The sequence below is a fragment of the Rhinoraja longicauda genome, chromosome 16, assembly GCF_053455715.1.
Source record: "Rhinoraja longicauda isolate Sanriku21f chromosome 16, sRhiLon1.1, whole genome shotgun sequence".
NCBI classification, from domain to species: Eukaryota; Metazoa; Chordata; class Chondrichthyes; order Rajiformes; family Arhynchobatidae; genus Rhinoraja; species Rhinoraja longicauda.
The window spans coordinates 3888527-3959839 of record NC_135968.1 but is presented as its reverse complement, the minus strand read 5'-3'; the positions used below and the strand labels follow the sequence as shown (position 1 = coordinate 3959839).

The 71313-nt window shown below is 47.5% G+C and overlaps 3 protein-coding genes and 1 long non-coding RNA gene across 7 annotated transcripts in view; 2 read left to right on the top strand and 2 right to left on the bottom strand.

Moving 5' to 3' along the window:
* LOC144601449 (uncharacterized) overlaps window positions 1-16289 on the top strand; it is a 34040-nt gene extending 17751 nt beyond the window's left edge. Inside the window, exons 3-5 of the mRNA XM_078413582.1 lie at window positions 10187-10227; window positions 11821-11840; window positions 15416-16289. Of these exons, the coding sequence (XP_078269708.1) occupies window positions 10187-10227; window positions 11821-11840; window positions 15416-16289 (935 nt within the window). The remainder of the gene's footprint in view (window positions 1-10186; window positions 10228-11820; window positions 11841-15415) is intronic.
* A 24426-nt stretch (window positions 16290-40715) lies between these two features.
* Window positions 40716-41491, bottom strand: LOC144601448 (uncharacterized). Its single transcript, XM_078413581.1, has 2 exons — window positions 41465-41491; window positions 40716-41420 (listed from the first exon to the last, which is right to left on the bottom strand). The coding sequence occupies exons 1-2, from the start codon at window positions 41489-41491 to the stop codon at window positions 40716-40718; spliced, it is 732 nt and encodes a 243-aa protein (XP_078269707.1).
* A 62-nt stretch (window positions 41492-41553) lies between these two features.
* LOC144601160 (uncharacterized) lies at window positions 41554-47042 on the bottom strand. The gene is made up of 3 exons (XR_013548255.1): window positions 46954-47042; window positions 46619-46814; window positions 41554-41679 (listed from the first exon to the last, which is right to left on the bottom strand). It is a non-coding gene; the product is annotated as an uncharacterized LOC144601160 (long non-coding RNA).
* Window positions 47043-48964: 1922 nt separating this feature from the next.
* On the top strand, window positions 48965-58364 carry LOC144601097 (uncharacterized). 4 transcript variants are annotated; one of them, XM_078413035.1, is made up of 3 exons: window positions 48965-48992; window positions 51994-52065; window positions 55509-57923. In XM_078413035.1, exon 3 carries the CDS (start codon window positions 56019-56021, stop codon window positions 57657-57659), a length of 1641 nt encoding a protein of 546 aa, XP_078269161.1. In that variant the 5' UTR covers window positions 48965-48992; window positions 51994-52065; window positions 55509-56018; the 3' UTR covers window positions 57660-57923. The 4 variants fall into 4 exon arrangements, 3 of the variants coding, with proteins under 3 accessions (XP_078269161.1, XP_078269158.1, XP_078269159.1); XM_078413032.1 differs by lacking the exon at window positions 48965-48992 and adding an exon at window positions 51489-51565; XM_078413033.1 differs by lacking the exon at window positions 48965-48992 and adding an exon at window positions 51503-51554.
* The last annotated feature ends 12949 nt before the right edge of the window (window positions 58365-71313 follow it).

Here is a 71313-nt window from a genome sequence, read left to right as displayed (position 1 = left end):
CTTCCTCCTGTTGCCGATATGCTGCAAAATGAAATTAAAACAAGAGCGTCAGGTGTAGATATAGATTTATTATTATAAAGGAACTGTCATCACTTCAGGTTGAAATTCTGAATTGGGACTAAGGACGGAGAGGGAGGATAGCAAGTATGAAGGGGGGGGGGGAGGGGGCGTGCACTGAGACAGGGGCCAGTGGATCATAGGAGAAGTGAAGAGCGATAGGCAGATAGAGTCAGGCAGCAGAGGAGTGGAGTTGGGAGACAGAGACTAATCTGTGATAGATTGGGTTAGACAAAATAAGGGCAGATGGAGGCATATGTGGAGAGGATGTGGAGAGGGTTGAAGGTGGAGACAGCTGAGAGGGTGATAATCAGGAATACAGAAGCCGGAATCGGTTAATGAAGAAGATAGATGATAACGGTGACTCAAGGACCTACAAATGCTGAAATCTTGAGTGGAACACAAAGTGCTGGAGTAACTCAGTGGGTCTGGCATCTCTGGAGAACATTAATATTGTTCGCTCGGTCTGTGCAACAGTTCACCCTCGATTACATTTAATTCACTACCTGTGGTTCCGGGGTGGAAGCCGCAATCTCTGCAGGACGACCTCTGTGCCCCTGACAACTTTGGATCATTTGTAGTATCCTGTTTCGTTCTCTAGCCACCCGTTCTCTCCGTGTTGCTCTTCACTGGTCTTCCTCGTGTTTCTCTGAGGCCACTTTCCAAACCCATGTCTTTGTGCAATTCCCTCTCTGAGACTCTCGTTTTATACCTTCTTCGCGTCTGCAGAACTCTGGAACCCGATCAGAAGTTTGAGTAACCTATCCCTGATATTCATTGCCCAGATAACGGGGGGAGGGGGGGGGGGGGGGGAGGGAGACTGACCCTGTCTGTTCTGCCATTCAATCATGGCTAATCTATCTCTCCCTCCTAATCCCATTCTCCTGCCTTCTCCCCATAACCTCTGACACCCTTACTAATCAAGAATCTATCTATCTCTGCTATCTATCACCAAGGAAGACATAAACAATCTTCCAGATGTTCTAGTGTCTAGAGATCCTAGGGTGATGGAGGAACTGAGGAGAATTCACATTAGGCAGGAAATGGTGTTGGGTAGACTGATGGGACTGAAGGTTGATAAATCCCCAGGGCCTGATGTTGTAGTCCGTGGCCTATTAGAAAAAACAGGCAGACAACCGAATTCGTTTAACCTCTTTATTCTACTCACCCAGGTGGAAGAGAGTCTAGTTACCGAAGCATTAAGAAATGCTCAGGAAGCTAGTGTAGTCTCTCTCCCCGATAGCTTACATTTACACCCCTTTTATACCCTAAATACATGTGCCAGTATTTTTCCATCACTGCCTTATATGGCAAGTTTACAATGCCCTATAAATCTTTATGTGTCTTTCGGGACATATGGCGGTGTAAGGGGTTAAACATTCGACATTTCGCCATATGGGTTTTATTGCAGGGGTGTAAAAAAGGTGTAAAAGCTCCAGCTCGGTTATGTTGCCAGGACATCCTGTTGTCAACATGGAGGCACGGTTTATGGCTCCAGCATTTCTCATTGAGATACCCCTTCATACAGGGATATAACAAAGAAGGAAATTTGAGCACAAGACTGCTGGACTAGTGTAGATGGTCTAAACGAACTGGGAACTGTATCTTTGGCTTCACATTTCAACATTTGTTTTTTTTAACTGGATGAATTAAATATTTGAGAATGAATTGAAGATTACAATTGTGCTGGAATTGTGGACCCTTCCCATTTTTGTACTAGCTTAGTTGATAAATTAGCCTTTGAAGCCTATTTACTTGGGTCAGTGGGTACATAAGATATTTAAAGGAAGTATTTTGCTTTTCATTTATTCAATGCCTGAGGACCACATTTAGAAAACCTCTATGCGTATAACCCCACTCTACTACAGGATTAACCCCAGCTGAGGTATTATACAGGAAACCACTCCGAACCCCTTGGGGGATGGAGGGAGAGGGATGCATCAACCTCCATGAACTGTACGACCTGGATGAGCGTTTAATTGAATAAATGAAATTATTAACCCAATCTTTATCAGCCTAGCATTCTCAGGTCCGAGACGCCCAGAAACCACGGGACAACAGGAGGCTAAGATGGGATTGTGGATTATATTGACCCTCGGTAGTCAGATAGAAGGACGAACCTCGGATCTCCGGCTAACCAATCGTTTGACCAATCAACCAAGCAAACCAATCGTTTATGTCAGACATATGCTTCACAGGTGGAACAGTCTGCCTGTTGGGTGTGCGCCCCAGGTTTCAACACATGGAAAAAGCATGATGCCTCTTTACCCGGTCCCCTTCACTCTGAGTGAAGTCAGGTCTGCCCGGTTCTTTTTTAATCACTCACAGAGCCCTGGCCCCAATAATTGGTGTACGGATTATGACAACCAATCAGATGACTGTGGATATCAATGTTTTAATGGGTGGTTCTTGAGACCCTATCTTAATCAAACACAGGAGAATTGGCCCCGGATACAAGTTAATTCTCCTCATGACTCTCCAGAAACACCAATAAATACAACTTGTTTCTGTAGAATGGGATCTAGACCAAATGGAGCCTGTCTGTGGGATTCAGCACATGCACCCATATCAGTACTGCAGTTCCCCCAAGGCCTCTCAATGGGACTTACTTAATATGTGGGAGCTGAGCATATGTCTGGTTACCAGGACTTTCGCCACGGTATGATCGGGGATCTTATGAGACCTGGACAGGGTGCTGTCATCTAGCTTTTGTAATCCCACATTTACGAATCATAAATCATCCTCAACAGCATCCAGAGTGGCGCTCTAAACGAGCTGTATCGGAGTTTGAGAGGTTTTGGTGGATAATATTCCCGAGATGGGGAACCGCTCGGGCGGGAACTGAAATTTGAAACTTAGCTAGTGCCCTGGAACAATTAGCAAATTGTACTGCTGATGGACTGTATGAGACTCAGGAACAAATAGGCCAGTTAACAACTGGAATGATGGCCCTGCGTCTTGTCGCTCTCCAGAATCGTATGGCTCTAGATTTCCTGTTAGCCGAGAAAGGGGATACTTGTGCTATGATAGGGCAAGAATGTTGTACATTTGTACCAGATGTATCCTCTAATATCACCAATATCGCAGGGCATGTGAAGGAGGTTATAGAAAGAGCATTTAGTGTTTGAGCCCTCTGAGGGGGCGCTGTGAACTGTTTATGTATATGCTGTTATGTTTGTGTGCCATTGTATGTATGTTCTTAGTACCTGAACTGATGTACAGCGCTTTGGTCAATGTGGGTTGTTTTTAAATGTGCTATACAAATAAAATTGACTTGGCTTGACTAGGAAAATAGGAGCAGATTTAGCCCAAAATCAAATTAATGCTTCCAGATGGGATTGGTTTGGTTTAGGATATTTGTGGGGGCCGATTTTCCATTATGGCAGTATCTTTCTGTTAATTGTAGTGATTCTGTTAATTTGTTATTGTTTTGGTCCATGTATACGCCAACTACTTGTTAATCGGTCAATTTAAAAAGAAAAAGAAAACAACACAAACGGTGATTATAGTATAATCAAAGAGGGGAATGTAAGGGGTTAAACATTCGACATTTCGCCATATGGGTTTTATTGCAGGGGTGTAAAAGCTCCAGCTCGATTATGTTGCCAGGACATCCTGTTGTCAACATGGAGGCATGGTTTATGGCTAAGTGCATCCTTTGATGGTTGACCATCCTTTGATATGGGTAACTGGCTTTAAGGCTTTTGATGGTTGACCATCCTTTGATATGGGTAACTGGCTTTAAGGCTTTGATGCTTAACCATGCTTTGATGGTTAAGGCGAACATTTGGTCATATCGACTGTTCTTTGGTCCTGGGAATACCAAGGACATGTAGGTCACACAGGACACGGAGGACATGGGGTCCTGAAGGGCACATAAAGATTTATAGGACATTGTAAAACTTGCCATATAAGGTAGCAACAGGAAATGTACTGGCACATGTATTTTGGGTATAAATATGTGTAATTGTTAGCATTCGGAGAGAGAGACTACACTAGCTTCCTGAGTGTTTCTAAACGCTCCGGTTTCTAGACTCTCTCCCACCTGGGTGAGTAGAATAAAGAGGTTATACGAATTCGGTTGTCTGACTATTCTGTTCATAGGGCACGAACTACAACAGCGGTGCTGGCTCGAAGGGCCGAATGGCCTCCTCCAGCACCTATTGTCTATTGACTATTGGGACCTCCGTGTCCGTCGTGTCCATCGTGACCTCTTCTTTCTTGGGAACAAAGGGCAGTCCATATGGCAAGATGTTCTTCTTAACACTTCAAAGCTTTGAGGCCTGTTGCTGATATCAGAGGATACGATCAGCCATAAACGTCGCTTCCTTGCTGACAACAGGATGCCCCAGGAATAATCCGAGCTGGAGCTTTTACACCCCTGCAATAAAACCCACATTGCTGCATTCGCTCTTTGATTATACTATAATCACAGTCTTTTAAAGTCTTTTAAAGTGGCCGATTGACAAATATTTGGCATATACATGGACCGAAGCAATAACAGATTAACAGAATCACAACAATTAACACAACGATACTGCCATAATGGAGAATCGGCCCCCACAAATATCCTAAACCAAACCCATCCCATCCTGAAGCATTAATTTGATTTTGAGCTAAATCTGCCCCTATTTTCCTAGTCAAGCCAAGTCAATTTTATTTGTATAGCACATTTAACAACAACCCACATTGACCAAAGCGCTGTACATCAGTTCAGGTACTAAGAACATACATACAATGGCACACAAACATAACAGCACATACATAAACAGTTCACAGCACCCCCTCAGAGGGCTCAAACGCTAAACGCTCTTTCTATAACCTCCTTCACATGCCCCGCGATATTGGTGATATTAGAGGATACATCTGGTACAAATGTACAAAATTCTTGCTCTATCATAGCACAGGTGCCCCCTTCTTGGCTAGCAGGAAATCTAGGGCCATACGATTCTGGAGAGCGACAAGACGCAGGGCCATCATTTCAGTTGTTAGCTGGCCTATTTGTTCCTGAGTCTCGTACAGTCCATCAGCAGTACAATTTGTTAATTGTTCCAGGGCACTAGCTAAGTTTCTAATTTCAGTTCCCGCCCGAGCGGTTCCCCATCTCGAGAATATTATCCACAAAAACCTCTCAAACTCCGATACAGCTCGTTTAGAGCACCACTCTGGATGTTGTAGAGGGTGATTTATAATTCGTAAATGTGGGATTACAAAAGCTAGATAACAGCACCCTGTTCAGGTCTCATAAGATCCCTGATCATACCATGGCGAAAGTCCTGGTAACCAGACATATGCCCAGCTCCCACATATTAAGTAAGTCCCATTAAGAGGTCTTGGGGGAACTGCAGTACTGATATGGGTGCATGTGCTGAATCCCACAGACAGGCTAACTTCATTTGGTCTAGATCCCATTCTACAGAAACAAGTTGTATTTATTGGTGTTTCTGGAGAGTCATGAGGAGAATTAACTTGTATCCGGGGCCAATTCTCCTGTGTTTGATTAAGATAGGGTCTCAAGGACCACCCATTAAAACACTGAAATCCACAGTCATCTGATCGGTTATCATAATCCGTACACCAATTATTGGAGCCAGGGCTCTGTGAGTGATTCAAAAAGAACCGGGCAGACCTGGTGCTCACCCTCCGAGCAAATGGTTATCGCTCTCAATACTAGGCAGTAAATAAGTCAATTTATTTACTGCACGGAATAGGAGTAAGGAAAGGTGTTATCCATAAAATAGTTCACCATGAAGTTGCTACGCCTGATTAAAAGCTTTGTCAACTTGTAACATGAATTTAAAAATACCTGGACTGAAAGACAAAAACAAAATTCCCGTGTAACCTCCAATTTTTCCAAAGTACAAGGCCAATTTATTTCATAGTGTGCCATTTGCTCGTTCCACTATACCTGCAGCTTGTGGATGATGTACGCAGTGGAACTGCTGGCGGATATTTAACTGTTCGCACATTTCCTCATTAACTTTGGCTGTAAAATAGGGTCCATTGTCCAAAGTGCTCAATGTACACAGTAGTCCAAACCTCGGCACTATTTCTTTCCTCATACAGTGGGTGTAATTCGAATTTAACTCCGTTTGATTCTGCATTACCCTTTCCAGTTCTTTTTCTACCTCTTCATTCTGTCTCCAAGTCATTACATCAGATAACCATCCTGAAAATTGCATTTCTTGTAATCCTTTATCCCAAGCATTTCGTAGTTTTATTCCTTCTCCCATCAATCCTCCTCCTGTCTATATCTTATTTTGTAGGGTCTCTATATCGAAGGAATTTAACGTTCCTATTCCAGTTCCTACACCTCCATTGTAATGTCAGAAATGTTACATTCGCTCTGCTTCCTGGATTCATATTCTATCCTGACGGTCAAATTTAACACATTCGGGGATCTAACCATTGGGGTACAAGTTGTATACATTCGTCTTAAATGTCCTTCATTGGATTTTTCCTGGGTAGTCTCTCGTACTGACCAGATTATTACTAGGGGGTGCCTTCCTTCTATCCGGGTGGCATTGGTACACGCCAGCCAATCATCTTTCTTCAGAATGTAAGTGCTGCTACCTGCCCCCAGCCGTTCCAGCCCTTTCTGCTCCATTCCCTTAACGCAGTTTGATTACTCAACCATGCGGTTCCACTTCCTCTTTCACAAGTCATGCTTACGCTCCATTTAGTGGTCAAATTGACCTTTCCTTGGTTATGTGTAATAACCATTAGTTGTCCTTTTGCTGCATACCCTCCGCACCCCTCAGGGCATTGTACTTCATACTTCCCTACTGCGCATGCTGTGTTGGCTGGACATGTAAAGCTCTCCTGCGTTCTACTGCAAGAGTCCCGTCTCCAGTCTATTCTTCCCCTCATCTCTTCTCGTAGGGACGACTGATGTAACCCTCGAGTTCGTCTAGACTAACCCTGATACGGCTGCTGCTTCTTGCATGGAAAACTAAATTCATCTGTCAGGCATTGGAAATTAAACTGGCACAAAGCATGTCCACAGGGTACAACCCAATAGGCCTGGTCTCTCAATTGTTTAGCTCTGGTCTCATTAAATCATTCTGTGCAGGGTCCTATTCTTTCTGCCTTCCAGGGTATTGTGCCATTGCCTCCTCTGCATATCATCTGATCGTCTTTACATAAATGTCATGGAGTAAATACAGATTGACCACAATCCCATATAGATCTTGAGTGCACCTCCCCTAATAGCGGGAGTAACAATAGCAAAATAGCAACATCAATAGCAAAATCAATCCATCAACTAAACACATCAACAATAACTAAGCAATACTTATAACTATGTACACGTGGCAATTCAATAAAATCAATTTGTAAACCCCAATGTATTTTGGGGTGATACCATGTAGCATTTATTACATCCAACATTCCCCTCTTACCAGCAGAGGTAAGAGAGTGCACATAATGCAACAAAACAGGTAAAAGCGCGTTAGGGACACAAACTTTGCCAGAGGCAGTAACCCAAAGCGAGTCAGATTCGCGAGGGGAACACCCATCCTGGCTCCACTGGTGTCTCTCAACCTTGGTGGCGTCCCCCTGAAGCTGGCAGAATTCCGAAACACTGGGCATAGCGGTAGTTGCAGAAATCTGCTGTTGTTCACCTGAAGAAACTAAAATGGTAGGGGTCAGAGCCTCTGTGCATGCCAATGTGTCAGCCAATGCATTCCCGAAAGAAATGGGATCCTTGACAGATGTATGCGAATTACATTTAATGACAACCAAGGTTTTCGGGAGTGTTAAACTTGCTAGTAGATTTCGGACAAACAGGGCAATTTTAATAGGAGTGCCTTCTGCAGTCAAAAAGCCCCTGCGCTGCCAGAGGGTACCAAAATCATGTGCAACCCCAAAAGCATATCGTGAGTCGGTGTAAATATTAGCATGTTGGTCAACGCAAAGGTGGCAGGTCCGCGTGAGGGCAAATAATTCAGCCTGCTGGGCAGAATGAGGTGTACTGAAAAAGGCTAGGGTGGGCAGTATCCTCAATCTCTAGCGCCGATCGTGCGGATTCTTGTTCGTGGCGCAACTTAACCCTTTCACCAACGGTTGTCTGGGACCTATCCATATTCCCTGATGCTGCCTCATAATCGGGGGGGTAGTCCCGAATATCCTGGCGGGAGGGTAGAACCGGGACTGGCACCACCGCAGCCGGTGGCTCTGCCTGTGGGGCTGTGGGGATCGGACGTGTCCAGGGTTCCTTGTCACCCTCGTATTCCTGATTTCGGGTCGAGATCCTTCTTCAGACTGAGGAACCCACCAGTTCCTTCTCTCCAGTGATGCTGCCTGAGCATCCTGCATCCAGCATGTGTCCACAGGTCCATTTGTTGGTCAGTTGCCAGGCACATGCTATGGTTATTAATTGCCGAGGCAGACGTGCGGCGGACAGACTCTCTCTGGGTTCCAGATGACCAGAAGGCTTCCCAACGGGCCGCGGCTGTGGACTGGGAACGCGGCCAGAGCCCTTTGTTGAGGCGCCGTGGACTCGATGCCTCTCGGATCGCTGCGTAGTAGCCTGGATCGGGGCCCGGCCTGGGCCTTGCAGATTGAATGGAGGAGTCGGGCCTCGCGGGTCGGAGTCCGGGTTGGTGGAGGGCTGGCGGAGCCCATGGCTGTGGCTCGGGTCGGCACCATGGAGGCGTGAAATGGGGCGTCGACAGCGGTGAGGCTTCGGCGGTGGTGAAGCGGCGGCAGCGGTGAAGCTTCTAGACGATGGGGCCTTGGCAGTGGTGAAGCCCCGTGGGACGAGAGCGTGGAGGACCACCATGAGGGGGAGGGGAAGCACATTGGACAATTTGGGAGGGTGGGAGAACAAGCGTGTGGGAAACACTGGGTGGGGAGGGAGGGGAGAAAACAAAAGGAAGAGCCAGCGACGCTTTGTAACTTTGTCAGTGCAGTAGATTTAGATTTTTAGATTTAGATTCTACAGCGCGGAAACAGGCCCTTTCGGCCCACCAAGTCCACGCCGCCCAGTGATCCCCGCACATTAACACTATCCTACACACACAAGGGACAATTTTTACATTTACCCAGTCAATTAACCTACAAACCTGCACGTCTTTGGAGTGTGGGAGGAAACCGAAGATCTCGGAGAAAACCCACGCAGGTCACGGGGAGAACGTACAAACTCCATACAGACGGCGCCCGTAGTCAGGATCGAACCTGAGTCTCCGGCGCTGCATTCGCTGTAAGGCAGCAACTCTACCGCTGCGCCACCGTGCGTAGGTGGCTGCTATTTGTATACATTGTGTATGCAAGCAAAGAATCTCACTGTGCCTAGTCACATGTGACAATAAGGTATTCCATTCCATTTCCTGCTCCATGTATGGGAAGGGATTCGCTCTGATTGACATGTTTGGTGCCACACCAGCAAGTTCACATTGTGCAGAAACCCTGCCGTTTGCAGTGGCAAGGGATTTGCTTGATTATTCAGCCCGAGGGCTCAACAACGTTCACCTGTTTTAGATGAGGGAAGGGGTTCACTCAGTCAGCCGGCTGTGGAAGCACCAGCGAGTCCACAAGTGACTGCAGGAGCTGGATTCTGCTGCTGTTGTGTAAGGGCTCAAATTACAAATGTGGCCATATGGGTTTTATTGCAGGGGTGTAAAAAAGGTGTAAAAGCTCCAGCTCGATTATGTTGCCAGGACATCCCGTTGTCAGCATGGAAGCACGGTTTATGGCTAAGTGCATCCTTTGATATGGGCAACTGGCTTTAAGGCTTTGATGGTTGACCATCCTTTGATATGGGCAACTGGCTTTAAGGCTTTGATGGTTAGCCATCCTTTGAAGTGTTAAGAAGAACATTTTGCCATATGGACTGCCCTTTGTTCCCAAGAAAGAAGAGGTCACGATGGACACAACGGACACGGAGGTCCCGAAAGACACATAAAGATTTATAGGACATTGTAAAACTTGCCATATAAGGTAGCAACGGAAATGTACTGGCACATGTATTAAGGGTATAAAATGTGTATAATTGTGAGCATTCGGAGAGAGAGACTACACTGGCTTCCTAAGCGTTTCTAAACGCTTCGGTTTCTAGACTCTCTCCCACCTGGGTGAGTAGAATAAAGTGGTTAAATGAATTCGGTTGTCTGCCTGTTTTTTCTAATAGGCCACAGACTACAACAGCTGCTCCTGATAATGATGTCCATGGTTGGACCACGTTCTCCGTCCCAGCCCAGATTAATTCTGCTGTTGTTTCCAGCCCCTGTAGCTGGGCTGGATTTTAATATTCCAGGCAAATGCTGAATAAATCCTCTATCTTTTTCATCAAGTGTGCTGTCTATTTAATGTCTGGTCATAGTCATACAGCGTTGAAACAGGGCAGTGTGGAGTTTGCGTTTCCCCTCTAACTGCGTGGTTTTTCGTCACGTTCTCCGCTTTTTTCACACGTGCCAAAAGACGGACAGGTTTGTAGATGAATTGACCTCTGTAAGTTGCCCTAGGTGTGTTAGGAATGGATGATAAAGTAGAATAACAGAACGAGTGGGAAAGGTTGATCAAAGGTCAGTGTGAACTCAGTGGGGCAAAGTGTCTATTTTAATGCTGTTTTTCTAAACTACATTTAATAAAAGCGTCCCCGTCCCCCCCACGAGAGGACTGGTGTGAGTCCCGGCTTGCCCCGCGCCTGACCTTCCTCCCGTGCTGCAGCGCGCGGTAGAGGATCCACAAGATGGCCGTCCCCACCGGTTGCAGCCGAGCAGCAGCAGAAGCTTCGGCCCCACGCCCGGTCTGCAGGAAAAAATGGGGCTGAGGTCAGTGCCTTCTCCTTTTCCACTCTCGCCCCACCCACGGCCCCGGGAGACACTTCTCGCCCGGCAACGGCTCCATGCTGCCGCTCCCCGCAGTTTGCAGCCGAGCTGCAGGAGACGCTTCGGCTCCACGCCTGGCCCGCAGGAGAAACGGGGCCGAGGTCAGTGCCCCTTGCCCACCTACGGCCACCGGGGCACTCCCCGTCCGGCAACGGGTCCACGGTTGGGCTGAGGGAGCCGAGGGGGAAGGGAGGGGGTCGGGAGGGGATGGGGGAGGGAGTGGGGGTGAGGGGGATTAGGGAGGGAGTCGGGGTGAAGGGGAGGGGGAAGGAAGGGGTGAAGGGGATGGATGGGGAAGGGCTGAAGGGAGGGGCTGGGGAGGGAAGTGGGGATGGGGGAGGGAAGGGGTGAGGGGATGGGTGAGGTGGTCGAAGGGGGAGGGGAGGGGGAAGGGGTGCAGGGGAAGGGGTGCAGGGGGAGGGGAGGAGGGGGTGCTGCACCAATGCAGGAGAGGTTTGGACCCAACCTTGGTCTATATCCGTCTAAAACTTTCCTAACCTTGTGTTGGCCAGTCCCTTCGGCAGAAACTCCTTCCTCGGACAGTTAACCCACTGTTCTGGCAGATCTTTGCCCTCTCGATACATAGTATCTGCAAAACCTACTCGCAAACCGCCCACCTTCTTAGTTTGCTTACTGGCGAGAAATTGCTGGTGAAAGGGATCAATGGCGGCTATCCGGCCCACAATCCGCAGCGGTCCAGAAACCGCTCTATGTGTGTTACGGGTCTAACAAGGCATGTGACCGACGGCCGGACCGGAGTCGACGTGCACTCATTGGGCCAATGAGCCTGTGTTCATGTCATATCTCTTCGATCAGTAAAAGGCGGTGGAAGAAGCAGAGGATATTAGGATTACGAGTCTATCTCTCTAGCTGGGCGAGGACTGCGACGAGGCCCCTCCCCCTCCCGTATCTGGGATAAGAAATTCAGGGATAGATGACTTCCGACTCCTTCAGGTATGAGGATTATACTTCTTCACACTCTGCCTCTTGCAAAAATGCTCTTCCCTACATTCGAATCCCTCCAGACCCTCACAGGTGTCTCCTCTGTGTCTGATAGTTCTGTTTTCGCCCCTCCCCCGCCCCGAAGAGGCAACATGGATAGAGTTCCCCTGGTCCTCGTCTTTCACCCCACTGACCTCCGCATCTCTTACGTTATCTTCTGACATTGACCTCCACCTCCTAAGGAATCCCACTATAAACACATCTTCCCATTTCCACTCCTTTCCACCTTGCGCAGGTAACGCTCCGTTCATAACTCCGTAGTTCACTCATCCCATGCCACCGCCTCCCCACGTGCTTTCCCCAACCACTGCGGGAGATGCAAAATCTGTCATAGAGCGATACAGTGTGGAAACAGGCTCTTTGGCCCAACTTGCCCGCGTTTGGTCAATGTCCCTCCAAACCTGCCCTTTCCACGTACCTATCTAACTGTTTCTTGAATATTGGGTTAGTCCCTGTCTCAACCACATCATCTGGCATCTGGTTCCATTCACCCACCACCCTTTGTGTGATAAAGTAACTCCTCATGTTCCTATTAAATCTTTTTACCTTCACCTACGTCCTCTGGTCCTCGATTCACCTATTTTGTGCATCTATCCAATCTATTTCTCTCATGATTTTGTACATGTCATTTTACCTCGTCCCTGGACTCCATCCAGGGACCCCGGCAGTCCTTTCAAGTTAGACAGAGGTTCACATGTATCTCCTCTAACTGCGTGGTAGACACGAAACGTTGGAGTAACAGTGTTGATTGTGGATGATCAGCCATGATCACAATGAATGACGGTGCTGGCTCGAAGGGCCAAATGGCCTCCTCCTGTACCTATTTTCTATGTGACTCAGCGGGACAAGCAGCATCTCTGGAGAGAAGGAATGGGTGACGTTTCGTCTCGACCCGAAATGTCGTCCATTCCTTCTCTCCAGAGATGCTGCCTGTCCCGCTGAGTTGCTCCAGCATTTTTTCTCAACCTTCGATTTAAACCAGCATCTGTAGTTCTTTCCTACACTCCTCTAGGGCTCCTGCACATCGGCGGGAACAAACGGAGACTCGGTGACTGTTGAGCTGAACACTTACGCTCGGTCCGCCTGGGCCTGTGGGGTCTCCCAGTCGCCAACCCTTCCAACCACCTGTCCCATTTCCACACTGCCCAATCTGTCCTGGGTCTCCTCCACTGTCAAAGTGAGGCCGCACATAAATTGGAGTAGCAACTCCTCGTGTTCTGCTTGTGTAGGAAAATAACTGCAGATGTTGGTACAAATCGAAGGTATCACAAAATGCTGGAGTAACTCAGCAGGTCAGGCAGCATCAAGGAGAGAGGGAATGGGGTGACGTTTCGGGTCGAGACCCTTCCTCAGACGTGTTCTGCTTGGGTTGCTCACAACCCAGCGGTATGAACGTTGCATTCTCTCACTTTAAGTAACTTCATCTCATACTCTCCCCCTCCCCCTTTCCGCTTCCCTAGTCGTTTAATCAGTTCCGCCGTTCTCCACATTTCTTCTCTTGAGATCACACCTTCCCCAGCCAACAATAGACTGCGTCAACGCCCTGCCCGAGGTCATTTGTGGCTGGTCCTGATAGGTTCCGGTCTTTTCTCGCCTGCAGTTCTCTCCCGCTCCCCGCCGCCTAGTTTTAGTCTGAAGAATGGCCTCGACCCAAAACCTCAACCTCACCCGTTCATTTCAAGCAGAGATGCCGCCTGACCCACTGATTTTGTTTCCATCACCGGTTGCTGAAACTTCTGATTCGACGAACCGCTGTTTCAGAGATGTCCGGACGTGCAGCAGGTACAAAATCAAATTCCCGGGGAGAGGGAACTTGCACAAAGGCGTGGGTTTGCAACGCGGGCTCGGACAATCCCGAGCAAGACGAGCAAAGTGGAAATGCGCCGAGAACGGGCGACCGGGGAGCGAACCGGGACGCGGCAAACTGTCAGGGACACACAAGCTGCCAGGGGCTCAGAAGTCGCGGGCCGTCCTGCGTAGATTCCGACTTCCACTCCGGAACCACAGGCAGTGAAACACGCTGGATTTAAGGCTAAATTCGGGGTGTCAAGGGGTTATGGGGAGAAGGGGGTTAGGAGGGAGAAATAGATCAGCTACGATTGAATGGCGGAGTAGAATTAATGGGCCGATTGGCCTAATTCTGCTCCTATCACCTTTCGCCTCATAAACCAGGGCGAACTGTTGCACAGACCGAGATAGCGAGACCGATGGATTTAATGTGTTTAGTAGTCAAAGTTATTGGTTGATACGTGCAGATCAGCAGGCGTAACAAAAAAAAGGCCGTGAGTTAAGGGTCGGTCTGTGTTTCCGAGGGGAAATTCCGAGGGACGGCTACTGTTAGAACTCACGTTTAAAGAGAGGGAGAAATATGAATGGGAAGGAAGGAAATCATCAGAGATAAACACGAAGTGATGGAGAAACTCCGCGGGTGTGGCAGGATTTCTAAAGAAAAATGGGAACGGTGTGCGAGGGGGGGGGTGAGAAACAGATTACCTCAGGCAGGGTGGCTAATTGTTGGTCAGGGAAGGTGTGATTTCAAGAGGGATACATTGCGCAAGCTGTCGAAATGGTTAAACAACTGGAATGGGAGAAGAAGGGAGTTTCAGCAGAATTGACGAAAAAATAGAGAGAATTCAAAGTTCATGTCGCCGGGTTTGTCAGCTGCCCGAGTGAAATATGAAGTGCTGCTCCTCCAGTTTTTGCGTGTGGCCTCACTCAGGCAACGGAGGAGGCCCAGGGCAGAAAGGTCCGTGTGCGAATGGAAAGGGGAGCTGCAATGGTTCGCAACCGGGAGATTCCGTCGGCGTTGGTGGACTGAGCGCAAGCGTTCAGCGAAACAGTCGCCGAGTTTAGGTTTGGTCTCGCAACGAATTGCGGTCCACATCTGGTGAGGTTGCAGTAGATGAAATGAATACTACCAGACTCAGGAACGGTATATTCGCCTTTGTTATCAGGCTTCTCCACGAGTTATGGCGCTGTACGATTCACCGCTACCCCTTTGCGGACATTAGATTTCGTCCAATGCTCGGAACTATATTCTGCTCTCTGTATAGTCCACTTTGGTTTATAACTTGTGCCTGAGTTTGACTTGATTGTGTTTATGTATGTAAAATGATCATATTGAATGACGGTGTAAGAAAATAACTGCAGATGCTGGTACAAATGGAAGGTATTTATTTCACAAAATGCTGGAGTAACTCAACAGGTCAGACAGCATCTCAGGAGAGAAGGAATGGGTCAGACTGAAGAAGAGTCTCGACCCGAAACGTCACCAATTCCTTCTCTCCTGAGATGCTGCCTGACCTGCTGAGTTACTCCAGCGTTTTGTGAAATAAATACCCTCGATATTGAATGACGGTGCTGGCTCGAGGGGCCATATGGCCTACTCCTGCGCCTATTTTTCTATGTTTCTATGACTGATGTCTTTGGATAGCATGCAGAACAATATTTCCACTGTATCTCGGCACATGTGACAATAACAAGTGTAAATCGACACCTGACGCTTTTGTTTTCAATTCATTTTGCAGCGTATGGGCATCGGGGGAAAGTTCAACCCAAACAACATGTCTGGCTCGGCCAGGGTCACTCGACCCACCGGGGTCTGAACATCAGCGGCCTTCCGCCGTGGAAGCAAAAAGCTTCGGCGGGGAGAAACCGTCCGCGGGTTCTGAGATTGGGCGAGGATCCAGACCGGCGAAAACCAAGAGAAAACCCACGGAGAAACGGTGGAAATGTGGGGACTGCGGGAAGGGGTACAGTTACCCGTCCAAACTGGAGATTCATCGCCGCAGCCACACCGGGGAGAAGCCGTTCCCCTGCTCCCTGTGTCGGAAAGGGTTCCCTTCCTCGTCTTCCCTGAAGCAACACCGGCAGATACACAGCGGGGAGAGGCCGTTCATCTGCGCCGTTTGTGAGAAAGGTTTCCCTTTTTCAAATTCCCTGATGGAGCACCAGCGGGTTCACACCGGGGAGAGGCCGTTCGCCTGCTCGGAGTGCGGTGGGAGATACACCCGTTTATCCGCCCTGAGGAGCCACCACCGGGTTCACACCGGGGAGAGGCCGTTCGCCTGCTCGGAGTGCAGTGCGGGATACTCCTGTTTATCCACCCTGATGAAGCACCGGCGGGTTCACAACGGGGAGAGGCCGTTCGCCTGCTCCGTGTGCGGGAAGAGATTCGCTCGGATTGACGCTGCGATGTCGCACGAGCGAGGTCACACTGGGGGGGGAAACATTGCAGTTTTGAGTGCGAATCCTCAGCCCGAGGACCCAACAACGTTCATACTGGGGAGAGGCCGTTCACTTGTTTTAGACGCGGGATGGGATTCACTCAGTCAGCCGCCCTTGGAAGCACCAACGAGTCCACAAGTGACTGCAGGAGCTGGATTCTGCTGCTGTAAATGATGTCCACAGTGAGATCACGTTCACCGTCCCAGCTCGAGTTAATTCTGCTGGTGTTTACAGTCCCAGTATCTGGGCTGGATGTTAATGTTGGAGGCAAATGCTGAATAAATCCTGTAGATCTTGATCATCAAGTGTGCTGTCTATTTAATGTCTAATCATAGTCATATAGCACAAAAACAGTCCCTTTGGCCCAACTCGCCCAGGAAGACCTGCCCATGTTTGGCCAATGTCCCTCTATTCTTTTCCTCCCCATATACCGGTTTAAAAGTCTTTTTTAATACTCCAACAAATTCCAATGTTCTGGAGAAATGTTGAAAAAAAGACCTTGATCTAGGTTGTCTTCTGTCTATTTAAGGTCTGGTCCTATTCATAGCCAATAGACAATAGGTGCAGGAGGAGGGCTAACATTATGAATACAACAATGTGGGTTTTATTGCAGGAGTGTAAAAGCTCCAGCTCGGATTATTCCTGGGGCATCCTGTTGTCCGCATGGAAGCGTGGTTTATGGCTGATCGTATCCTCTGATATCAGCAACTGGCCTCAAAGCTTTGAAGTGTTAAGAAGAACATCTTGCCATATGGACTGCCCTTTGTTCCCAAGAAAGAAGAGGTCACGACGGACACAGAGGTCCCAAAAGACACATAAAGATTTATAGGGTGTTGTAAACGTGCCATATAAGGCAGTGATGGAAAAATACTGGCACATGTATTTAGGTATAAAAGGTGTGTAAATGCTAGCTTTCGGAGAGAGAGACATCTCTAGCTTCCTGAGTGTTTCTAAATGCTTCGGTTTCTAGACTCTCTCCCACCTGGGTGAGTAGAATAAAGAGGTTAAACGAATTCAGTTGTCTGACTATTCTGTTCATAGGACACGAACTACAACATTTGGCGTAGTCGGCAGGATCTCTTTGGCACAGTCAACCACGAATGACTAAGAGGCAGCGGTGACTGAAACACGTCCGAAGGGGACAGAGTGCACTTCTCGATCGTTCGAGACCCCGGACGTTGACGTCTTTCAGACACTGAAGTCCCTCGTTTGGGGTTGATTTCGTCTTCAACTTCAACAGTGAGGGGGTGTTTGGAGTCACTGTGATGGATGTTGGTGTTGGGGTCGTGTGTCCTGTGTTCTTTTCTTTGTTGCTGTGTCTTGTGACTGCTGAAATGTCGTTCGGTATTTATACTGAATGACAATAAAGTTCTGTTATGTTATAACTGAGATTCACAGACGAACTGATAAGGAAAAGGGCAAGGATAAGGATACGTATTAGGAAGGTAAGGGACGGTCACTCTTGTTGACATTGTTTTGGTCTGGGTAAATTGATCGTTTGGTAAAATTTATTGGTAACATAATTTCGGATAATTGGATGTCAGACATGTGAGACGGACTTTGGATAAGAGTGATGCCGGTGACCCGGTACAACACATGTGTTTTTTGGATATTGAGGTAAGAGTCTTTATCGCATGAGTCTGTGGTCTGGGTAAATTTAAGAGTAATTTCATAACGTGATATAGTGATTGGTTGTCAGGCCAGGAATGGGCCAGGCTATGGATATAAGAGCGGCGGAACAATTAATGTGGGAGCGAGAAGCGGTGAAGAAATGGAAAAAGAGGATTAAAGAATGGAGGGGGAAGCGCCATCAGGAGTCGAGGGAGCGAAGTTGGAGGGAAAATGCAAGTAGTAGAGGGACATCAGTGTGTGATAGGTTGTGAATACCGAAAACATGCGATATTTTGCAAGCGGAATGTAAGGTGTATGATCTAAAACTTGACCGTGCTACCCGAGCTCGAGGTGAATTTAAAACCGGTACCAAAGGGATATATCCCGCCCTACAACAACAAAAGTCAGAATCCGAACCACTGGAGTATATAGCGGCTTTACTAGGTAATCAGGAGTCCGAGGGTGACAAGGAACCCTGGACACGTCCGATCCCCACAGCCCCACAGGCAGAGCCACTGGCTGCGGTGGTGCCTGCCCCAGTTCTACCCTCCCCGCCAGGATATTGGGGACTACCGCCCGATAATGAGACAGCATCAGGGAATATGGATAGGTCCCAGACAAAGGGTTAAGTTGCGCCACGAACAAGAATCCGCACGATAGGCGCTAGAGATTGAGGATACTGCCTACCCTCGCCTTTTTCAGTACACCTCATTCTGCCCAGCAGCCTGAATTATTTGCCCTCACGCGGGCCTGCCACCTTTGCGTTGACCAACGTGCTAATATTTATACCGACTCACGATATGCTTTTGGGGTTGCACATGATTTTGGTACCCTCTGGCAGTGCAGGGGCTTTTTGACTGCAGCAGGCACTCCTATTAAAAATGCCCTGTTTGTTCGAAATCTACTAGCGGGTTTAACACTCCCGAAAACCTTGGCTGTCATTAAATGTAATTCGCATACATCTGCCAAGGATCCCATTTCTTTTAGGAATGCATTGGCTGACACATTGGCATGCACAGAGGTCCTGACCCCTGTCATTTTAGTTTCTTCAGGTGAACAACAGCAGTTTTCTGCAACTACCGTTATGCCCAGTGTTTCGGAATTCTGCCAGCTTCAGGGGGACGCCCCCAAGGCTGAGAGACACCAGTGGAGCCAGGATGGGTGTTCCCCTCACGAATCTGACTCGCTTTGGGTTACTGCCTCTGGCAAAGTTTGTGTCCCTAACGCGCTTTTACCTGTTTTGTTGCATTATGTGCACTCTCTTACCTATGCTGGTAAGAGGGGAATGTTGGATGTAATAAATGCTACATGGTATCACCCCAAAATACATTGGGGTTTACAAATTGATTTTATTGAATTGCCACGTGTACATAGTTATAAGTATTGCTTAGTTATTGTTGATGTGTTTAGTTGATGGATTGATTTTGGTATTGATGTTGCTATTTTGCTATTGTTACTCCCGCTATTAGGGGAAGTGCACTCAAAATCTATATGGGATTGTGTTCAATCTGTATTTACTCCATGACATTTATGTAAAGACGATCAGATGATATGCAGAGGAGGCAATGGCACAATACCCTGGAAGGCAGAAAGAATAGGACCCTGCTCAGGATGGTTTAATAAGACCAGAGCTAAACAATTGAGAGACCAAGCCTATTGGGTTGTACCCTGCGGACAAGCTTTGTGCCAGTTTAATTTCCAATGCCTGACAGATGAATTTAGTTTTCCATGTAAGAAGCAGCAGCCATATCAGGGTCGGTCTAGACGAACTCGAGGGTTACATCAGTTGTCCCTACGAGAAGAGATGAGGGGAAGAATAGACTGGAGACGGGACTCTTGCAGTAGAACGCAGGAGAGCTTTACATGTCCAGCCAACACTGCATGCGCAGTGGGGAAGTATGAAGTACAATGCCCTGAGGGGTGCGGAGGGTATGCAGCAAAAGGACAACTAATGGTTATTACACATAACCAAGGGAAGGTCAATTTGACCACTAAATGGAACGTAAGCATGACTTGTGAAAGAGGAAATGGAACCGCATGGTTGAGTAATCAAACTGCGTTAAGGGAATGGAGCAGAAAGGGCTGGGGGCTGGTAGCAGCACTTACATTCTGAAGAAAGGTGATTGGCTGGCGTGTACCAATGCTACTCAGATAGAAGGAAGGCACCCCCTAGTAATAATTTGGTCAGTACGAGAGACTACCCAGGAAGAATCCAATGTAGGACATTTAAGGCGAATGTATACAACTTGTACCCCAATGGTTACATCCCCGAATGTGTTAAATTTGACCGTCAGGATAGAATATGAATCCAGGAAGCAGAGTGAATGTAACGTTGCTGAAAGTACAATAGAGGGGTAGGAACTGGAATAGGAACGTTAAATTCCTTCGATATAGAGACCCTACAAAATAAGATACAGACAGGAGGAGGATTGATGGGAGAAGGAATAAAACTACAAAATGCTTGGGATAGAGGATTACAAGAAACACAATTTTCAGGATGGTTATCTGATGTAATGACTTGGAGACAGAATGAAGAGGTAGAAAAAGAACTGGAAAGGGTAATGCAGAATCAAACGGAGTTAAATTCGAATTACACCCACTGTATGATGAAAGAAATAGTGCCGAGGTTTGGACTACTGTGTACATTGAGCACTTTGGACAATGGACCCTATTTTACAGCCAAAGTTAATGAGGAAATGTGCGAACAGTTAAATATCCGCCAGCAGTTCCACTGCGTACACCATCCACAAGCTGCAGGTATAGTGGAATGAGCAAATGGCACACTAAGAAATAAATTGGCCTTGTACTTTGGAAAAAATGGAGGTTACACGGGAATTTTGTTTTTGTCTTTCAGTCCAGGTATTTTTAAATTCATGTTACAAGTTGACAAAGCTTTTAATCAGGCGTAGCAACTTCATGGTGAACTATTTTATGGATAACACCTTTCCTTACTCCTATTCCATGCACGCTTTACTATTTACTGCCTAGTATTGAGAGCGATAACCATTTGCTCGGAGGGTGAGCTGGTGCTTTAGAACACCAGGTCGGCATGTGACAGAGCTGATGTTGTCACCCAAGGATTATGAATGCCTGTTTTTGCAGGAACAAAAACGGTTGACAGCAGCTGTTCTACACACGTCCAGTATTCTGGCTGTTCCACGTGTTCAGGATGTGCATGCAATAATTCAGCATTTCTCATTGAGGTACCCCTTCATACAGGGATATAACAAAGAAGGAAATTTGAGCACAAGACTGCTGGACTAGTGTAGATGGTCTAAACGAACTGGGATTTGTACCTTTGGCTTCACATTTCAACATTTGTTTTTTAACTGGCTGAATTGAATATTTGAGAATGAATTGAAGATTACAATTGTGCTGGAATTGTGGATCCTTCCCATTTTGTGCTAGCTTAGTTGATAAATTAGCCTTTGAAGCCTATTTACTTGGGTCAGTGGGTACACAAGATATTTAAAGGAAGTATTTTGCTTTTCATTTATTCAATGCCTGAGGACCACATTTAGAAACCCTCTATGCGTATAACCCCACTCTACGACAGGATTAACCCCAGCTGAGGGAAACCACTCCGAACCCCTTGGGGGATGGAGGGAGAGGGGTGCATCAACCTCCATGAACTGTACGATCTGGATGAGCGTTTAATTGAATATATGAAATTATTAACCCAATCTTTATCAGCCTAGCATTCTCAGGTCCGAGACGCCCAGAAACCACGGGACAACATGAGGCTAAAATGGGATTGTGGATTATATTGACCCTCGGTAGTCAGATAGAAGGACGAACCTCGGATCTCCGGCGAACCAATCGTTTCCTCTCTTTATGTCAGACATATACTGCACAGGTGGAACAGTCTGCCTGTTCGGTGTGCGCCCTAGGTTCCAACACATGGTAGAAGCATGATGCCTCTTTACCCGGTCCCCTTCACTCTAAGTGAAGTCAGGTCTGCCGGGTTCTTTTTGAATCACTCACAGCCCTGGCCCCAATAATTGGTGTACGGATTATGACAACCAATCAGATGACTGTGGATGTCAATGTTTTAATGGGTGGTCCTTGAGACCCTATCCTAATCAAACACAGGAGAATTGGCCCCGGATACGTTAATTCTCCTCATGACTCTCCAGAAACACCAATAAATACAACCTGTTTCTGTAGAATGGGATCTAGACCAAATGAAGTTAGCCTGTCTGTGGGATTCAGCACATGCACCCATACCAGTACTGCAGTTCCCCCAAGACCTCTTAATGGGGTTTACTTAATATGTGGGAGCTGAGCATATGTCTGGTTACCAGGACTTTCGCCACGGTATGATCGGGGATCTTATGAGACCTGGACAGGGTGCTGGTATCTAGCTTTTGTAATCCCACATTTACGAATTATAAATCATCCTCTACCACATCCAGAGTGGCGCTCTAAACGAGCTGTATCGGAGTTGAGAGGTTTTGGTGGCTAATATTCCCGAGATGGAGAACCGCTCGGGCGGGAACTGAAATTAGAAACTTAGCTAGTGCCCTGGAACAATTGGCAAATTGTACTGCTGATGGACTGTACGACACTCAGAAACAAATAGGCCAGTTAACAACTGAAATGGTGGCCCTGCGTCTTGTCGCTCTCCAGAATCGTATGGCCTTAGATTTCCTGCTAGCCGAGAAAGGGGGCACCTGTGCTATGATAGGGCAAGAATGTTGTACATTTGTACCAGATGTATCCTCTAATATCACCAATATCGCGGGGCATGTGAAGGAGGTTATAGAAAGAGCATTTAGCGTTTGAGCCCTCTGAGGGGGTGCTGTGAACTGTTTATGTATGTGCTGCTATGTTTGTGTGCTATTGTATGTTTGTTCTTAGTACCTGAACTGATGTACAGCGCTTTGGTCAATGTGGGTTGTTTTAAATGTGCTATACAAATAAAATTGACTTGATTTAACTAGGAAAATAGGGCCACATTTAGCCCAAGATCGAATTAATGCTTCAGGATGGGATTGGTTTGGTTTAGGATATTTGTGGGGGCCGATTCTCCATTATGGCAGTATCATTGTGTCAATTGTAGTGATTCTGTTAATTTGTTATGTTTTCGGTCCATGTATACGCCAACTATTTGTTAATCGGTCAATTTTTTTAAAAAAGAACAAAACCTACAAACTGTGGTTATAGCTTAATCAAAGAGGGAAATGTAAGGGGTTAACATTCGGCATGTAGCCATGTGGGTTTTATTGCAGGGGTGTAAAAGCTCCAGCTCGATTATGTTGCCAGGACATCCTGTTGTCAGCATGGAAGCGTGGTTTATGGCTGATCGTATCCTCTGATATCAGCAACTGGCCTCAAAGCTTTGAAGTGTTAAGAAGAACATCTTGCCATATGGACTGCCATTTGTTCCCAAGAAAGAAGAGGTCACGATGGACACGGAGGTCCCGAAAGACACATAAAGATTTATAGGGCGTTGTAAACTTGCCATATAAGGCAGTGATGGAAAAATACTGGCACATGTATTTAGGGTATGAAAGGTGTGTAAATGCTAGCTTTCGGGGAGAGAGACTACACTAGCTTCCTGAGCGTTTCTAAACGCTTCGGTTTCTAGACTCTCTCCCACCTGGGTGAGTAGAATAAAGAGGTTAAATGAATTCGGTTGTCTGACTATTCTGTTCATAGGGCACGAACTACAACAAAACGGCATTTTTAATAGGAGTGCCTTCTGCAGTCAAAAAGCCCCTGCCCTGCCAGAGGGTACCAAAATCATGTGCAACCCCAAAAGCATATCGTGAGTCGGTGTAAATATTAGCACGTTGCGCAAAGGTGGCAGGCCTGCGTGAGGGCAAATAATTCAGCCTGCTGGGCAGAATGAGGTGTACTGAAAAAGGCTAGGGTAGGCAGTATCCTCAATCTCTAGCGCCGATCGTGCGGATTCTTGTTCGTGGCGCAACTTAACCCTTTCACCAACGGTTGTCTGGGACCTATCCATATTCCCTGATGCTGCCTCATAATCGGGGGGGTAGTCCCGAATATCCTGGCGGGAGGGTAGAACCGGGACTGGCACCACCGCAGCCGGTGGCTCTGCCTGTGGGGCTGTGGGGATCGGACGTGACCAGGGTTCCTCGTCACCCTCGGATTCCTGATTAACTAATAAAGCCGCTATAGACTCCAGTGGTTCGGTTTCTGACCTTTGTTGTTGTTGGGTGGGATATATCCCTTTGGTACCGGTTTTTAATTCATCTCGAGCGCGGGTAGCACGGTCAAGTCTTAGATCATACATCTTACATTCCGCTTGCAAAATATCGCATGTTTTCAGTATTCCCAACCTATCACACACTGATATCCCTCTACTACTTGCATTTTCCTTCCAACTTCGCTCCTTCGACTCCTGATGGCGCTTCTTCACCCCCTCTCTCCATTCTTTAATCCTCTTTGATAGTCTCTACATTCCATGTACCTCCCACTGGCCAGGCCTCGTTTCCCAATCTTTTCATTAACGAAGCAAATAAATAAATAAATAAATAACACATGTGTTGTACCGGGGCACCGCCATCACTCTTATCCAAAGACTGTCCCATATGTCTGATTGCCAATTATCCGAAATTATGTTACCAATAAATACTACCAGTAAATATTACCAATAAATATTACCAAACGATCAATTTCACCCAGACCAAGACAATGACAACAAGAGTGACCGCCCCTTACCTTCCAAATCCGGAACCTTATCCTTATCCTTGTCCTTATCCTTATCGATTCGTCTGTGAATCTCAGTTGAACACGAAATCAACGCCAAACGAGGGACTTCAGTGTCTGAAAGACATCAACGTCCGGGGTCTCGAACAATGGTGGAGAAGTGCACTCTGTCCCCTTCGGACGTGTTTCAGTCACCACTGCCTCTTAGTCGTTCGTGGTTGACGGTGCCAAAGAGATCCTGCCGACTACGCCAAATGTTGTAGTCCGTGGTCTATTAGAAAAAACAGGCAGACAACCGAATTCGTTTAACCTCTTTATTCTACTCACCCAGGTGGGAGAGAGTCTAGATACCGAAGCGTTTAGTAACGCTCAGGAAGCTAGTGTAGTCTCCCTCCCCGAAAGCTTACATTTACACCCCTTTTATACCGTAAATACATGTGGCAGTATTTTTCCATCACTGCCTTATATGGCAAGTTTACAATGCCCTATAAATCTTTATTTGGATTTATTTAATCTGGATTCTTAGAACAGCTTCTACTGGAGCCTACTAGGGAGAAGGCAATTCTGGATTTAGTGTTGTGTAATGAACCTGATCTGATAAGGGGACTCGAGGTAAAAGAGCCATTAGGATGCAGTGATCACAATATGATAAGTTTTACTCTACAAATTGAGAGGGAGAAGGGAAAATCGGAAGTGTCAGTATTACAGTATAGCAAAGGGGATTACAGAGGCATGAGGCAGGAGCTGGCCAGAATTGACTGGAAGGAGGCCCTCGTAGGGAAGATGGTGGAACAGCAATGGCAGGTATTCCTGGGAATAATGCAGAAGTTGCAGGATCAATTTATCCCAAAAAGGAGGAAAGATTCCAAGGGGAGTAAGAGACACCCGTGGCCGACAAGGGAAGTCAAGGACAGCATAAAAATAAAAGAGCAGAAGTACAACAAAGCAAAGAAGAGTGGGAAGCCAGAGGATTGGGACTCTTTTAAAGAGCAACAGAAGATGACTAAGAAGGCAATACGGGGAGAAAAGATGAGGTACGAGGGTAAACTAGCCAATAACATAAAGGAGGATAGTAAAAGCTTTTTTAGGTATGTAAAGAGGAAAAAAATAGTCAAAGCAAATGTGGGTCCCTTGAAGACAGAAGCGGGGGAATTTATTATGGGAAACAAGGAAATGGCAGACGAGTTGAACTGGTACTTTGGATCTGTCTTCACTAAGGAAGATACAAGCAATCTCCCAGATGTTCTAGTGGGCAGAGATCCTGGGTGACGGAGGAACTGAAGGAAATCCACATTAGGCAGGAAATGGTGTTGGGTAGACTGATGGGACTGAAGGCTGATAAATCCCCAGGGCCTGATGGTCTGCATTCCAGAGTACTTAAGGAGGTGGCGCTAGAAATTGTGGACGCATTGGAGATCATTTTCCAATGTTCTATAGATTCAGGATCAGTTCCTGTGGATTGGAGGGTAGCCAATGTTGTCCCACTTTTTAAGAAAGGAGGGAGAGAGAAAACGGGAAATTATAGACCAGTTAGTCTGACATCAGTGGTGGGGAACATGCTGGAGTCAATTATAAAAGACGAAATTGCGGAGCATTTGGATAGTAATAACAGGATTGTTCCGAGTCAGCATGGATTTACGAAGGGGAAATCATGCTTGACTAATCTTCTGGAATTCTTTGAGGATGTAACCAGGAAAATTGACAGGGGAGAGCCGGTGGATGTGTGACAGGCCATCAGGACTGTCAACTTTTATAACTCCAGAGACTAAATTTTTGTCTACACTATATTAACTTTATTAACTTTATTTATATGCTGTAACTGTAATTCTTTTTTGTGCACAATCCGCAGGCATTGCCACTTTCATTTCACTGCACATCGTGTATGTGTATGTGACAAATAAACTTGACTTGACTTGGATGTGGTGTACCTTGACTTTCAGAAAGCCTTTGACAAGGTTCCACATAGGAGATTAGTGGGCAAAATTAGAGCACATGGTATTAAAGATAGGGTACTGACATGGATAGAAAATTGGTTGACAGACAGAAAGCAAAGAGTGGGGATAAATGGATCCCTTTCAGAATGGCAGGCAGTAACTAGTGGGGTACCGCAATGCTCGGTGCTGGGACCGCAGCTATTTACAATATGCATTAATGACTTGGATGAAGGCATTAAAAGTAACATTAGCAAATTTGCAGATGGTACAAAGCTGGGTGGTAGTGTGAACTGTGAGGAAGATGCTATGAGGTTGCAGGGTGACTTGGACAGGTTGTGTGAGTGGGCGGATGCATGGCAGATGCAGTTTAATGTGGATAAGTGTGAGGTTATCCACTTTGGTGGTAAGAATAGGAAGGCAGAGTATTATCTGAATGATGTCAAGTTAGGAACAGGGGAACCTGGAGTACTGTGTGCAGTTTTGGTCTCCAAATTTGAGGAAGGATATTTTTGCTATTGAGGGTGTGCAGCGTAGGTTTACTAGGTTAATTCCCAGAATAGTGGGACTATCATATGTTGAAAGACTGGAGCGACTAGGCTTGTATACACTGGAATTTTGAAGGATGAGGGAATCTTATCGAAACGTATAAGATTATTAAGGGGTTGGACACGTTATCATATCATATCATATCATATATATACAGTCGGAAACAGGCCTTTTCGGCCCACCAAGTCCGTGCCGCCCAGCGATCCCCGTACATTAACACTATCCTACACCCACTAGGGACAATTTTTACATTTTACCCAGTCAATTAACCTACATACCTGTACGTCTTTGGAGTGTGGGAGGAAACCGAAGATCTCGGAGAAAACCCACGCAGGTCACGGGGAGAACGTACAAACTCCTTACAGTGCAGCACCCGTAGTCAGGATCGAACCTGAGTCTAGAGGCAGGAAACATGTTCCCAATGTTGGGGGAGTCCAGAACAAGGGGCCACAGTTTAAGAATAAGGGGTAGGCCATTTAGAACTGAGATGAGGAAAAACTTTTTCAGTCAGAGTTGTGAATCTGTGGAATTCTCTGCCTCAGAGGGCAGTGGAGGCCAATTCTCTGAATGCATTCAAGAGAGAGCTGGATAGAGCTCTTAAGGATAGCGGAGTCAGGGGGTATTGGGAGAAGGCAGTAACGGGGTACTGATTGAGAATGATCAGCCATGATCACATTGAATGGCGGTGCTGGCTCGAAGGGCCGAATGGCCTCCTCCTGCACCTATTGTCTATTGATGTGTCTTTCGGGACCTCCGTTTCCGTCATGTCCATCGTGACCTCTTCTTTCTTGGGAACAAAGGGCAGTCCATATGGCAAGATGTTCTTCTTAACACTTCAAAGCTTTGAGGCCAGTTGCTGATATCAGAGGATACGATCAGCCATAAACCGTGCTTCCATGCCCCAGGAATAATCTGAGCTGGAGCTTTTACACTCCTGCAATAAAACCCACATTGCTGCATTCATAATGTTAGCCCTTACACTGATGGTCTGCATCCCAGGGTACATAGAAACATAGAAACATAGAAAATAGGTGCAGGAGTAGGCCATTCGGCCCTTCGAGCCTGCACCGCCATTCAATATGATCATGGCTGATCATTCAGCTCAGTAGCCTGTACCTGCCTTCTCTCCATACCCCTGATCCCTTTAGCAAAAAGGGCCACAGCTAACTCCCTCTTAAATATAGCCAATGAACTGGCCTCAACTACCTTCTGTTGCAGAGAATTCCACAGACTCACCACTCTCTGTGTGAAGAAATGTTTTCTCATCTCGGTCCTAAAAGACTTCCCCCTTATCCTTAAGCTGTGAACCCTGGTTCTGGACTCCCCCAACATCGGGAACAATCTTCCCGCATCTAGCCTCTCCAACCCCTTAAGAATTTTATATGTTTCTATAAGATCCCCCCTCAGTCTTCTAAATTCCAGCGAGTACAAGCCCAGTCTATCCAGTCTTTCCTCATATGTAAGTCCCGCCATCCCAGGGATCAATCTGGTGAACCTTCTCTGTACTCCCTCTAAGGCAAGAACGTCTTTCCTCAGGTTAGGAGACAAAACTGCACACAATACTCCAGGTGCGGTCTCACCAAGGCCCTGTGCAACTGCAGCAGAACCTCCCTGCTCCTAAACTCAAATCCTCTTGCTATGAATGCCAACATACCATTTGCTTTCTTCACTGCCTGCTGCATAAGGAAATGGCTCCAGAAATCGTGGATGCATTGGTGGTCATTTTCCAATGTTCTGTAGATTCAGGATCAGTTCCTGTGGATTGGAGGGTAGCTAATGTTATCCCACTTTTTAAGAAGGAAGGAGAGAGAAAACAGGAAATTCAGAATCAGAATAATCTTTATTGCCATCCAAAAAAATGTCTTTTGGATGAAATTCCGTTACCCACAGTCCAACAATAAGAGCAATAAAAACAAGCAATAACACACACAATCACAAACCAATACAAAACAAAAAAAAGAAACATCCATCACAGTGAGTCTCCTCCAGTCACCTCCTCACTGTGATGGAAGGCCAGAATGTCTTTTCTCTTCCCCTGCCGTCTTCTCCTGCGGTCAGGCTGTTGAAGTTGCCACGTTGGGGCGGTCGACATTGGTGATGGGGAAGATGCTGGAGTCAATTATAAAAGAAGAAATTGCGGAACATTGGATAGCAGTAACAGGATCGTTACGAGTCAGCATGGATTTACGAAGGGGAAATCATGCTTGACTGATCTTCTGGAATTTTTTGAGGATGTAACTCGGGAAATGAACAAGGGAGAGCCAGTGGATGTAGTGTAGCTGGACTTTTATAAAGCCTTCAATAAGGTCCCACATAGATTAGTGGGCAAAATTAAAGCACATGGTATTGGGGGTAGGGTACTGACATGGATAGAAAATTGGTTGACAGACAGGAATCAAAGATTAGGGATAAATGGGTCCCTTTCAGAATGGCAGGCAGTCACTAGTGGGCTACCGCAAGACTCGGTGCTGGGACTGCAGCTATTTACAATATACAATAATGACTTAGATGAAGGGATTAAAAGTAACATTAGCAAATTTGCAGATGACACAAAGTTGGTTGGCAGTATGAAGTGGAGGAGGATGCTATGAGGATGCAGGGTGACTTAGACAGGTTGTGTGAGTGGGCAAATGCAGTTTAGTGTGGATAAATGAGAGGTTATCCAGTTTGGTGGTAAGAACAGGAAGGCAGATTATTATCTGAATGGTGTCAAGTTAGGAAAAGGGGACGTACAACGAGATCTGGGTGTCTTAGTGCATCAGTCACTGAAAGGAAGCATGCACGTACAGCAGGCAGTGAAGAAAGCCAATGGAATGTTGGCCTTCATAACAAGAGGAGTTGAGTATAGGAGCAAAGAGGTCCTTCTGCAGTTGTACAGGGCCCTAGTGAGACTGCACCTGGAGTACTGTGTGCAGTTTTGGTCTCCAAATTTGAGGAAGGATATTCTTGCTATTGAGGGCGTGCAGCGTAGGTTTACTAGGTTAATGGCGGGACTGTCATATGTTGAAAGACGGGAGTGACTAGGTTTGTATACACTGGAATTTAGAAGGATGAGAGGGGATCTTATCGAAACGTATAAAATTATTAAGGGGTTGGACACGTTAGAGGCAGGAAACATGTTCCCAATGTTGGGGGAGTCCAGAACAAGGGGCCACAGTTTAAGAATAAGGGGTAGGCCATTTAGAACAGAGATGAGGAAAAACTTTTTTAGTCAGAGAGTTGAAAATCTGTGGAATTCTCTGCCTCAGAGGGCAGTGGAGGCCAATTCTCTGAATACATTCAAGAGAGAGCTAGATAGAGCTCTTAAGGATAGCGGAGTCAGGGGGGTATGGGGAGAAGGCAGGAATGGGGTACTGATTGAGAATGATCAGCCATGATCACATTGAATGGCGGTGCTGGCTCGAAGGGCTGAATGGCCTTCTCCTGCACCTATTTTCTATTGTCTATTGTCTATTGAAACATAAGATTATTAAGGGATTGGACACGCTAGAGGCAGGAAACATGTTCCTGGTGTTGGGGGAGTCCCGAAACAGGGGCCACAGTTTAAGAATAAGGGGTAGGCCATTTAGAATGGAGATGAGGAAAATCTTTTTCACTCAGAGAGTTGTGAAGCTGTGCAACTCTCTGAATCAGAAGGCAGTGGAGGCCAATTGCCTGGATGCTTTCAAGAGAGAGCTAGATAGAGGTCTTAATGATAGCGGAGTCAAGGGATATGGGGAGAAGGCAGGAACGGGGTATGGATTGTGATGATCAGCCATGATCACAGTGAATGGCGGTGCTGGCTCGAAGGATCGAATGGCCTTCTCCTGCACCTATTGTCTAAAAATATCCACTGAGGGCCTCCACAGCCCTTTGTGGCAAAGAATTCCACAAATTCACCACCTTCTGACTAAAGATATTTCACCTCATCTACTTCCTAAAAGAATATCCTTTATTTCTGAGGCTATGACCTCTGGTCCTAGACTCTCCCACTAGTGGAAACAGTGCCAACAAACGCGCATCATAGGTTAACCTACTCATTCCTGGGATCATTCCTGTAAACCTCCTCTGGACCCTCTGCAGAGCCAGCACATCCTTCGAGGGATGTTGATTTCCAATGGACTGACTCCAATAAACAAGATTTCAACAGACTCCAACTGTGGACATCATTGTCAGGAACAACAGTAGTAGAATCCAGCACCTGCAGTCGCATGGACTCACTGGTGCTTCCACAGGCGGCTGAATGAGTGAATCCCATCCCGCATCTGAAACAGGTGACCACAGGCCTCTCTCCAGTGTGAATGTCGTTAGGTTCTCAGGCTGAATGACCAAGTTAATCCCTGACCACTCCTAACCGGGAGGATACTCCCCAGCACAAACTCACCGGTGCGACGCCAACGCGTCCATCCGAACGAATCCCTTCCCGCACATAGAGCTGACGGACGGCTTCTCCCAGGTGTGAACCCGCCCATGTATCTTCAAATTAAATGCCCGGTCAAACCCTTCCCCACATACAGAGCAGACGAACGGCTTCTCCCCGGTGTGAATCTGCTGGTGTCTCATCAGGCTGCTTAAATAAGCAAATTCTGCACCGCAGTCGCAGGTGAACGGCCTCTCCCGGTGTGAACCAACCCGTGTGCCTTCAACAGGTTCATTTGTGCAAACCGCATCTCACACAGGGAGCAGGTGAACGGCCACTCCCCGGAGTGAACCGGCTGGTGCGCCTTCAAATGATGTGCTTGACCAAACCCCTTCCCGCACAAGGAGCAGGCGAACGGCCTCTCCCCGGTGTGATTGCGGCGATGAATCTCCAGATGGCACGGGTAAAAGTATCTCTTCCCGCAGTCCCCACATTTGTCGGTCTGGATCCTCGCCCAATCTCAGAACCCGCGAAGGGGTTCTCCCCACCGTGGATGGCGCTTTCTGCTTCCACGTCCGAAGGCCGCTGATGTTCAGACCCTGGTGGGTCTAGTGACCCTTGGCCGAGCCTGACATGGTGTTTGGGTTGAACCTCCTCTCACTGCAGAAACGCTGCAAAATGAATTTAAAACAAGAGCGTCAGGTGTAGGATTAGATTTATCATTGTCACACGTACCAAGACACAGTAAAAGCTTTGCTTTGCATGCTATCCAAACAGATCATTCATAACTTACATAAATATAATCCAGTCAAACTCTCGCACAATAGATAGACCAAAGTGGATTTTTTTTTTTTTTTTAGATTTAGAGATACAGCGAGGAAACAGGCCCTTGGGCCCACCGGGTCTGCGCCGCCCACCGATCCCCGCACATTAACACTATCCTACACACACAAGGGACAATTTTTACATTTGCCCAGCCAATTAACCTACATACCTGTACGTCTTTGGAGTGTGGGAGAAAACCGAAGATCTCGGAGAAAACCCATGCAGGTCACGGGGAGAACGTACAAACTCCGTACAGACGGCGCCCGTAGTCAGGATCGAACCTGAGTCCCAGGCGCTGCATTCGCTGTAAGGCAGCAACTCTACCGCTGCGCCACCGTGATATAGAGAGCAGCATATTGTTCCCACCATTGTTGCACATCAGTTCCATCGACAAAGTCCAATGTCTCTAACACGGAGAGGTGAATCGGATAGTACCCTAGTGTCAGGAGGGACTGTTCAGAAGCCTGGTAACAGAGGGGAAGAAGCTGTTCCTGACTCTGGTGGTGCAGGCTTACAAAAGCTTCCTTATTTTCTGTCGGACAGTGCTAGGACAAGTCTTTGTCAAAATGCACACCTCCAGATTCAGGAACAGTTTCTTCCCAGATGTTACCAACAACTAAATCATCCTACCACAACCAGAGAGCAGTGCTGAGCTACTATCCACCTCTGATGTCCCTCGGACTATCCTTGACCAGACTTTGCTGGCTTCCCTTATCATGTATCCATACACTGTAAATGGATTGATTGTAATCATGTTTTGTCTTTCTGCTGACTGGTTTGCACACAAAGGCTTTTCACTGTACACGTGACAATCAGCTAAACTGAACTGATAAATTTGGCTGGTTGATTAAACCAATGATGGGGAGTGTGGAATGTGCGATGGTCTTGGCAACATTTACAAGTCTCTGCGATTTTTTGCGTTCTTGAGGCAGAATTGCTCTCAAACCAGGCAGTTTTCTTTCTGTGGCCTATCTGCAGATGTTTGTACGTCGGGGGAAATTTTAAAACAGGAGTGAGAGGGAGAGAAAATAAAAAGTAGAAAGGCAGCTTATGGAATTTTGAAAGTTGTGCAGGAAACAAAAAACTGCATGATTGAAAGATTGAAAAGACTAGGCTTATATTCACTGGAGTTTAGAAGGATGAGAGGGTATCTTATAGAAACATATAACATTTATAAAAGGACTGGACAAGCTAGATGCAGGAAAAATGTTCCCAATCTTGGGGGGAGTCCAGAACCAGAGGCCACAGTCTTAGAATAAATGGGAGGCCATTTAAAACTGAGGCGAGAAGGAATCTTTTCACCCAGAGTTGTGAATTTGTGGAATTCTCTGCCACAGAGGGCAGTGGAGGCCAAATCACTGGATGGATTTAAGAGAGAGTTAGATAGAGCTCGAGGGGTTAGTGGAATCCAGGGATTATGGGGAGAAGGCAGGCACGGATTATTGATTGTGGACGATCAGCCATGATCACAATGAATGGCGGTGCTGGTTCGAAGGGCCGAATGGCCTCCTCCTGCACCTATTTTCTATGCAGGGAGGGAGGGCGGGGGCGAGAGGGAGGGAGGGCGGGGGCGAGAGGGAGGGAGGGCGGGGGCGAGAGGGAGGGAGGGCGGGGGCGAGAGGGAGGGAGGGCGGGGGCGAGAGGGAGGGAGGGCGGGGGCGGGAGGGAGGGCGGCGGCGAGAGGGAGGGAGGGCGGGGGCGAGAGGGAGGGAGGGAGGGAGGGAGGGCGGGGGCGAGAGGGAGGGAGGGCAGGGGCGAGAGGGAGGGAGGGCGGGGGCGAGAGGGAGGGGCGGGGGCGAGAGGGAGGGGCGGGGGCGAGAGGGAGGGACTGGGGCGAGCGGGAGGGACTGGGGCCGAGTGTGTTCGGGGAGCGGGGCCGAGTGTGTTCGGGGAGCGGGGCCGAGTGTGTTCGGGGAGCGGGGCCGAGTGTGTTCGGGGAGCGGGGCCGAGTGTGTTCGGGGAGCGGGGCCGAGTGTGTTCGGGGAGCGGGGCCGAGTGTGTTCGGGGAGCGGGGCCGAGTGTGTTCGGGGAGCGGGGCCGGGTGGGTTCGCCGAACGGAGGTTGCAACCCGTCTCTCGGCCTGGGCAGCAGTCATTGGTGGATCAGGAACACGTGGCCGCTCAAAATGAGCAAATACTTCCCACACCTAAAACAGGTCAACGGCCTCTCCCCTGTGTGAGCGTTGTTAAATCCTCAGGCTGAATTACCAAGCAAATCCATTCCCACTCCTAACCAGAAGGTTTCTCCCCAGTGTGAACTCGCTGGTGTGACACCAAATTGTCACTCCGAGCGAATCGTTGCCCACACACGGAACAGGCAAACGGTCACTCCCCGGCGTGAACCTGTCCGTGCCTCTTCAAATAGGATGTCCGGAGAAACCCGTTCCCACATACACAGCAGGTGAACCGCTTCTCCCCAGTATGAATCTGCTGGTGTTTCATCATGGACCTCGAAGAAGAGAATCGTTTCTCATACAGGGAGCAGATAAAGTGCCCAGTGTGAATAAACTGGTGTTTCCGCAGGCTGCGAGAACCAACGAATCCCACTCCGCACTCGGGGCAGATGAACGGCCTCTCCCCGGTGTGACTGCGGCGATGCATTTCCAGTTGGGACGGATAACTGTATCCCTTCCCGCAGTCCCTACATTTCCAGTTTCTCCGCGAGGCGGCCGCTCCGGGATTTAGACGGTCTGGATCCTCGTCCAATCTCACATCCCGCGAACGGTTTCTCTCTGCAGTAGGTGGAGCATTTTGCTTTCGCGTCCGAAGGTCACTGATGTTTATACTCCGGTGGATCGAGTGACCCAGGCAGAGCCCGACATGGTGCTTGGGTTGATCTTCCTCCCGATACTGGTACACTACAAAATGAAATTGAAACAAGAGTGTTGGGTGTAGATTTAGGTTTATTATTGTCACATGTACCAAGATACGGCGAAAACCTTTGTATGCTATCTAAACAGATCAGTTAAAACATGCATAAATACAATCAAGTCAAACTCAGGTACAACATAAGTAGAGAAGCTAAGATATAGTTCACAACATTGGAATTCTCTGCCTCAGTAGGCAGTGGAGGCCAATTCTCTGAATGCATTCAAGAGGGAGTGAGATAGAGCTTTTAAGGATAGCGGAGTCAGGGGGGTATGGGGAGAAGGCAGGGGCGGGGTACAGATTGATAAAACCAGCATCTGTTGTCTATTGTAGCACATCAGTTCCATAGACAAAGTCCAATATCCCCAATGGGGTAGTGGGCAATTGGACAGTACCCTAGCTCATGGAAGGACCGTTCAGAAGCCTGATAGTCGAGGGGGAGACGGTGAGTGGTTCCCGAATCAGGTGGTGCAATCTTGACTTGTTGGACCGGAGCAGGGAGGAGGAGGAATGACCAGGCTTGAACAAGTCTTCAAGTAACCCTTGCTGTCCCTCTCTCCCCCCTCTGATTAATTTTTCTGATTGCATGACACCTACCCCAACCATTCGAATTTTCCTTATCGGCATCTGCTTTTACCTGTCGTTTTCACACCTTACTCTTCCATATCTCTAGCCCCCTCTCCCCTGACTCACTCTAAAGAAGGGTCTCGACCCAAAAAACATCCATACCTTCTCTCCAGAGATGCTGCCTATCCCGCCGAGTTGTGTCTACCTGGTTTCGATAAAACCAGCATCTGTAGTTCTTTCTCACACATTTGCACCAAACGCTATTCCCTTATCACGTATCTGTACATTGTAAATGGCTCGATTATAATCACGTATTGTCTTTCCACTGGCTGGTTAGCACGCAACTAAAGCTTGTCACTGTACCGCATGACACGTGACAATAAACTAAACTAAACTTTTAATGATTTTGGATGGTTGAATGATCAGCTATGATCACATTGAATGGCGGTGCTGGCTCGAAGGGCCGAATGGCCTACTCCTGCACCTATTGTCTATTGAAATCAATGGCGGGGACTCTGGTCGATGTGATGGATTGGGCAAGATCAGCAACTTTCTGCAATTTCTTGCGTTCTTGAGGCAGAACTGTTCCCAAACCAGGCTGCGATGCAACTCGACAGTTCATTTTCTGTGGTGCATTTGTAGAAGTTTGTAAAAATCAGATATAGATTTTAAAATAGGGGCAAGCGGGAGAGAAAACAAAAGGAGGAAAGGTAACAATTTGGAAGTTGTGTGCTCATCATCAGGGGAAAGAGTCGCGGGATGGATCGCCATAAAACCCATGAGGCTGCAGATGTTGGAACCTGGAGTAACTAATAATCTGTTGGAACTACTCGGCGCATCGAGCAGCATTCGAGCACATATCAGAAATTCAGGGGAGAAAGGGGGTGGAAGAGAAAAGGGGGTGGGGGTTTGAGACAGGAGTCAATCGGCGGGTTGGGGGGGGGGAGGGAGGGAGACAAATAAGGGGTGAAGAACGATAGGTAGATCGAGCCAGACAGCAGCGGAGTGGAGTTGGGACACACAAACACGTCTATGATAGATAGGGACAGACAAAATAAGGGCAGACGGAGCCAGATATAGAGAGGGAGGGGGTGAAGGTGGAGACAGCAAAGAGGGTGAACACAAAGACAACTCGGTCACATATCCGGCGGGTTTCACTACCTGTGGTACCGGGGTGGAAGACGCAATCTCCGCAGGACGACCAACGGCCTCTGTACCACAGACAACTTCGGATCATTTACCGCATGCTGTTGCATTCTCCAGCCGCCAGTTGCTCGCGTTTATCTAGGGTGACGTTCTAGACCCAAGCCCTGGTGCAAATTCCTCCCGGGACTCACGTTTTATACTCTCACTTTGTAACCCAGAACTCAAATCAGAAACTCAACTCAAACTTACAATCCGGGGAGGCGGGACCTCGCCGACACGTCCCCGCCAGTCATGGAGATAGACTCGTGATCCTAATAACACCTGTTTCCTCCACCGCCTTTTACTGATTGAAATGATTGAAAGACACAACATGTAAATGAGCCCTTCGGCCCACCGATCTCACGCCGATAATCGACAAACGGGGAGCCTGACATCGGTGGTGGGGAAGATGCTGGAATCAATTATTAAAGAGGTAATAACGGCGCATTTGTATAAAATCATAAAAGGACACTTTAGATGCAGGAAAAATATTCCCAATGTCGGGGGAGTCCAGAACCAGGGGACACAGTCTAAGAATAAAGGGGAGGCCATTTAAAACTGAGGTGAGAAGAAACGTTTTCACCCAGAGAGTTGTGAATTCGTGGAATTCTCTGCCACAGAAGGCAGTGTCGGCCAATTCACTGGATGAATTTAAAAGAGAGTTAGATAGAGCTCTAGGGGCTAGTGTAATCAAGGGATATGGGGAGAAGGCAGGCACAGGTTACTGATTGTAGATGATCAACTATGATCACAATGAATGGCGGTGCTGGCTCGAAGGGCCAAATGGCCTCCTCCTGCACCTATTTTCTATGTTTCCATGTTTCGACCGCAGATTGCACAAAAAAGCAAGTTTATCACTCGGTGTGAGCAGCAATAATAACAACATAATCAGTGCCCACAATTCAAAAGTTCTGCGCCAGCCGTGAAACGGTGCGGACAAGTTGGGCCTGTTTCCGCACTGCATCAACCCATGACTTCATAATAATATATAGGACGGAGCAGTTTCAATTTTTAAGTACTACCAATGGCGCATACTCTTACCCAGAAGGCAATAGGGCTGAGAAAGCGCCCTATTAGTATTATGCAACCTCGGCTGCATGATGTTCAAGCATGCGCTGTGTGGGCCATTGCCGAGCTGAACGGGTTAAAGTGCCGTCGCCGGGCCGGGGGAGGCTCTGGGAGTCGGGGACAGACAGGAGCCGAGTGTCGGGCTGTGACTTCAGTCAACACCGAGGCCAGGCCTGAGGTGCAGGCTCGGATGGGCGGACACACTGAGACAGTCCCGGCCCTTCCACCATCTACCTCCGCCCGCGCTCCTTCACCCGGGCCCCAGGGATCCTCTCGCCGGGCGGTCTGGCCGTGCCGTGTTAGAACCATAACATTGATAGAACTGTTTCTGTAGTGCTGTGGATTGTGGGTAGGGTAGCCTCCATTGATTGTATAGCCCAGCGTTACTCGCACATTAGCAACCTGCCTTGGCAAACGCAGACGGGCGACTTGGGCGGTGTTGACTTATGCCGATACTGTCAACTCCTGGAATCTGAATCCCAGCACTGTGGATCAGGAACACAAAGTATTGCCCGAACCTGTCTGAGGAAACAGTTTCTGCCTATCTGTTCAATGAAACCCTCCCATCAATTTGATCACCGTATCGAATCCCCTCCCCTCACCTCATCTCCCCTCGCCTATTCTATTTTGAATTCCACCATCCCATTTTGAACTGTCTCAACTCGACCATTGATACCTTTTCCATTGAAACGCCTCAGCCATTGAAACGCCTCAGCCTCGACCCATTGAGTTCCACGAGCAGTTTGTTTGTTGCTCCAGATTTCAGCATCTGCAGTATCTTTCGTCTCTATTAAAATCTGGCCCTGCCTATAAGAGAGGGGTGTTTCTTATCCCTAGCGAATCGTCTCCCTATTGTACGTGCAAAATGGTAGACGGTGAATGTGACCGAATTTCAGGGAAAAACCCAAAATGATCATTACTCCCAGGCAATCTCTTTTTGACGTGATCTTACAAAAAAAGATATAGTCGTGCAAAGCAGATTTTCCCTAGGAATCTCACAAGGCCTTGTTATAGAGTCATACGGCACGGATGAATGCACCGTCCCAGTTACAACACAAAGTGTTGGAGTAACTCAACAGGGCAGGCGTCTTCTCTGAGGAACATGGATGGGTGACAATTCACATAGGAACCCTTCTTCATACTTCTTTCTTACAGTTGGGATTGTTGTTAAGTGATTGGAGGACTGTGCATGCAGAGTGGGGGGGGGGGTGAGACTGGAGTGTCTGAGGAGAGCAGAGGTCAAGACGGTTGATGTCTGAAGGGTTTCAACCCAAAACGTCATCTCTCCTTGTTCTCCAGAGATGCCGCCTGACTTGCTGAGTTACTCCAGCACTTTGTGTATTAACTCGCATCTGCAGTTCTTTGTTTCTACAAGCATCCACTTACTCAGCCAAGACAAGTATTTCCTTGCCCTATTGAGGATCCTAAATGGAATACTGTCAATCATGGATCACGCATTCACACTATTTCTGTTATCTCTTTTCCCATCCACTCCCTGCACACCAGGGGCAATTTACAGACGCCCATTAACCTGAAAATGCCCGCACTTCTTTGGAATGTGGGAGAAAACCAGAGCTTCCAAATGAAACTCACAGGATCACAGGGGAACGTGAAAAGCGGTGGAGTTGTTGCCTTATGGTGCCTTGTTCTAGAGTCATATAGATGAATGCATCCGTGCCGTATGAGACGAAGACCCCGGGTTGGTCCTGACAACGGGTGCTGTCTGCACGGAGTTCAGAAACATAGAAACATAGAAAATAAGTACAGGAGGCCATTTGGCCCTTCGAGCTAGCAACGCCATTTTTTTGATCATGGCTGATCATCCACAATCAGCTACCCGTGCCTGCCTTCTCCCCATATCTCTTTTGATTCCGCTAGCCCCTAGAGCTCTGTCCAACTCTCTTTTAAATTCATCCAGTGAATTGGCCTCCGCTGCCTTCTGTGGCAGAGAATTCCACAAATTCACAACTCTCTGGGTGAAAAGGTTTCTTCTCATCTCAGTTTAAAATTGCCTCCCCTTTATCCTTAGACTGTGGCCCCTGGTTCTGGACTCCCCCAGTATTGGGAACATTTTTCCTACATCTAACTTGTCCAATCCTTTTATAATTTTATACGTAAAATTATACCTTTGTGCGTTCTCCCTGTGACGGTGTGGGTTTTCTCCGGGTGCGCCAGATTCGTCCCATACTCCAAAGACGGACTGTTTTGTAGGTTGATGGCTTCTGTAAATTGCACCTACTGTGTCGGATTGAACTAGTGTGCGGGTGATCGCTGGTCGGTGTGGATTCGGTGGGCCGAATGGCCCGTTTTCACGCTGAATTTCCTAACTAAACTAATAAACGAAACTAATCTCCACACAGACAGCACTCATGGTCAAGATTTCAAAATCAAAACAGAAAAAAACTCCACTTCAATCAGATCTTTCATTAAATGTCTGAATGCTTACCTGAGTAAGACCAGACAATGTATAGATAACACGGGATATGCAAGATTATGGTGATTTATTCAACACGTATCAAGAACATTCAACTTAAGCCCAGTGATATGAACTGTAAACATCAACACAACGAAGTATAGAAATAATAGAACTGCAGATGCTGGTTTATACCAAGGGTACACACAAAGTGCTGGAGTAACTCGGCGGCTCGGGCAGCATCTCTGGAGGAAAACGAACAGCCTGAAGAAGGTTCCCGACCTGAAACGTCCCCTGTCCTGTTTCTCCCGAGATGCTGCCTGACCCGCGGGGTTACACCAGCAACTTGCGTCTCTCATCAGCAGGACTAACTCAGGCTGTGACTGTGCAACAGTGCATTCTATCAGACCCTATAACTATCAGGAGCAACAGCAGCAGAATCCAGCTCCTGCAGTCACTTGTGGACTCGTTGGTGCTTCCACGGACGGCGGACTGAGTGAATCCCCTTCCCGCTCTCAGAGCAGGCCATGGATTTCTCTCCGGTATTAATTTGGCGGTGTGTCGTGGCTAAGGGGAAGGTTCCTCCCTGGTGTGAATTCGCTGGTGTATTCGGAGGTTGTAGGACCGATTGAACTTCCTCCCACACAGTGAGCAAGCGAACGGCTTCAACCCAGAGTGAACCAGCTGGTGTTTCTTCAGGTTAACGGAAAGGGAGAACGCTTTCCCGCACTCGGGGCATGTGAACGGCCTCTCCCCGGTGTGAACCCGCCGGTGTGACACCAGGCCGGATGAATAACAGAATTCCTTCCCGCACTCCGAGCAGGTGAAGGGCCTCCCGCCAGCTCGGACTTGCTGGTGGGTCATCAGCCTCTCGAACCGCGTGAACACCAGCCCGCAGCGAGAACAGACGAATGGCCGCTCCCCCGTGTGGACCCGCTGGTGCTTCTTCAGGTTGGACGAGTTGGTGAATCCTCTCCCGCACTCGGAGCAGACGTACGACCGCTCGCCGGTGTGCACCGGCCGGTGCTTCCTCAGGTTGGACAAGTTAGAGAATCCCCTCCCGCACTCGGAGCAGACGAAGGGCCGCTCCCCGGTGTGAACCCGCGAGTGGTTCAGCAGGACAGTCGCCTGTGTGAAGCCCTTCCCGCACAGGGAGCAGACAAACGGCCTCAGCCTCGTGTGGATGCGGCGGTGGACATGCAGAACGGACGCCTGGGCGAACGCTTTCCCGCATGTGGAGCACACGAACGGCCTTTCCCCCGTGTGGCTGCGCTATGGCTTTCCAGCAGGGACGGGAACAGGAAACAGGCAGTCGCCGCATTTCCAAGGTTTCTCCCTGTCATATTTGCTCCGGGATTTCGACCGCCGGGACTCAAGCCATGAAGAACCCGCCAACGGCTTCTCCCCGCTGTGAACGAAACTCTTTGCCCCCGCGTCCGAAGGCGGATGGTGACCCGATGGCGGCGGATCGAGTGACCTCGACTGAGTTAGACGTGTTGCTTGGTTTGAACATCCTCCCGTGGCCAATACACTGCAAAACAGGAGAAGTAAGAGGGATAGGAAGCACAGGAGGCCGAGGGAGAATCTCCTACTAGATTTGCAATAATAACACTTTAGGTTTACCTTTTTCATGGGTACCGAGGTACAATGAAAAGCTTTGCTTTGCATGGTATCCAAACAGATGATCCAGAAGGATTCTTGATCATAGAAGCATAGAAACGTAGAAAATAGGTGCAGGAGTAGGCCATTTGGCCTTTCGAGCCAGCACCACCATTCAATATGATCATGGCTGATCATCCAAAATCAGTACCCGGTTCTTGCTTTCCCCCCCCATATCCCTTGATTCCTTTAGCCCTAAGATCGGACTTTGTGTGTAGGAAGGAACTGCTGATGCTGGTTTAAAACGAAGATAGACACAAAATGTTGGAGAGACCCATTCCTTCTCTCCAGAGATGCTGTCTATCCTGCTGAGTTAGTGCTGCATTTTGTGTCTATCTTAATTGGACGTTGCTGGCTTTACCGTGCACTAAATGTTATTCCCTTATCATGTATCTATACATTGTAAATGGTTCGATTGTAATCATGTATTGTCTTTCTGCTGACTGGTTAGTACGCAACAAAAGCTTTTCACAGTACCTCGGTACACGTGACAATAAACGAAACTGAGATCTGATGTGAAACAGAGTCTCACCCCGGGCACTCCCTCTTCTCCCCTCTCCCATTAGGCGAGGTGCAGAAGTCTGAAAACGCATAGCTCCAGATTCGGGGACAGTTTCTCCCCAGCTGTTATCAGGCAACTGAACCATCCTATCACCAACTAGAAAGCGGCCCTGGGCAACTTGGTGACCCTCGGACTATCTTTAACGGGACTTTACCTTGCATGAAACATTATTCCTTGTATTTGTACACCGTGGACCGCTGGATTGCAATCATGTGTGGTCTTTCTGCTGACTGGATAGCATGCAACATAAAGCTGTTTAATGTACCTTCGTACACGTGACAATAAACTAAACTAAAACTGTGCATAAATGCAATCAAGTCCAACTCCAGTACAGTGGGTCGTAGGGAGATCAAAGGAGAATTACAGAGTGTAGAATATGGTTCTCAGCAAATATATGTTGCAGTTGTATAAGACGTTGGTGAAACCGCATTTAAAATATCGTGTTCAGTTCTGGGCACCATGTTATAGGAGAGATATTGTCAAGCTTGAAAGGTTCAGAAAAGATTTACGATGATGTTGCCAGGACTAGAGGGTGTGAGGTTTAGACTGGGTCTCTATTCCATGGAACGTAGGAGGATGAGGGGAGATCTTATAGAGGTATAAAAAATCATGAGAGAAACAGATCGGGTAGATGCATAGAGTCTCTTGCCCAGAGTAGGGGAATCGAGGACTGGAAGACAGGTTCAAGGTGAAGGGGATTTTTTAAAAATAAGAATCCAATGGGTAACTTTTTTTTTACACAGAGGGTGGTGAGTGTATGGAACAAGCTGCCAGATGAGGTAGTTGAAGCTGGAACTATCCCAGGTTTGGAGGGTTATGAACCAAGCGCAGGCAAGTGGGACTATGGTAGCTGGGACATTGTTGGCCGGTGTGGGCGAGTTGGGCCGAAGGGCCTATTGCCACACTGTATCACCCTATGACATTATGACTCTATATTTAGATATTTGTATCTACAAAACAATACAAATGTATTGTAGCTGATTGTATAGCTACAATCAATATGCAAAGTTATATCTCCACAATGATGAATAAGTTTTGGGACATCAAGATTGTGAAAGTCATTTTATAAACATCAGACTTTCACATTTTCTAAAACTGAGCAGCACGAAGTCTGTGTTCGCAACCTCATCAACTTGCCCCGGCACCGTCCGAGAGCTGCAAACATTTTTCCACGGAGGATTTACGAGTATGTTGCCAGGACTCGAGGGCCCGTCCGTGCGTGGAGTTTGTCGTTCTCCATGAGACGGTTTCCTCGTTCCCTGAAGAATGAGGGCATCGCCCTGATGCCATGATATGGAACATCTCTTCTATCATAGATGAGGGCTTCACACATGGCTCCTCCGTACCCCGCAGCTCCGCTCTTGCCCCCCTCCCCACAGTCGCGACAGGGACAATAGTCAATCAAGAGTCCCCCCTGTCCTCACATTTGACCCCAAGGATGTTTTGTTGAAAGACAGGTGTGAACACGACCGAGTATGACGCCGCTGAATATAGACAGAATGTATGAAGAGTTTATGCACAGTTTTTGTTTCGTATAGGGCGACACCCTTGTAAAGCTTCTCTGCATCCCTTCCAGCTTGACAACATCAAACAACATTTTTGTATCTGAAGAAGGGTCTCGAGCCGAAACGTCACCCATTCCTGCTCTCCAGAGATGCTGCCTATCCCGCTGAGTTCCTCAAGCATTTTGTGTCTATCTTCTGATCCCTTCCTTGTTTCACGCCGTCCCTTCCCCCTGCCCTTGCTCGTCTACCCAATATTTTCCTTGTCTCATCTAAACCTGGCTTCTCCCAGTGAGCGTCGCTGAGAAACCTTGCCGCCTGCCAACTTTCGGGCTTGTCACCCGATTCATCCCGCCGTTTCCACAGCGACTGGTCTTCTAAATCGCAGCGTAAGCTATATCTATGACCACCGAACATGTTAAATTCACTACGCCCCCTAACCACTCCCCCTTTCCCACCCCAACGCTCGCCCCCCGACTGATTTCTAGGTTTTGTGGCGATTCAGCCTGAAATCCGAGGCGACGCAACGTTTGTTGCTTTATTCAGATCCGCTGCAGTCCACGCGTCTAAACCGCGATGAACAGAACCCGGCGGTGGGTTGCACTACCTGTGGATCCGGGGTGGAAGTTGCAATCTCTGCAGGACGATCCGGGGATTCAGTGCTCCTGACAACTTTGGATCAGTCGGTGCCTCTCGTATGAGCCACCTGCCATCCATTCGCCGACTGATGCGTTGTTTCTTTTTAGCCATCTCTCCTTTTCTCTCCCCTCTTTCTCCCCCCTCTCTGTGTCCCTTTCTCCCTCACCCTCGCTCGTTTTTACTTTCTCTCTCTCTCTCTCTCTCTCTCTCTCTTTCTTTCCCCCAAAATAAACTTTATTCAATCTCTTGCAATTGCCTCTCGGGGACTATTTATTTACACGCCTACACATCTCCGGGACTGGGATTAGTCCAATCAGTAACTTCCATTCTCCAATTATAGGGGAAACTTTGACCCACGCTCCGCCCAGCCAGGCCAGGAAAACCCCGTGACCCTGTGTCCCCCTCCCCCCCATTACCCTCTCCCTCCGCCCTCGCCCCGTCACCCGGGTCCCAGGGATTCTCGCGTGCCTTGTTGGAACCGTGACAGAGATAGAGCTGTATCTGGAGTGCTATGGATCATGGGTAAGATTGCCGCCATTGTTTGTTGGAGATACAGCGCGGAAACCCGTCCTTCGGTCCATCGAGTCCGCACCGACCAGCGATCCCTACACATTAACACTATCCTACACACACTAGGGACAATTTCCACCGATACCAAGTCAATTAACCCACAAACCTGCACGTCTTTGGAGTGTGGGAGGAAACCGAAGATCTCGGAGAAAACCCACGGGTAGAACGTACAAACTCCGGACGGACAAGCATCGTAGTCTCCGGCGCCCATTGATTCCAGCGCTCTCTCGCCGGTAACCAACTGCACTGGGAAACGCAGGTGGGTGAAGGTGGGGGGGGGGGGGGGGGGGGGAGGGGGAATTGAGAATCGGTTGATTACTGAAATCCAGTCCAGAGAGTTTTATTGTCATTTGTCCCGAATTTAAACGGATGGCAGAAGATAAATTAGAGTATGGGCAGGGTGGTATGGGTCTCCTCAATCTAAGGACTGCCGATCCGGTGTGCAAATAGGCAACTTTGAACATCTGGCGATACCGTCAGAAAGTGGGTTGACGACATAAGGTATTTGCAATGCTGACTTACAAAAAATCCCATAAACTGTTGCAGTAACTCAGTGGGTCAGACAGCATCTCTGGAGGACATGAATACAGGGCGTTTGGGGTCCGGACCTTGGTCAACATCCTTCACGCCAGAGAAAACAGTGAAACCTTCTCATCAATTTAATCGTGCAAGATAGTTTGTTGCTCCAGATTTCAGATCTTTCGTCTCTTGCGTCTGTATTAAAACTGGTCCTCGCTATCAGAAGTACTAAAAAAAACAATCTGGTGGATCGTCCCACCATGTTATATGTAAAATAGGGGGAGGGGGAAATCTCAGTCAGATCCAATTATTGATTTTTTTTAAAACAATTCAAGCATTTTGGTGTGTGTGTCGTCGTCGTCGTCGCCCCCCCCCCCCCCTCATAGAATTATTTGATTCATTTCATCGAGCTTGTGGAATTTGTCTTTTGTTGAAAAGGGAAACCTGTTGTGTAGATTGACTTGTCACTCTGAACAAAAGCAACTTCCTCGTTTTTAAAAGTTTTCCTTACGTTGGGATGAGTAAAAGAAAAATTGATGAAGTGTTTGTAATGGAACTGAAAGAAAGGACAGTAAGTAAATTTAACTTTTGATCACAGGGGCTCTCTGATCCGGCGTGTAGCTGTGAACAGGAAGTGGTGGCAGGGTGTATCGCTGGCGATCTTCGGTCTCAGGCAGGTCTCAGTCGATTCCTCAGGCTCAGTTCAGGAGGATTCAGTGGCTGTGGGCAGGTCTCGGGGTTTGTGTGTGTCCAAGCCACTGTATCAGATGCTGCCACCCAGAGCAAGATCTCACACCTTTTGTCTTTTCATCTCTGACTTTGTCCAATCTTCTGCCAATCCTGCAAATCCTGCATAAAAATCCTGCACCTATCACTTGGTATAGAAACAATGAAGTGTAGAGAGGCAGTTTAGACTTTAGAAATACAGCGTGGTAGCAGGCCCTCCGGCCCATCAAATCCGCGCCGACCAGCGCCATTACACTAGCACCATTTTGTACACTCTATAGAAGCCAATTTACCTGCAAACCCGCACGTCTTTGGGATGTGGGAGGAAACCGCAGCACCCGGAGAAAACCCACACGTCCATAGGGAGAACGTACAAACTCCATACAGAATCGAGCCCTGGTCTCTGGCACTGTAAGGGACCAACTGTCCCGCTGCGCCACTGTGCCGCCGACAAAATACTGGAGCAATCCAGCGGATCAGGCAGCATCTCTGGAGAAAATTGACAGGTGACGTTTCAACATTGGATCAAATATTGCTAATTTTCAGAATAGGTCATCTATGACTAAACAGAAATTAACAATTGAATATAAAGCACATTCACAAAACAGGCTGGTCATCTGCTTCATACCTATAGCACTTGACTTTAGTGCAGTCCTTCTGAATATGCCAAAATCTCCACAAGAATAACATTTCTGCTCATCAGCATGATCAGGGGCCTGTCTTCAATTGTAGATGCCGTTTTACTGAAAAAAACACACAAAGTGCTGGAGTAACTCGGAGGGGTCAGGCAGCATCTCTGGAGACGTTTGATGAGCCGCTGAGATACTCCAGCATTTTGTCTTTTTCCCACCTATCACTTGCCAGGCTGTGTGTGTCGCCCTCCCCCAATTACAACCAGTCTGAAGAAGGATTCCGACCCTAAATGTCGCGTGTCCATGTGTTACATAAAATGCTGTCTGACCCGCTGAGTTACTCCAACATTTTGTGGGGGTATTTTGTTGTGGTAAATATGCAGTTAATTGTGTCTGTGAAATGATGCGCCGTGAGCACCAGTGTCGACCTGAGGGATTGTGGGTGAAACAGATCAGTGAGCATAGTCCAAAGGGAGCAGGCCTGGTGAGAAGCAAAACCTGCCCAGGATCGTAAGTTGGACTGGAACCTACACAAATGAGTGTAACATAGAGGGAGACGACGGAAGCGATGAAGCATCAGCTGCAGCTACAGGGTCTGTCTGTCTCCCTCTCTCCTTCCCTCCCTCCCTCTCTCTCTCCCTCCCTCCCTTCCTCCCTCCTTTTCTCTGTCTGTCTCTGTCTCCCTCCCTCCCAATAAACGAAGGGAGACTTGCATTTATATATTGCCACCCACAATCTCAGGACACTCCGCGGTGCTTTGCAGCCATTGAAAGTGTTTTGAAGTAAGGTCGCTGGGGGAGATTTGCGAACCGCAGCAGGCGAGTTGTGCACAGCAACTTGTGACGGAGAGAAGGGTACGAGTCAGCTGACAACCGGTGGTTGTCAATGACGGGTGGACACCAGAACTGTGCACAATTGTCCCATAGTGAGCTAAGCAGGCATGGACATATCTGTTCACAAAATGCTGGAGTAACTCAGCAGGTCAGGCAGCATCTCGGGAGAGAAGGAATGGGTGACGTTTCGGGTCGAGACCCTTCTTCAGTCTGAAACGTCACTCATTCCTTCTCTCCCGAGATGCTGCCTGACCTGCTGAGTTACTCCAGCATTTTGTGAATAAATACCTTCGATTTGTACCAGCATCTGCGGTTATCTTCTTATATGGACATATCTGTTCTCGTTTTTCTGTTATGTTCTTAGAACAGTACAGCATAGGAACTGGCCCTTCGGCCCACAAAGTTTGTGCCGAACATGAAGCCAAGTAAAAATAATTACCCCTGCCTGCAGGTGATCCATTTCCCTCCTCATCCATGTGCATATCTAAATGCCCTCTTAAACGCCACCGTCATATCTGCCTCCACCAGCGCCCCCGGCCGCGAGTTCAAGGCCCCGGCTCCCTCGGTGCGAAAAACAACGTAAACAAATGGATGAGAATTGAATGAGTGGACAATGACAACGTCGTTTTGATGTATTCGAGACCGGATTTACAATAGGATGATGGGATAGTTGTCTTGGCTGAGTAACAGGAACGGTTCCCTGGTGATGTGGGTGGCTCATATCATTTGCACTACTCGGTGGTATGTCAAAATGTCCTCCCGATTGCTGTCGCCTCTCTGTTCAATGCCAGTTCTTGCAAACCCCCCCCCCCCCCCCTCTCCCCGTTTGCATTGTCGGGGAGCGGGGGGTTGAGAGTGGGTAAGGTCAGCTACTGGCTTCCCCACCCAAGGCCATCCCCGGCTGCACTAGGTTGAGACTGACTAGCTTGAGGTTTGGAGTGGACTTGGTGAACAATGGAACTGGCATCTGGGACGAACTTTTTTTTTAAAAGTGCTGGAAGATCTCAGCGGGTCAGGCAGCATCTGTGAAGGGAATGGAGTGATGACATTTCGATTCGAAACCCTTCTTCACATTCATTGACAGACCGTGAGTTTCGGGCGCCATTTAATCCGCTAGCGGCAGCGGCTTGTGCGGACACACTTTGTGTTGCGTCAAAGATGGTGGCCAAGAGAGATTGGATGATCAAGTCTGGAGATAAGAGGTGAGGTTTTGCAGCAGCAGTTACACCGAGCCGCTGGTAGTCAGTCCGCTGATGCGGCAGAGGCGAAATAAAGGCCGGAGATTAAAAAGCAGCGCTGTACCAGACTGAACATTGAGGCTCCGCGCGGTCTGGATGCGCTTCACACAGTCGCCCGGCAGCGGTTTAGTTTAGTTTAATTTATTGTTGTCACGTGCATCGGGATACAGTGAAAGCTTTTGTTTGCGTGCTAACCAGTCAAAGAAAAGACTATACATGAATACGATCAGGCCGTGCACAGATAAAGGACAAAGGGTACAGTATTGATTGCAAGATATAACCTTGAAGTCCGATAAAGATAGTCCAAAGGTCTCCAATGAGGTAGATGTGAAGTCAGCACCGCACGTTAGCTGAAGAGAGGACCGTTCAGTTCCCTGTTAACAGCTGGGAAGAAACTGTTCCAAAATATGAAGGTATGTATCAAACTTCTGTGCCCGTGTAGGAAGGAACTGCAGATCCTGGTTTAAACCGAAGATAGACACAAAATGCTGGGGTAACTCAGCGGGACGGGCAACATCTATGGAGAGAAGGAATGGATGGCGTTTCGGGTCGAGGCCCTTCTTCAGTCTCGACCCGAATCGTCACCCATTCCTTCTCTCTAGAGATGCTGCCTGTCCCGCTGAGTCACTCCATCATTTTGTGTCAAACTTCTGTACCTCTTGTCCGATGGGAGAGGAGAGAAGAGGAAGTGGCCGGGCAAGGCCACCAGCAATATCAAGGACAAGTCCATCAGCATAATCAAGGACCAGACTTTTCGGGTCGGGACCAATCTTCAGTCCGGTCTGAAGACGCTGAAGAAATGTCCCGAACCGAAAGGTCACCTATTCATGTTCTCCCGAGATGCTTCATGACCCGCTAAGTTACCCAGCACATCCTGTCCTTTTGTATAAATCAGCATATGCAGTTCTTAGTTTCTATGATCGGTCTCTGGAGCTTTCCGTGCACAAGCTGACGGCCGCGTTTCTTCATCGTAGCCGGAATGACTTGGACGATTAGGGGCGGCGCTGTGGTAAAGTTGCTCCCTTGAAGTGCCAGAGGCCCGGGTTCGATCCTTACTACCGGTGCTTTCTGTATGGAGTTTGTCCGTTCTCTATGTGACCGCATGGATTTTCTTCGGGCGCACCGGTTTCCTCCCGCATTCCAAGGTTTGTCGGTTAGTTGGCTTCTGCAAATTGTCCCTCGTGAGTAGGATAGAACGAGTGTATGGGTGACACAGTGGCGCGGCGGTCGAGCAGTATTACAGTATTACTGTATTACTGTATTACAGCGCCAGTATTACTGTATTACAGCGCCAGAGATATCCGGGTTCGATCCTGACTACGGGTGCGGTCTGTGTGGAGCTTGCAAGTTCTCCCTGTGACCATGTGCGTTGTCTCCGGGTACTCCCCCCCACCCCACACGCCAGGTAGAAATTTGCAGGTTAATTGGCTTCGGTATTATTGTAAATTGTGCCTAGTGTGTTTAGGATAGTTTTGGTGTATTGGGTGATCGCTGGTCGACGCGGACTCGGTGGGCCGAATGGCCTGTTTTGGCGCTGTATCTGTAAAGTCTAAAGTGTAAAATAAAAGGGTGGTTGCAAACTAAACTAATCTGAGGTCGAGAACGAAATTGGAGAGCGATAAGAAGGAACTGCAGATAGTGGTTTATGCCAAAGATAGTCGCAAAATGCTGCATGAACTCAGCCGGACAGGTAGCATCTCTGGAGAGAAAAAAAACATTATCCATTTTCTCCAGAGGCGCTGGCTGAGTTACTCCAGTATATTTTGTGTCTATCTTTGACTCTCGGGAGCGTTTGGCTGTCAGTGAAACTCCAGATGGACGCAAACTCAGTACTGAAGTATTGCAACTCAGCAGGACAAGCAGCATCTTTGGAGAGAAGGAATGGGTGACATTTCGGGTCCGAAAATCTCCAGAGATTGTGCCTGACCCGCTGAGTTACTCCAGCATTTGGTGGGTGTCTATCTTCGATTTAAAACCAGCGTCTGCAGTTCCTTCCTGCACAGTGTAACTGCGGCGAGGAGGGGTTTGAGGAAGCGCACCTCCTGCACAGTGTAACTGCGGCGAGGAGGGGTTTGAGGAAGCGCACCTCCTGCACAGTGTATCTGCGGCGAGGAGGGGTTTGAGGAAGCGCACCTCCTGCACTGTGTAACTGCGGCGAGGAGGGGTTTGAGGAAGCGCACCTCCTGCACAGTGTAACTGCGGCGAGGAGGGGTTTGAGGAAGCGCACCTCCTGCACAGTGTAACTGCGGCGAGGAGGGGTTTGAGGAAGCGCACCTCCTGCACAGTGTAACTGCGGCGGGGAGGGGTTTGAGGAAGCGCACCTCCTGCACATTGTAACTGCGGTGAGGAGGGGTTTGAGGAAGCGCACCCCTCTTGCACCGAGCAGGTCCACGGCGCAGGCGCGCTGGCGGCGCGGTCACGTGACCGCGACGGGTGAAGCTTCCGGGATCCGGGCGGTAGGTGGAAGCGTCGCGGCGCCGCGCCGGTTCAACCCTCCCCGAGGTCCGGGCTGGGCCGGAGCCGCAGGTCGCGGCTGGGTTGGTTGATGGGTGGGATGCGAAGGGAAAGCATTCGTGCGGTTCGCAGAATCATTGCTGGCGGCCGCACTCAACAATCCCGGCCTGTGCCGCCGCCAACACCACCCCACCACCACCACCCCCCGCCCGCCCTCACCCACCCACCCACTCCACACCCGGCCCCGGGGCTCTAATCTCGGCCGCCGGAGACTTTCAGCGGGTCAGTCAGTCGGCATCCGTGGAAAGATCGAACAGAGTTGATCACAGCTAGATCTGCCGTTTTTCACTCCACTTTCCACGCCGACCTCTCTGTCCTTGGCCTCCTCCATTACCAGATTGAGGCCAGCACAGGCAAACTTGTATCCCTTCCTCTCTCTCTCTCTCTGGCTTTATATTTCACTCGTCTTCTCTCCTTGACTGACGCCCTTTTGTCTCCTTTTCGCCTCTAGTTTCAAGACACTAGGAACTGCAGATGCTGTCATTTTGAGCAAGAGTGACACGGTGTTGGAGAAACTCAGCAGGTCAGTATCTGTGGGTGGTGGGTGGGTGGGTGGTGGGTGGGTGGGGGGGTGGTGGGTAGGGGGAGAGAGAAGGGGGGAAAAGTTGGAAAAGAGACAACGCCTGGCAGGTGCGGGGAATACAGGTGAAGGAGGGTATTGATTGGCAGATGAGTTGAGGAAGTAAGAAAGGCTAGAGGTGAAAAGGATACAAGAGGTTTATCAAATTATGAATGGAGTGAAATAAAGTCAGAAGGAGGGATAGAAATGGAAGGGGGAGAGGATAGATGGGGAGATAAAAGGGAAACCAGGGAGAGAAAATGTTAGTTTTTATTCACAAAGGACATGGTGGGGGAGGGAATAGATGGGACAAAGAAAATGTTTGATTGGCTTCTCTTTGTAAATCCTGCTTTAGTTCAGTTTATTATTGTCACGTGTACTGTGGTACAGTGAAAAGTTTTTGTTTGTGTGCTATCAGTCAAAGAGAAGACTATACATGAATAAATAAAAGATTATCCATGTATAGGGAGTTTTCTGTTAACAGATGAATGAAGGCCAAATGCCAAACAAAACAGTTAAAGCTTTGAAAAATGGCATGTGTTTATCAGCTGTAACGTGCCCTTTGATCTCTCTCTCTCTCTCTCTCTCTCTCTCTCTCTCTCTCTCTCTCTCTCTCTCTCTCTCTCTCTGAGCTCACTTATCTCAAACAGATAACTTTGTAAACAAAGGGTGAGGCCCATGTTGCTAAGGTGATCTTAATCAGAGTCATTCCCATTGTTCTGTTTTTAAAAAAGTACTTCTACATACCCAAAATATGAAATAAAAACAGGAAATGCCAGATAATTCATCGGAGTAAATGTTTCGGGTCAGATACCCTTCCCCTTTGATCTGCTTGGTTGAAAAAAAATTTGGAGGAGAAACAAGGAACCGCAAAATGCTGGAGTAACTCGGCGGGTCCTGCAGCATCTCTGGGCCGCATGGATAGGTGACGTTTTGGGGCGAGACCCTTCTTCAGACTGATGGGGGGGGGAGGAAAGTTGGAAAGGGAGAGGTAGGACAAACCGTGGGAGGTAATAGGTTGACATAGGGGAGGAGGGGTTGATAGGCAGATGGTTGGAACAAAAGTTGGAGATAAGAACAGAGGTTGTGAGACAGATTTGTAGAGTTGTGGATTGTGAAGCCCAAGGGAGTAAAGAAGCTGGAAGGGGGAAATAGTTGGGAGTCCAGGTGTGGCACAGGGGAGGGGAGAGGAATGGGAGGAAGGGGACGGTGTTAGTTAGAGGTTACCAAAAATTGGGGAGATTTTAATGCTCACCCAACTTCTTGGGCAACTGTAACATTGTGTCCCAACCTCTATATTCAGTTTCCTGACGGTTAAAGGCCAGTGTGCCAAAAGCCTTCACCACCTTATCCACTTTGGATTCCACTTCCAGAGAACCATGCAATTGTACTCCTATGAACTACGAGATTTCTCTGCTCCAGAACGCACTGCAGGGTCTTAACATTCACTGGAAAGTCTTGAATTGATTCAATTTCCAAAACTGCGACATCATACTTAACTGAGTTAAACTGCATTCCCCATTCCTTTTCCCACTTGCCCAGCTGATTGAGATCCCGTTGTAATTCTTGACGGCTATGATGCCATCTATTTTTGTCATAGAACATGCAAAAAGGCCATTCGACCCAACTCGTCCATGCCAACCAAGGTGCCCCAACAAAGCAAGTCCCATTTTCCTGCATTTGGCACATATCCCTCTAAACGTTTCCTAGCTGTGTACCTATCCAAATGTCTTTCAAATGCTGGTATGGTACCTGCCTCCTCTGGTAGCTCATTCCATAATACCCACTACTCTCTGAGTGGAAAAAGCTGTTCATCAGGTTTGTATTAATCTATCTCTTACTGTAAACCATTGTCCTCTGGTTCTTCATTTCCCTACTCTGGGTAAAAGACCCTGTGCATTCCTCTTATCTATTCCCCTCATAATTTTATACACCTATAAGAGTATCACTTAGCTTCCTGCGTTCCAAAGAAATAAAGTCCTAGATTGCGAAACCTCTCCCTATCGTTCAAGTTGTGTCCTATTTTCGTGTAATCTGCAAATTTACCAAACATGCCTTGTACATTCTCATCCAAAATTCCAGTCTGTTTTATTTCTGAGAAGAACTTGGAAACCAGTGTGACCAGCAGGGCAGTGGGATTCCCACCCTTGAATGAGAGAGTTCAGGAGCAGTGACGGTGGAAAGAGCCAGTTACACTGTGAGGGCGGGGGGGGGGGGTAATTAAAACATAGGCTCTGTCAGGTTTTGATGATACAGAAATATTTTCAAGTCCCTGAAGTAGTGAGCAGATGTTTTGTTGATACAAATGGCATGACCCTCAGGAGCATTTATGTCAGGAGGGATCTTGGGATGTATGTCCATAACTCCCAGAAAGTGACAACACAAGGAAATTGGACGGTAAAGTAGGTGTTTGCCATATACTCTTTCTTCGGTTAGAATGTTGGGTATCAAAGTTGGGAAGTCATATTGCAGCTATGTAAAACTTGGATCACATTTGGGGTATTGTACGTGGGTTCTGGTTGCCACCCTACAGGAAAGGTATGGAGGCTTTGGAGAGGGTGCAGAGAAGGTTCGCCAGGGTGTTGTCTGGACTAGAGTATTGGGTATGCAGAGTCATAAAGTGACACAGCTTGGAAACAGGCCCTTCGGCCCAACTTGCTCACAACGGCCAACATGTCCCAGCTACATTAGTCCCACCTGCCTACATTTGGTCCATACCCCCCCCCCCCCCCCCCCCAAACCTGTCCTATCTATGTACTTTTCTTATACTATCTATGTACTTGTCTATTTCTTAAACATTTGGATAATCCCAGCCTCAACTACCTCCTCTGGCACCTTGTTCCATACACCCACCATCCTTTGTGTGAAGCCCACCGCCCATTATGTGAAGGTTGGACAAACTTGGATTGTTTTCCCTGGAATGTCCGACGCTGATAGAAGCATGGAAAATTATGAGAGGCAGTCTTGAGATTTTTTCTTGGGATGGAAATGTCAAATATTTTGGGTCAGAGGGGAAAGGTTGAAAGGAAATTTTGAGGAATATTTATACGCAGAGAGATGTGGATGCCTGGAACGTGCTTCCACAAGATATGGTTACAGTAGACACAATTGCATTGTTTAGGAGGCATTTAGGCGGGCACATACACAGGCTGGGAATGCAGGAATATAGACAACAGCAGATGGGATAGGTTTAAATTGGCATCATGATTGGCACGGGCATTGTGGACTGGTGGGCCTGTTCCTGTGCTGTACTGTTCTACATATCAATGTAGGTTGTCAATTTTTGGGGGTTATTTATTCTTGGAGGAGAAACAGTGCATCATCCAAGCTGGAATCTTGTGCACCTCTTCATGACTGGAATAAATTTGACATCCCCCCTTCCTCCTCCCCCACTTTTGTTAAAACAGCATTGATCCAGGGCCGGAGAACACACCAGCACATCATCACTGGAGATAGGACGTTGAGCTGCTCTGAGTGTGGGAGGAGTTCACTCAGTCATCCCACCTGATGATGCAGTGGGGAGAGGACGTTGAACTGTTGTGAATGTGGAAAACGTTTGCTCGACCATCCCACTGGTGAGTCGCCAGTGAGTTCATACTGCGGCCAGACCTTTCTTCTGCTCTTGAGAACTGAAAGAGATTCATTCAGTCATTCAGCGTAAAGACACGGCAGCAAATTCATACTGATGAGAGGCCTTTCTCCTGGGTGTGGTCAGAGATTCACCCACTCGTCCAACTTGAGGACACACCAGTGAATTTGCACGAGAGAGAGAGAGAGAGAGAGAGAGAGAGAGAGAGAGAGAGAGAGAGAGAGAGGCCTGTCGCCCACTTTGAGTGTGGAAAAGGAATTATTGATTCACTAGCTCTCTCCTCAAACCAGTGGGTTTACACTGGGGAGAGGCCTGCCATCTGCTCTGAATGTGGGAAGAGGCTCAATTGGCTGAGAGACAGCCCCAAATTCACACTGGGGAAGAGCCGATCTCCGGCTCTGACTGTGGGAAGGAATTAACTCAGTCATCGGAGTTGATCGAACACCTACAAGACCGTGAGAAGGGATGCCCTCCCCCGTCGGAGTTGTTGAACCATCAGCAAGACAGTGAGCAGGAATGCACTCAGTCATCGGAGTTATTCGAGGACCAGCTAGAGTGTGAGCAGGAATTCACTCAATCATCGGAGTTGTTCGAAGATCAGCTTGACAGTGAGCAGGAATGCACTCAGTCATCGGAGTTGTTCGAAGACCAGCTCGAGTGTGAGCAGGATTTCACTCGGTCATCGGTGTTGTTCGAAGCCCAGCTAGACTGTGAGCAGCAATGCACTCCGTCATCAGAGTTGCTGAACCACCAGCAAATTCATACCGAGGAGAGGCCCTTCATTTGCTCTGACTGTGGGAAGACATTCACTCGGCCTTCCAACCTGCGGACACACCAACGGATTCACACTGGTGAGAGGCCGTATAGGTGCACGGAATGTGGGAAGGGATTCACTCGATCGTCTGAGCTGCTGGTACACCAACAGATTCACACTGGGGAGAGGCCGTTCACCTGCTCTGAGTGCGGGAAGGGATTCTTTCGGTCATCTGGGCTGTTGATGCACCAGCGTATTCACACTGGGGAGAGGCCGTTCAGTTGCTCCGAGTGTGGAAAGGGCTTCATTCGGTCGTCCGAGCTGCTGGTGCACCAGCGAATTCACACTGGCGAGAAGCCATTCACCTGCGCTGAGTGTGGGAAGGGCTTTGTTCAGTCATCCCAGTTACTAAAACACCAGCGGGTTCATGCTGGGGAGAGGCCTTTCATCTGCTCCGAGTGTGGAAAAGGATTCGCTCATTCGTCCCATCTGACCTTGCACCAGCAGGTTCACACTGGGCAGAGGCTGTTCAGCTGCTCTGTGTGTGCGGAGGGATTTGCTCGGTCGTCTGAGTTGATGATACACCAGCAAATTCACACTGCTGAGAGGCCGTTCATCTGCTCCGAGTGCGGGAAGAGCTTTGTTCAATCATCCCAGTTACTGAAACACCAGTGCGCTCACGGTGAGGAGAAGGCTTTCACCTGCTCTGTGTGTGGGAAAGGATTCAGCTATTTGTCCAACCTAACCTTGCACCAGCAAACCCACACTGGGGAGAGGCCGTTCACCTGCTCTGAGTGCGGGAAGAGATTTACTCAATCATCCAGCCTGGTGAGGCACCAGCGAGTTCACGTTGGGGAGAAGCCATTCTCCTGCGCCGAGTGCGGGAAGAGGTTCATTCAGTCGTCCAGCCTGGTGAGGCACCAGCAAATTCACACGGGCGAGAGGCCATTCTCCTGCTGTGAGTGTGGGAAGAGGTTCACTCAGTCATCGAGTGTGGTGAGGCACCAGCAAATTCACACGGGTGAGAGGCCGTTCACCTGCTTTGAATGTGGGAAGAAGTTCACTCGGTCGTCCAACCTGGTAAGACACCACCAAATTCACACTGGGACGAATCCGACCTCCTGTAAAGTATGTGGGAAGAGGTTTGTGCACTTATCCAGCCTGATGATACATCAGCAACTTCATATTAGAGACGCGCCCGATCACCTGTTTTGAATGGGAGGAGACGGGTCCCTTGGTTGTCGAGCCTGGTGAGACACCAGCAAATTCACACTGAGGAGAAAAAATGTGTGCTGACTATTTGAATCATTACTGCTGTTGAAACCAAACGCACGTTCTTAATATTACAGGTATTGGATTTAGTCGATATTTCTACTGCTGGGTACACCCAGGATTGAACCTTAGTTATCAGGCACTGTGATTTTCATTTTTGCTGATGTTAGGAATGCCTATAACTGGGCTAGAATTTAATTTTCTGGATCTGTGTTAAAATAAATTGTTTCTGCTTTCAATACATTGTCTAAGGGCCTTTATGTCTGCATTATGCACAATGAACAGTGGAAAGAGAGGCCATTCAGCCCATTTGGACCCTTCTATTGTTTTGCTCTGCACCAGCCTCCCATCTCACCTGGTTAAGTAATTGAGAGACGCAGTATGGGAACAGGCCCTTCGGCTCACTTAAGTCAGCACCGATCATGAAACACCCATTTACTCTAATCCTAAATTAATCCAATTTTTATTCTCCCCACGTTCCATTGGCCCTAGCATCTGCCGGATTCTACTATTCACTGACAATTTCACTGGCTAATTAACCTAACAGCACATACGCCTTTGGGATGTGGGAAGAAACAAGAGCACCCAGAGGGAACCCACGTTGTCACGGACAGAACATGCAAACTCCACGCTGAGAGCGTACGAGGAGCGGATTGAACCTAATGAATCCTGGACAGTGAAGGTAGCTCTAGCATTTTGCTGTTCATTTGGCTTCCCATTATTCACGGTCCTGGTTTCATCCCTCCCCTCCCTGTGTTGACATGTTTCTCATAGTTGCACTCTGTGTGTGAAAAGCTTTCCCCAAATTCGCTGCAGGACTTTTGGCAGACCGATGGAGAGGATGACAACTTCCTCAGTTCTTGTCCCAGACATTGGAGCGCCACAGTGGCACAATAACTGGAGATGCTGCCTCTCTATGCCAGGACCGGGTTCAGTCCTAACCTTGGGTATTGTCTGTGTCTGTGTGTGGGGAGTTTGCACATTGTCCCAGAGGCGCCCCAGGGAGAATGTGCAAACTCCACACACAGACACGCATCCCAAGGCTAGGACTGAAGCCAGAAAACATCTCTTGGAGCTTTAGTCTCTTCCCGACTCCCAAAGGCATGCTGATTGATAAGTTTATTTTGTTTATTGTCATGTGCACCGAGGTACAGTGAAAAGCTTTTGTTGCATGCGAACCAGTCAGCGGAAAGACAATACATGACTACAATGCAGCCATTCACAGTGAACAGATACATGATAAAGGGAATCATGTTTAGTACAAGATAAAGCCAGTAAAGTCCGATCGAATATAATCCCAAGTGTCACCAATGAGGTAGATAGTAGTTCAGGACTGCTCTCTAATTGTGGTAGGATGGTTCAGTTGCCTGATAACAGCTGGGAAGAAACTGTCCAGCTGCAGTAAATTGCCCCAATTTCTCAGTGAATGGAGGAATCCAGGGAGAGTTGACAAGAATGTAGAGAAGTTAAAAAGGATTGACATTGGATTCGTGTAAGTGCACGGTTAATGATCTTTGCAGACTCATTGGGCCAAAGGGCCTATTTCCGTACAGTATCTTTCTATGTCTCCTTTGACATTCACTGTTATCAAGCCTGAAGAGAGGAATCGACAGGGTGAATGCTCAGTCTTTTACACAAAAGTAGGAGAATCAAGAACCAGTGAATATGTTTAAGGTGAGGGGCGGATAGATTTAATAGAAACCTGAGGGGCAACGTTTTCGCACTGAGGGTGAGAGCATATGGAACAACCTGCCAGAGGAGGTAGTTAAGGCAGGTATTATAACAACATTTAAAAGACTTTGGATAGATACATGGATAGGAAATGTTTAGAGGGATGTGAGCCGGTGAAACTAGCGTAGATGGGGCATATTGGTCGGCCGGGGCAGTTAGGCCGAAGGGCCTATTTCTGTGCTATGTGACTATGACTAAAGGGAGAAAGCAAAGGGGGTTTAACTCTTTCCAGCTCTTTTCAACACAAAGGGCCATTTTGTCCATTTCAAAGATCTGGGTGTCACACAGTTGAGTTATTGCAAGGTCATCCTGAGAGATCTTATGAGTTACAGTCTGGTTTGGGAACAGCTCTGCCCAGGACAGGATGGCCCTGCAGAGAGTAGTGCGTTCGGCAGAACGCACCATGGGAACTACACTCGTCCCCCTGCAGGACCTATACATCAGGAGGTGCAGATCCAGAGCAAGCAAGATCATGAGGGACCCCTGCCACCCCAGTAACGGACTGTTCCAGATGCTACGATCAGGCAAACGCCTCCGCTGTCACGGCCATCAGGACTGTCAACTTTTATAACCCCAGAGACTAAATTTTTGTCGACACTAATAGTAACTTATTAACTTTATTTATATGCTGTAACTGTAATTCATTTTGTGCACAACCCGCAGGCATTGCCACTTTCATTTCACTGCACATCGTGTATGTGTATGTGACAAATAAATTTGACTTGACTTGACTTGAGTCATTCAATGTCATTCCCAGCGTCTTCCAATCTTCCAAGGCTGAGACATTTTAGTTGGTGGATTGTAATCATGTATTGTCTTTCTGCTGACTGGTTAGCACACAACAAAAGCTTTTCACTGTCCCTCGGTACACGTGACAATAAACCAAAGTAACTGACCAAACTAACTGACTGAAGATTAACTGGAGAATCTGTGGTTGTTCTTGAAACAGATTCAGATTAATGTATTGTTGTATATACCAGGATGCAAAAACATTTCTGGTTCACTTGAAGCTCCTTGAGTAAACAGTGAATACAGTAAGTGCAACAATGCAGTGAAGGTACAGACAACAATTACAGAGCAACTGAAGTGAGAACGGACTACACAGGCTAGAATTGGTGGAGCCTACATTCAAGATTAGTTTAGAGATACAGCGAGGAAATAGGCCCTTCAGCCCACCGAGTCTGTGCCAACTAGCGATCACCCCATACACTAGCAATATCTTACACACTTAGAGACAATTTATAAATTTTTATCAAAGCCAATTAACCTACAATCCTGCACGTCTTTGGAGTGTAGGAGGAAACCCATGGGGTCACAGGGAGAATGTACAAACTCTGTACAGGCAGCCCCTGTAGTCATGATCAAACCCGAGTCTCTGCGGCTGGAAGGCAGGAATTCTACCGCTGTGCTGCCCTGAAGAGGGGCTTGCACTTCACCCAGTGTTTAATGCCAGCTGCACTCTCTGACAGCCAGTGAAGTCACATGTTCAAGATCACTGAGTGTCAAAGCTGTCTTTGATTCACAAACGTTCAAACACCACAACGTTTAACAAATGGAAATAGTTGAAAGATTATCCGTCTGAGAATTGCTATTGTATAAATGGAGGCCATTTGGCCCATCGAGTCTGCCGTGGTTCCCTTTTTGCTTTCTAGATTGAGGCTACTTTCCTATCCACACTGCTTCGGTCTCTTTAATTCAATGGTCTGAGTTGTCTTCTGCGTGAGACTTCACCAAATGCTTTTCAGAAAATCTATGCAGATGACATTGACCTCATCAGAGGATCAGTCACAGGGTCACGGCAACAGGACCCTCAGGTCCTACTGCCATACAGTCGACAGCAGCCGCCAACATTAGTACACTAATCCTGTTTAATCCTCCCCTCATTCTTCTCCTGAACATTTGTCCCACAGCAAACTAAATGGAAGTAGTGGTTGGTGTTTGTCTGATCGATAGCGGTATGGGTGCATTACCAGCGGACTGGTTATAGATAAAGGAAGTGGATAAACAATACTATAAATGGACTTGCTGGGGAACTTCAGGACTGGACAGAAGAACAGTGATGTTCTGGAAGAAATTGTATAAAAGGAACGTCAAAGACATCAAGGGAGACTACTGGCGGTGCTGGCTCGAAGGGCCGAATGGCCTACTCCTGCACCTATTGTCTATTATCTCCCATGTCAGGAACTAGGTGTCAAATAAACCCCTTCATGAACCTGTTTAATTTATTATTGTCACGTGTACCAAGGTACAATAAAAAGCTTTTGTTTGCGTGCTATCAGTCAAAGAAAATACTTTACATGAATACAATCAGGCCGTCAACAGTGCACAGATAAAGGGTACAATATTTAATGCAAGATAAAACTGAAGTCTGATTAAAGATAGTTCAAAGGTCTCCAATGAGGTAGCAGAACCGCACTCTAGCTGATGAGAGGGCCGTTCAGTTTCCTGATAACAGCTGGGAAGAAACTGTTCCTGAATCTGGAGGTATGCGTCTTCAAACTTGGGAGAGGAGAGAAGAGGGAATAACCAATGTGAGGTTGGCCCTAGATTATACTGGCGGCCTTGCTGAAACACCGGAGGTTGGTTTGTGTGGTGGTCTGGACTACATCCACAACTCTTTGCAATTAAGAAGGGTCTCAACCTGAAACGTCATCTATTCCTTTTATTCAGATATGCTGTCTGACCTGTTGAGTTACTGCAGCTTTTTATGTCTATCTTTGGTTTAAACCAGCATCTGCAGTTCCTTCCTACACATTTTTTTCTGCAATTAACAGCAGCTTTTGTAAAAGTGGACTTTATTCTGTATTTCAAATGTATTTCTGTATTTCATTAGACCACCATCTCACTCCTGTTGCTTTTTAATAAAAATGAGCACTGTTCCAGGAAGGTTCGTTTACAAGTGTGCCGTGATATCCCCGCTCAGTCACGTAAGCTAGATGTCCTGATGCATTTAAGTGATTGGTATTTACAAGAGTTAATTAAGTAAATTGGTCTGTTATGTGTGATTATTTGCCTGGAAGTGTTGTTACCTAGTGACTTACTCTGCAACTAACGTCACTGAAATAGATTGTCAGGTGACTCAATGTAGAAACAAGGAACTGCAGATGCTGGTTTAGAAAAAGGTACAGGTGACGGGTTGAGTCAGGACCCTTCTTCAGACTGATTGTAGTTGAGGGGGAGAGATGTGGGGGTGGGACAAAGCCTGGCAAGCGATAGGTTTTTGTCCAATGTCTGAAGAAGGGTCCCAAACCGAAACGTTGCCTGTCAATGTTCTCCAGAGGTGCTCCAGTACTTTGTGTCCTTTTTTTGTAAACCAGCATCTGCAGTTCCTTGTTGCTACATTTTCTACATTTTCTATGTTAGAGGCAGGAAACATGTTCCAAATGTTGGGGGAGTCCAGAACTGAGATGAGGAAAAACTTTTTCAGTCAGAGAGTTGTGAATCTGTGGAATTCTCTGCCTCAGAAGGCAGTGGAGGCCAATTCTCTGAATGCGTTCAAGGGAGAGCTGGATAGAGCTCTTAAGGATAGCGGAGTCAGGGGGTATGGGGAGAAGGCAGGAACGGGGTACTGATTGAGAATGATCAGCCATGATCACATTGAATGGCGGTGCTGGCTCGAAGGGCCGAATGGCCTCCTCCTGCACCTATTGTCTATTGACTGCTCCACTGTGAAATCTCCTCTGTTGAAGATGTTTCCCTCCTCTCTCCAACAGTTCTGCGAGACCCTGTCTCACTGCTCCCCCTCTGTGATTCTTGCTTCTCCAATGCTCTGTTTTGACCCAGACTCGTAACCACAGCCACATGCGTCTCCTCAATACTTGCCTGTGCCACCAATCTGAAGAAGGACCTGACCCAAAATGTCGGCCATCCATGATCTCCAGGGTTGCTGCCTGACCCGCTGAGTTACTCCAGCATTTTGTGTCCTTGTCAGGTGACCCACGCCATCTCAGTGGCATCATGTTGTGCACAAACTGCCTGCTGCACGTCCCACATTCCCCCAGTGACCTCACTTCAAGACACCTTCAATGGCTGCAAAGCACCGTGGGGTGTCATGAGTTCAGTACCGTTTAGTTTATTGTCACATGTGCCAAGGTACAGTGAAAAGCTTTTGTTTAGGGGTAACCAGTCAGAAGAATGACAATCTATGAACACACGATACATGAGATTGAGGGCGGCGCTATATAAATGCAAGTCTTCCTTCCTTCACTGGGAGACCACGTCGCCGTGGCTGATGCTTCGTCCCATCTCCCTTTCTGTTACACTCACTGGTACTGGTTCGAGTCCCACTTCTGATCCTGGGCAGGTTTTGCTTCTCACCAGGCGTGCTCCATGATCTGCTTCTGTCTCAATCGCTCCTGTCGATCCTGGCACTCACTACCCATAATTTACACGCTAGCTTTTCCCCACTCTTGGTGGCAGCATCTGATACAGTCCCTTGTACAGGCACTGACCCTGAGTCCTGCTCACAACCACTGAACACTGCTGAACTGAACACACAGCCTGGGCTCTTGTCTGGGCTGATGCACCCTGCCACCGTCTCCTGTTCACAGCACCACGCTCCTAATCCTGGGCTGATCCCCTCCCCCTGTATTCTGTTCACGGCCTGTTCATGAACTAATCCTCTCTCTTCTGTTCACAGCCGCATTGTTGATCCTGGGCTGATCCCCCCTCCCCCCCCCCCCCCCCATCTCCTGTTGCCAGCCCACATCCGTTAGCCTGTGTTGATAGTTTAGTTTATTATTGCCACATGAAAAGCTTTTTTGTTGTATGCTATCCAGTCAGCGAAAAGATTATACTTGATTACGATCAAGCCGTCTGCAGTGTACAGGTACAGGATCAAGGGAATAATGTTTAGAGCAAGATAAAGTCCAGGAAGGTCTGATTAAAGATAGTCCAAAGGTCTCCAATGAGGTAGAAGGTAGGGCAGACCGCTCATTAGTAGTTGTGTTCAGTTTAGTTTATTGTCATGTGTACCGAGGTAGAGTGAAAAGCTTTTGTTGCGTGCGAAGCAGTCAGCGGAAAGGCAATACATGATTACAATCGAGCCATTCATAGTGCACAGACACATGATAAAGGGAGTAACATGAATAAAATTTAGTGCAAGATAAAGACAGTAAAGTCCGATCAAAGATAGTCCGCGAGGGTCTCCAATGAAGTAGACAGTGGTTCAGGACAGCTCTCAAGTTGCGGTAGGATGGTCCCGTTGCCTGATAACAGCTGGGAAGAAAACTGTCCCTGATTCTGGAGGTGTGCGTTTTCACACTTCTATACCTTTTTCCCAATAGGAGAGGGGAGAAGAGGGAGTGGCCAGGGTACGACTCGTCCTTGATTATGCTGCTGGCCTTGCCGAGGTCGTATGAGGTATAAATGGAGTAAATGGAAGGGAGGTTGGTTTGTGTGATGGTCTGGGCTGCGTCCACAATTCACTACAATTTCTTGCGGTCTTGGACGGAGCTGTTCCCAAAACTAATCTGTGATGCACCCCGATAAAATACTTTCTACGGCGCATCAGTAAAAGTTGGTGAGAGTTGTTGGGGACATGCCGAACTTCCTAAGCCTTCTCAGGAAGTAGAGGCCTTGGTGTGTTTCTTGGCCATTGCTTCAATATGGGTGGTCCAGGAGAAGTTGTTGGTGATATTTACTCCGCGGAATTTGAAGTTTTCAACCATCTCAACTTCTGCACCGTCAATGCACACTAAGGTGTGTGCACCCTGTAGTTGATCACAATCTCCTTTGTTTTGCTGACATTGAGAGAAAGTTTGTTGTCTCAACACCGGGAGACGAAGTTCTCAATCTCCTTCCTGTACTCCGTCTCATCAAATTTGATATCTGGCCCACAATGGTGATGTCGTCTGCAAATTTGTAAATTGAATAGGATTTGTACATGGCTTTACCGTCGTGGGTTTACAGTACAAGAAATAAAGAAGGGTGCTGAGAACGCATCCTTATGGAGCACCAGTGTTTAAGATTATTGTAGAGGATGATTTGTCCCCCATCCTCACTCATTGATTGCGGTCTGTCGGTCAGGAAGTCGAGGATCCAGTTGCAAAGATGAGTGTTGACTCCACGACCCGTGAGTTTGGTGATGAGTTTGAATGGTATTATGAAGTTAAAGGCAGAGCTGTAGTCTATGAATACGAGCCTAACGTAGATGTCTCTCATATCCAGGTGTTTTAGGGATGAGTGTAGGACCAGGGCGGTGGCATCGTCCATGGACCTGTTGTGGCAGTAGGCGAACTGCAGTGGGTCAAGGTTGCTTGGTTGGTGGTAGGATGGTCCTGTTGCCTGATAACAGCTGAAAAGAAACTTCCTGAATCTGGAGGTATGTGTTTTCAAACTTCTGTACCTCTTGCCTGATGGGAGAGCGGAGAAGTGGGAGTGTCCAGGGAAAGAGATCATCTCTTGTCCTATCCTTCAGATTGTTGTAAATCCGGCAGGGAATTCAGGGCAAACTTCTTCCCCTAGAGACTGGTGACAAATGTGGACAGCACTCCTGCAGAAAGTAGTTGATGTGAACAGCACTTCCACTGGAAGTGGAAACTCAGTGAATGCAGAGGGAAGAGAGAGAAACAGAATATTCCAGTAGGATGAGCTGGGAGGAGGCTGCTGTGTATCAGAAACACTGGCATAAGGGGAGGTTGTTCCCAATACAGCCCAGGTGGGCCGAATAGCTTTTCTGTGCATTTACATTCTCTGCGTTAGGGTGACATTGAGGGCTTGAGGAGTGTTGCATGCATAGACATGGCATTCCACATTGGCGTAGCAGGTAGAGCTGCTGCCTACAGCACCAGAGACCTGTATTCGATCCTGGTCTCGGATGCTTTCTGTGTGAAGTTTGCACATTCTCCCTGTAACTGCATTATCCAGAGAGAGAGAAAGACTAATGGATTTAATTGTAAGAAAATAACTGCAGATGCTGGTACAAATCGAAAGTATTTATTCACAAAATGTTGGAGTAACTCAGCAGGTCAGGCAGCATCTCAGGAGAGAAGGAATGGGGGACGTTTCGGGTCGAGACCCTTCTTCGGACTGAATTGACTGGATTTAATTGAATTGGTGGTCAAAGGTGCAGTGGACATAAGGAACTGCAGAGAGAATGAAATACAGATGAACACCAAATGACTGCGTTTTCCATTTTAAATGATGTTCTGAGTCTAAAAGAATACATGAACTATACACCCACATACATTGTACTCTGTGCCTGGAGATTCACAGGACATGGGATTATTAACTGGCAGTCTCCAAGAGTCCTTTTCAAGTGTGTTCTTTCTGAACCAAATACTAATGTTGGCAGCGGAGTCTAATTGAGAGTCGCCAATTAAAGAGATGTGTATTTTAACAAAAACTCTCAAATCTGTAGAAGGCAGAAGCAATCTAAAGTCAGCTGTGGCATTCTATCAGTTCAAAAATATAATTATATAGTCACATAACAATAATGCAAATAAGCAAGGAATAAGAATTTTGGTTAAAATACAGGCTCAGGGAACTGCAGATGCTGGTTTACAAAAGAAAGACACAAAGTGCTCGAGTAACAGTGGGCCAGGCAGCATCTCTGGAGAAGCAGTCTGAAGAAGGGTCTTGATCTGAAATGTCCCCCATTCCTTCTCTCGAGATGCTGGCTGTCCCGCTGAGTTACTCAAGCTTTTTGCGTCTATCTCTGGAGAACATGGATCAGTGATGTTTCAGGTCAGGGCCCTTCCTCTGACTTGCTGCATGACTCCAGCACTTTGTATCTTTTTTTGTAAATGAGCATCAGCAGTTCCTTGTATCTGCTGATCAGTCTCTCTGGTTGACAATTAATCCATGGCATTCAGACCTTCTTCAAAGGTATTAGGATAAGGTGCAATTTAACAGATCATCAGTTGCAGAAATGGCAGAATGAATCGTAGAGGAAGGAACTGCAGATGTTGGTTTAAACCGAAGATAGACACAAAAAGCTGGAGTAACTCAGCGGGACAGGCAGCATCTCTGGAGAGGAGGAATGAGTGATGTTTTGGGTCGAGACACACCAGTCTAAAGAAGGGTCTCGACCCGAAATGTCACCCATTCCTTCTCTCCAGAGATGCTGCCTGTCCTGCTGAGTTATTCCAGCTTTTTGTGTCTATCTTTGGCAGAATGAATCAAATGATTGGGGAAATTGAAATTGTGGTGATGAGGCGTTTCGGAGAGTTTTCCCAGGGACGGTCACTGCGAGGTCATGTTTGGAGGAGAGAGAGGAAATATAGGCAGGGAGTGAAACAAGTAGATGACGAGATTGTCCATCAGTGATGTGATCGGTTTAGAAAGACCATGGGAAATGACGAGGTGGAGTGGTGGATGTGAATATGAGCTGGTTCCTTTTTTTCTTGTCAACTGACAAATAACTTATTTTGATCGGGATCATCGAGTATGTTGTCTATTTAATGGCTGGTGTTGTATTCTGAGCAATTTAAATATTTAATGGAAAATTTGACTGAAGTGTTTCTGTTTTTTATTGATGATAACTGATGGGCAGAAACTATTCTGCTTGTGTGAAATTCAAGACTGGGGTGACGGGCATTTCAGGAGCAGAATGGTGAAACATTCCTGCGTGATTCAAGTCTGGAACTTTTCCACAAGTGGGAATTCATCTTATTTGGAATGTAAAATTTAGCGAATGATAATAAAAAAAGGCTGGATATGTAGGTTAATTGGCTGGGTAAATGTAAAAATTGTCCCTAGTGGGTGTAGGATAGTGTTAATGTACGGGGATCACTGGGCGGCACGGACTTGGAGGGCCGAAAAGGCCTGTTTCCGGCTGTATGTATATGATATGATATGATATGATATGATATGATATGTGGCAGATGGAACAAAGAACTGGCCTTTCAGCCCACCATGTCGGTTCCAAACATGAACCCAATCTAACTAATCTCTTCTGCCTGCACATTATCCATATCTCTTCATTAACTGCATATTCATGTGCTTGTTCAAAGGCCTAATAATATCATATCTGCTTCCACCACCACCCCTGGCAGCATGTTTCAGGTTCTTAACACTCTCTTTGTGAAAGGAAACTTGCCCCGCATATCTCTTGTGAATTTTCCAACTCTGAAGCTATTTTCCCCCACAGATACTGCCTGGCTTGCCGAGTTCGTTCGGCACTTTGTTTTTTCATCGTCATGTTTGCAAGTGACACCATAGCTGGTAGTAGAGTGAACTGTTGTCTCAGGTTACAGTCGGATCAAAATCCATTGAGAAAAGTGCGGCAAGGGACAGCACATTGAAATGAACTTGAGGACGTGCGAAGGGAAGCATTTGGTAAGTTAAACCAGGGCACACAATGCACAATGAATGGCAGGGCCCTGGGGAGAACTGTGGAACAGAGAGCCATTGATGTTGAAGTAAATAGTTCTCTAGAAACGTTCACTCAGTTAGACAGGGTGAGGACAGGCGTGCCTTTATTTGTTGGGGCATCGAATACAAGAATTGAAGCTCTATAAGACATTGATGAACCAACACTTGTACAATTGTGGTCGCCGTACCATAAGAAGGATGTCGTTATGCCAGAGCGAGAGTGAAGTATCGATTCAGAAGGGAGTTGCTGTGACTGGAGGACTTGGATATAAGAGGATTGGAGAGGCTGGGATCCTTTTCCAAGGAGTGAAGGAAGTTGAGGGGTTTTCTTGGAGAAGTTCATAAAATGAGGGCAAAGAAGAAGTGGATGGTCATAGTCGTTTCCCAGAGTAGGGGATCTTAAAACAAGAGGGCACTGGTTTACGGTTCATTAGGAAAGATCTAAAAGGGATCTGAGGGGCAACTATTTCCTCACAGAGGCCAATGGTTGGAATGGAACGAGCTGCCAGAAGTCATGGAAGTCGAGGGTACAATTTACTTTAGTTTATTATTGTCGGATGTACTGAAGTACAGTGAATATTTTTAATTGTATGCTATCCAGTCAGCAAAAAGACTGTACATGATTACAATCAAGCTGTCCACATTTACAAAATGTTAAATGATATGGGTTGAATGCAGGCAAATGATACCAGATAACCTTGGTTGACATGGATGAGTTGGGATGCAGGATCTGTTTCCGTGCTTAATGTTACTTCCGAATAATCCCAGTTATTATATCTGAAATTCTCATCCATCTGCTGTGTGAGATTTGAGGTCCAGTCTCTGGATCCTTGGTCACCTTTACTTTAGAAGTACAGTGTGGAAACAGGCCCCTTGCCACCGAGTCCACACGGACCAGCGATCACCAGTAAACCCGCATCTCTGGCGCCGAAAGTGCTGTTAGGCAGCAGCTCTATCGCTGCGCTACCGTGCCGCTGTGAGCACTGAGCACCAATTCAGCAAAAGCTGAGGGGATGTAGAAAGTTTTGGGATAAAACTGAAAGGGTAATTGTGAAAACACTGAGAGGGTGAAAGTAAACTGGCGTTAAAGTAAAGGAAGCCAAAATATGTCTCGTGGTTACACGAAGAGCAAGAGGTTAACACTCTTGGAACTAATATGTGTAATTCTGGTCGCCAAGCTATGAGAAGAGTGCCATTAGGCTGGAAAGTGTGCAGAAGAGATTCGTGGGGATGTTGTTGGAAGTGGAGGGTTTGAGTATTAAGAAGAGTCTGAATAGCTTGAAAGTTTTTTTTCAGAGCATAGGCTTCGGGTGACCTTATAGATGTATATAAAATCACGAGGGGCATAGAGAACGTGAATGGTCAGAGTCTTTTCCCCAGGGTAGGCGTCTAAAACTGGAGAATGTAGTTTAAGGTGAGAGAGGAAACTACACAGTACTTGCAATGCGAAGATGAGAATTCTAGAGTACTCCCAGTGTGGACTAACTGATGTGTATGGAGAGCCAGAACTGTTCACTGAGTTCCAACTGAGGTCTCACCAGGTTGGTTGGAGACAAGAACGGTGTATAATTTTCCCAGTGTTGACTAACCGTGTTTTCTGTTCTGTTCCTTTAAAAACAAGTGCATGAAAAGTTAATGACTGAACAATAACAACGTCTTTTTAATACATTTCAGACTCAATCCACAATTGGAATTCTTGTCTTGGCTTGGTAACTGGAATGGTTTGCTGGCCTGGTGGGTGGCTCATGTTATTTTCACTGCTCACTGATATGTCAAAATGTTCTTCCGGTTTCTCTCATGTCTCCATTCAATGCCGCCTCCTGCAAAAATGGCTCCTCCTGCCTGGATTGTTGGGGAGCGGAAGATTAACAGTGAGTAAGATCAGTCACTGATTTCTCTTCTGCCCTCTCACCTTCACAGCAGTTGCTGTCTAGGTTCAGATTGCAGTTTGGAGATGATCTTGACGAAGAGTGGATACTGGTATCTGGATAAACAGATGAAGGAGAGAGGAAGAGAAGGATGCGGTGATGAGAGGAGAAGTCATAACTTTCCAGCCACACTGGCATTCCTCTAAATATCTGCATTTTCTCTGGTGCAATTGCATCTCTCCTTTCTTGTGGTGACACAGTACTTGATCTGTTGGATAGCAAGCATTGTATACTGTTCCAGCATATAATCTCCCTTTTCATATTTTGGACTGGGAAAGCACAAGCACACAATTCAATAGGAGCAGGGCGAGTCTGGCCCATCACTCAGTATGATTGTAACTGATCTGTGCTGACTTCAGTTGCTTTTCTGTGTCATTTCTCCATGCCGTTCTATATCTCCCTCCACTGTAAAGATCCAACTTCCACTAATCCACCTGCAGGTAAGTATTCCAGACATTCACCTGTTCTGCAAGGAGAAATGTCCGTGTAGCTTTGTTTTAAATTACTAGCTTCTTATCTTGCATTCATGCCCCATTGTTTGACTCTCTCCCACAAGTTTAAATATTGCATATCTACTCTATCAACCCCTTATCTCCATATTAAACTCTATATGCCAAGCTTTA

Coding starts and splice junctions, on each gene's coding strand:
- LOC144601097 (XM_078413035.1), top strand. CDS start 56,019: ATGTGGGAAGAGGCTCAATTGGCTGAGAGACAGCCCCAAATTCACACT.
- LOC144601448 (XM_078413581.1), bottom strand. CDS start 41,491: ATGACAGGGAGAAACCTTGGAAATGCG. Junction 41,421..41,464: donor GGAGAAACCTTGGAAATGCG/GCGACTGCCTGT, acceptor GGAAAGCCATAG/CGCAGCCACACGGGGGAAAG.